The sequence below is a fragment of the Phyllobates terribilis genome, unplaced genomic scaffold (genome assembly GCF_046119375.1).
Source record: "Phyllobates terribilis strain yellow unplaced genomic scaffold, ASM4611937v1 Scaffold_3__8_contigs__length_932513732, whole genome shotgun sequence".
NCBI classification, from domain to species: domain Eukaryota; kingdom Metazoa; phylum Chordata; class Amphibia; order Anura; family Dendrobatidae; genus Phyllobates; species Phyllobates terribilis.
The window spans coordinates 119,267,944-119,340,032 of record NW_027362763.1 but is presented as its reverse complement, the minus strand read 5'-3'; positions in this window follow the sequence as shown (position 1 = coordinate 119,340,032).

The following is a 72,089-nucleotide window of genomic DNA, read 5'->3' as shown; positions in this document are numbered from 1 at the left end:
TGAAATTCCCTCTTGTACTGCATGGGTTCATGCCAATTCTATTGCCATGTCCTGGTGAATGTGAGTTTCTGTGTGTCTCCTCCCCTTAGCCTTTAAGTAGCCTCGCCTTCCACCAGGTGGTGCAGCTGATAGAGTTTCACTCTATACCTGGAAGCCGTGCTGTGCAGTGCTGTTCGTTTGTGCTGCTGAAGTCCTTTCCTTTGAGATTGCTGTACCTTTGTTCTGCGGAGGAAGGTTTGGGGAATTAGCGCAGGGCTTGTGGAGGAGTTAGGGCTTAGGGTGGAGACCCGAACCTTCTCACCATCAGAGATACTTTTGGGGTCAGGGCTATTCAGGGTTCCCAGTCTAGGGACAGATTAGTTTTCCCTGCTCACCCAGCCTGTATCTGCTATTTCCTCACCAGCATTCCCCTACACCGTGACACAGGAAAATGAAATGGCCTGAATTTGTACCAGAACTGGTCTGGGTGTACAGTAACCGAGTTCATGCTACGACAGGGTACACGCCTTACACGTTGCTGTTTGGACGTAACAGCCGTAAGGTTACTGAGCTAGAGCTTGATCCAGAGGAAGATAGTACGTAGATAAACACCACAACTTTGGTGTGGGAACACCAACATCGGTTAGAAACACTGAGACTTAAGATTGTACAGAAGCCCCAGGGGAAAAGGCATCCTGTAGTAACTCCTGTGCAGGAGGCACCATTACAGCTGGGGAATCGAGTTTTGGTTCAAGTGAAGCACCCTTGGGGAAAATTGGACTACGCATCGGAGGCTGTTCCTCATCGAGTGACAAGGAGAGTACACCCCGAAAGGAGAAGACGTCGCACCAGAGAGAGTGCGGCACCCTTACATGCTACCGATATGTGTGTCTGATGAAGAGAGAATGACCGGGGCTAGCTTAGAGGGTAGGGTAGAGGTCAAAATCACAGGAAGAGTGTTTCAGGGCCTCAGTGTCCCAGAAGAGACAGGTCAGGAGGGACCTCACAGATCTGAATGTACCAACACTGGTGTTTCACCCAGGAGGTATGCGGAAGATGATTTCATATGGCAGTATGTAATACAGCAGACACAGGAGTGTGTTTGGATATTGGTGACTCTGAGACCACCGCCAAGGAGCATCTAGAGCATAAGTAACCTTTCTCATCCAAGTACTGATGAGCTTAAAGAGAGGAGGAATGTAAGGAGAGTGAGTGATTCATATAATAGAAATGAGCTGTAAGGTATTTGTGGCCAGATGCTGCCATGTAGTGATCAGGAATATAGGTGTAGGACCCTGAAAGGGTATTGGAACCAAAGGACAGAAGGCAGGCTGAATGAGAGGAAAGCAGAGCTAGGTACACAGGGGACATGTGATCTGCAGCAGAAAAATACAAAAGCCACAGGGGTCAGGCCAGGAAGTCAGTCGTCGCCCCGACTTGTAACAAGTCACCTGTGGTAGCTAGGCCTGACGTAGGTGATGAGTGTGTCCAGAAACACAAGATCAATATTGGATGTGGATTAAGCAAGGGGTGCAGAGTCCTTATGTGACGCCCAGCTGCGCTTGGTATCACAGATCCTGGAAGAGTGCATTGATGGAATCCTCCACAAGAGGCCCCCATAAACATTCACACATCTCCACCTTCCACCTCAGACCAGCAGAGGGAGCCCGTTAGGGATATAAAAAGGGAAGGTGGAGCCAGGCAGTTCAGTTCCTCTGGAGAGTTCAGCAAGTACAGACCTGAATACAGAGTTGAGCTCAGCCTAGTCAAGTCTGTTGAGAGAGTTCCTGCAGTGGAGCACAGTCCAGACTCAGTTGTAGCTCTGAATAGTGAGCTTAGGTGTGCCGGAGCCATAAGATCGGTGAAGCGCGGCAAGCTGCCGTTAGTGTGTATAGCCTAGTGAGGGCCTGAGAAGGCAGAAGGCGAGTGGAGAAGTTAGTACATAGGGGGCAGAGGAGCTTAACTAGCTCACCCCGAAGCAAACATTGTTGGTAACTGTTTGGGAGAGGTTGTGTTCTTGCTCCAACAGATAGCTGACACTGCCAGACCAGGACAGAGGAGGGCGCTGCAGAAGGAGATCCGAGTCCTGATGTACCAACAGCAAGTAAGGTTAGCGGAAGGTGAAATTGGTAATGTGCGTGTAACGGACCCCACACCCATTGTCGTCCCCCCAATGAGTGAAATGCTCATCTGGTGTAGAGCTGCTATAGGTCTTAGAGGACAGAGCTACCAGGCGGTAGTAGAACCCCTTTGCTCCGAGCACAGACCCACGCTCTTAACCACCAGAGGAGTGGTAGATGTACGCAATGGGAGGGTGCCCGTCCGTCTTCTCAACTGTGGGGAAGATGAGGTCAGATTGCCACGTTATGCCACTGTTGCCAAATTACATGCTGTAAATAACAATTGTATTCACAAGGCGGAGTCCTTAGCCTCACCAGATGAAGTGGAGGATAATGACCCTGCAACCCAGGTGGAGGATTGGTGTTAACAGCTCCATGTTGGGACAGACACCACTTCTGCCCATCAAAAACAGGGTGTACACCGGGTGGTTCAAGAATACTCGCAGGTGTTCAGTAAACATCCACTTGACTTCGGGAGGATTAAGGGGGTTCAACATCATATCCCCACAGGCGACCATGCCCCAATCAATGAACGTTACAGGCCTATACCACCAGCTCACTACCAGAAGGCTAAGGAAATGTGGCACGACATGAGAAAGGCGGGGGTAATAAGGGATAGTTGTAGTCCCTGGGCAGCTCCCCTAGTGCTAGTTAGGAAAAAGGATGGGAGCATGAGAATGTGTGTAGATTACCGACAAGTAAATCGCATTACACATAAAGATGCATACCCTTTACCACACATAGAGGAGTCCCTAGCTGCCTTAAAGTCTGCAAATTACTTTTCCACCCTTGACCTCACTAGTGGGTACTGGCAAGTAGCTGTGGCTGAGGAGGATCGGGAGAAGACGGCCTTTACAACCCCGATGGGACTCTGCGAGTTCAACAGTATGCCGTTTGGATTCTGCAATGCCCCTGGAACGTTCCAGAGATTGATGGAGTGCTGCCTGGGACACCGCAACTTCGAGACTGTGTTACTATACCTGGATGACGTGATAGTGTACTCCAGAACGTACGAGGACCACTTGAAACACCTGGCAGAGGTATTTGATTCACTGTCCCGGTATGGGATGAAGCTGAAGCCCTCAAAGTGCCACCTGCTCAAGAGAAAGGTACAGTACCTGGGGCACATTGTCAGTCCGGAAGGGGTAGCACCAGACCCGGAGAAGATCGCTGCCATCCAGAAGTGGCCGGAGCCGAAGAACCTCAAGGAGGTGCATCAGTTCCTGGGACTAGTAGGATACTACCAGAGGTTTGTAAAAGACTATACTAAGAAAGCAGCCCCTCTGCAAGACCTCCTGGTAGGGCAGTCCCCCAAAGGCAGAAATCCCCCATTCCACTGGGGTAAGGAGCAAGTCGAGTCATTTCAGGAGATGAAGGAGATCCTGACAGGCGATGAGATCCTAGCCTACCCTGACTACAGCCAACTGTTCCTGCTGTATACAGATGCCAGCAACGAAGGGCTGGGAGCTGTCTTAAGTCAGAAGCAGAATGGCCAGGAGAAGTTAATCGCATACGCAAGCAGGAAGCTCCGCCCGACCGAGAGGAACCCAGAGAACTATAGCAGCTTCAATTTGGAGTTCCTGGCATTGGTCTGGGCCATCACTGAAAGATTTAAGCACTACCTGGCCTCCAGCAAGTTCACTGCCTTCACTGATAACAACCCTTTGACCCATCTTGAAACAGCCAAGCTAGGAGCACTGGAACAACGATGGATGGCTCAGCTGCCAAATTACCAATTTACAATTAAATACCGGGCGGGCCGCAAGAAATGGTGTTGGAGGCCTACCACGATTAGGCGGGACACTTTGGCTGGAAAAAGCTAGAGACCCTGCTGAAGTGTCGATTCTACTGGGTAGTAATGCGCAGCTCCATTGAGCGATGGTGCCAAGACTGTGGACCCTGTGGCCTCAGAAGAAAAGACTACAGCAGCCAGAAGGCACCCCTGCAACCCATCAAGACGATTCGACCCCTGGAGATCGTGGCCCTGGACCATGTCAAGTTGTCACCCAGCAGGTCAGGGTACTCCTACGCCCTGACCATGGTGGATCACTACTCTAGGTTCCTGGTGGTCGCCCCCGTCAAGGACCTGACGGCGGAGACAGCAGCAAAGACCTTCCAGGCGTGTTTCTGCGGACTCCATGGATACCCTGAGCAGGTGCTGATGGACCAAGGCCCGGCCTTTGAGGCTGAATTGTTTAAGGAGTTGTGCCATCTGTACGGGTGTAAAAAGATAAGAACTACACCGTACCACCCACAAACCAACGGTTTCTGTGAAAAGATGAACAACATCATCATCGACCTGCTGAAGATCATACCACTTGAGGAGAGAAATCAGTGGCCAGACCTACTACCTGACCTAGTGGATCTGTACAACCACATACCCGTGAGTTCCACCAATTGTACTCCGGCATATCTTATGCGTGCAAGACCTGGGAAGTTGCCTATGGATCTGGAGCTTGGTGTAGTAGAACCAGAAGCGGATGTGACCACTGAGGACTGGGACATGACCAGACAAGAGCAGTACAGAAGGGTACAAGCCTGTGTCGAGGACAGTCTCACCTGGGTGAGGGATAAGCAAGAGGCCCACTACAATAAACGTGCACCCGCAGAGCCTTTCACACCTGGTGAAATAGTATTGAAAAGGAAAAGAAGGAACCACAAACTTGATGACCAGTGAGAGAAAGAACCCTACACTGTGCTGAAGTCAAGATTTGATAATAAGAAGACCTGCATAATTAGTCGAGATGGAGGAAGGACAACTGCCACAGTATCCAGGGACCATCTAAAGTTATGTCCAAATCTACTGAAACCCCAAGAAGAAGTGCCTTTCATTATCCAGGAGGAGCCTAAAGAAGCAGTAATCCATACTGACTTAGGAGACTTCCCAGCAGATTGGCCCCAACTAGGAGGAGCAGTAATCTTTCCAATACTCCAATTCTTTCAACAACCAGAAGACCCTCCACAGCAAGTTGAACCTGTAAGTGCTGCAGAAGAGCCTAGTGCCGCAGAAGAGCCAGCTCAAGAAGAATCCCCGGACGAAGGATCCCCGGCAGGAGTAGAGCAAGAAGGCCCAGCCAATGGTAGACTTACCAGTTCCAGAGAGAGGTTAAGGCAGTTTTACAACATAGTCACACGTAGAACTGGTAGGGTAATTGATAGTACAGACATTGATACCTCACAGACCACCGCACTACGCAGATCAACACGTAGCACGCGAGGTAAACCCCCTCTCAGGTACAAGCAGTAAGATAGCTAACCTCTGACAAATGTAGATAGTTACCCCTGGGGTATTAAATTGTAATGTACTGTACTAATGTATATTATTTTGTGCTTTGCTTTATTATTGAACAGTTCAAGTGACATGGACACTTTACCTGATTAATTCCTTTATTGTTTGCATAAAGAACTTCGTGGCTGAGGACTGTGTGCAGCCCAAAAACTATTTATTGTATATAATTGCGCTCCCAGGAGTGCCCCTTTAGGTGACCACCGAAGGAAAACCTGTCTGGAGTGGCTCTATTGGAGGTCCAACTCGGGATCTCCATGCCCTGCAGCCACCCCAGGGCCTACGATGAGGGTTTGGGACAGGTCCCTCAAACCACCAAGTACTCTACTCTGTGAGATGGACATCCTGTTTGGGAACCTCAACACAAGAGACTTGAATTCTGAGGACACTTTGTATTTGTTGATATTATTATGCAACGTTTAAGCTTGGTGCCTCCCATAAAGGGAAGATTGTTAATGTTTCTTATTGTTATAAAATGTACCGGGAGTGCTAAGCTTTGCTAGGGGGGAATGTGACGCCCAGCTGCGCTTGGTATCACAGATCCTGGAAGAGTGCATTGATGGAATCCTCCACAAGAGGCCCCCATAAACAATCACACATCTCCACCTTCCACCTCAGACCAGCAGAGGGAGCCCGTTACGGATATAAAAAGGGAAGGTGGAGCCAGGCAGTTCAGTTCCTCTGGAGAGTTCAGCAAGCACAGACCTGAATACAGAGTTGAGCTCAGCCTAGTCAAGTCTGTTGAGAGAGTTCCTGCAGTGGAGCACAGTCCAGACTCAGTTGTAGCTCTGAATAGTGAGCTTAGGTGTGCCGGCGCCATAAGATCGGTGAAGCGTGGCAAGCTGCCGTTAGTGTGTATAGCCTAGTGAGGGCCCGAGAAGGCTGAAGGCAAGTGGAGAAGTTAGTACATAGGGGGCAAAGGAGCTTAACTAGCTCACCCCGAAGCATTACCGGACACCGGATCCGAGCTTACCGGGATCTCTATGACCCAGTAAGTTATAACCGGAATCCCTGGAGAACTACAGGTCCCAGGATCGCTAAAGTGCTGATACGTAACAGAGCCAGGAGACACATAGGCCCCGTAAGCTGGGAGCGTGTATTCCAAGAAAAGGCCCTACCACAAGGTCAGCCAGCGCAGGACAGAGACAAAGTTAGGCCTAGCTCCAGGCAGGTCAGAAACTTACTACGCAGAGGCAAGAAACAGGAGGCCCTACACCCGCTCATTGGGGAGGATTCTGATATGCACCCTTCACCCTACAGTGCTCTGGGATGTGTCTGAATTTCCACCAGTAAAAGGTACTGAAGTGACTATCGTGTCCGTCCCTGTTCTTGCTCTGACCTGGATTTGTCTCGCCTGCCCTGCATCCCCCCTCCTACGCTGCCCTGAGGCCCTGCTCCACCTGTGGGAAGCGATACCATCTAAGCTGCCTTATCACCGGCCTCAGTGGACTGCCGCAGCGCTGGTGAATCTCACCAGAAACCGCAGGTGGCGTCACGAACTTTAATAAAACTAATAAACAAACCAATCCCTTTTTAAAAGCTGACCCCAGAGTACGGGCCCGGGAGCCGACCACCGTGACATCCCGAAGGTCAGGCGAAAGGCCCGGGTACCGAGTCATCCCCATCACCCTGGGCGAGTCACTTACAGAGGCTATGAGATCCTGATTGTCGAGGCTAAAGATAGCAGATAGCACAGACCCGATTGCAGAAATGGAAATTCGGTCGTGTGAGCGTAGACCCAATTGGAAGGACAGAAATTCGGTTATGTGAGCAGAAGGGAGCATGAGTTGTCTCTCTCTGGAAATTGGAGGCAAGGACAGAAGGTCTGTGGTAGAAGAAATTGACTATGGCCCACAGTGTGAGACTTTCATCCTTGCAGGAAAGTGTAGTGTGGGCTCCTGTTAGGGTCTGGGGCGGCGACTGCCATGGGAAAATAGAGCAGGTTGACGGAGGCCCATACTGATTCGACCCAGACACCATTGGCTGACAGTCCAGTCTATCTTTAACTATTATAGATTAGTGTGCATTTATACCAATATTCACACATGGGCTAGCATAAATATATGGAGGGGCACGCTGGATATATGGGGGGTGTCAGGATGGATATATGCAGGGGGTAAGGGCAGTATGGATTTATGAGGGGGCGAGGCTGGACACATGGAGGCCAGGATGTGTATGTAGAGGGCAGGCTGGACACATGGAGGATATATGGGTGGGATATATGGGGGCGCAGGCTGGAAACATGGAGGCAAGGATGGATATGTGGGGAGGGCAGACTGGCCACATGGGGGGGCTAGGATGGATATATAGGAGGGGGAAGGCTCGATACACGTGTGCTAGGATAAATATATGGAGGGGTCACACTAGACAAATGGTGGCCAGAAGGGACATATGGGGGTGCCTGGCTAGACAAGGGACTTAATTACTGTTTGGGAGCCAGATTGAGGAACATACTTTATTAGTTTATGGTGACCAGTGGGGAACATTATTACTTTAGATTCCAATTATTATTATTACATTATTACTTCTGTAATATAATTTACTTTTTAGGAAATTGTTTTCCATGGGATGGGACAAAAGAGGGGTCCTGTTACTGTGCAGGACGGCACTATGTTGCTTTTTTTCTTCAACTGGTGTAGTGTAGAAGTCGGGGGGAAAAGTGGGAATATTCTCTAGAAGAGATCAGTTATTGATAACTGTGTGTTATTTTCTGCAGAGATGATTCCTGGCTGGAAGAAGTGATGGCTGTCTGTGCCAGATGAAGAAGAAAAGCGAAGATGAAGGACTTCACCTAGAGACATCACTGGTGAGTCAGTGTATTACATGTACACTTACACTACACACGTGGTCAAAATTGTTGGTACCCCTCGTTTATTGAAAGAAAAACCCACAATGGTCACAGAAATAACTTGAATCTGATAAATTACTAATTTTTGAAAATGAACAAATCAAAGTCAGACATTGCTTTTCTGCTTCCACAGAATTTAAAAAAAAATTAACCTCATGAAATAGGCCTGGACAGAAATGATGGTTCTTCTTAACTTAATATTTTGTTGAACAACCTTTTGAGGCAATCACTGCAATCAAACCATTCCTGTAACTGTCAATGAGACTTCTGCACCTCTCGACAGCTATTTTGGCCCACTCCTCATGAGCAAACTGCTCCAGTTGTCTTGTGTGTGAAGGTTGCCTTCTCCAGACGGCATGTTTCAGCTCTTTCCAAAGATGCTCCATAGGATTTAGGTCAGGGCTCATAGAAGGCCACTTCAGAATAGTCCAATGTTTTCCTCTTAGCCATTCTTAGGTGTTTTAAGCTGTGTGTTTTGGGTCATTATCCTGTTGCAAGACCCATGACCTGCGACTGAGACCAAGCTTTCTGACACTGGGCAGCACATTTCTCTATAGAATCCCTTTGGTAGTGCCAGATGCAGCAAAGCAGCCCCAGAACATAACAGACTCCCCCATGTTTCACAGTAGAGACAGTGTTCTTTTCTTGATATGCTTCATTTTTCCATCTGTGAACATAGAGCTGATGTGCCTTGCCAAAAACTTCCATTTTTGTCTCATCTGTCCATAGTACATTCTCCCAGAAGCTTTGTGGCTTGTCAACACGTAGTTTGGCAAATTCCAGTCTGGCTTTTTTATTATTTTTTTTTTCAACAATGGTGTTCTCCTTGGTCGTCTTACATGAAACTTCACATGCCAGAAATGCAAGCTTGTGTCCCTGTTGGAGGAAAAGTTGCGAAATCTAGAAGAGAGGTTAACTACCTTGAAAATCATTAAGGAAGGTGAAGAGTTCTTAGAGAGAGCAGAATTATCTCTTCATGATTCAGAAAGAGAAGAAATTCGAACTGCACCTGACGAAACAGAGGAATGGAAGCATGTGACCCACAGAAGCAGGAGGATCGAGAGGCAGTCAGCACCCATACTGCTCAGGAACCAGTACCAGGCTCTCACGCAGGAGAACCATGAAGAAATACAGCAAAATAAGACTTTGCCAGCAATGAATAACCTTGTAAGCCCTCAGAATCCTCCTGGATGGAGAAAGAAGAATGTTGTGAAGAAAAAACGGAGAGTGGTGGTCATGGGGGATTCCCTGTTAAGAGGAACAGAGGCCGCTATCTGCAGACCAGACATAACCTCAAGAGAAATGTGCTGTCTTCCAGGAGCAAAAATTAAAGATGTGTCTGACAGGATATCAAGACTCTTCAGACCTACAGATCACTACCCATTCCTGCTAATACATGTGGGGACAAATGACACCGCAAGAAAGGACCTGGAAACCATCTGCAGTGACTTTGAAGACTTAGGCAAGAAAGTGAAAGAATTGGGAGCGCAGGTGGTCTTCTCATCCATCCTCCCAGTGGATGGCCATGGAACAATGAGGTGGAATAAGATTCTACAGGTAAACAACTGGCTACGTCGATGGTGCCGTCAACAAGGATTTGGATTTCTGGATCACGGAATGAATTACCTATACGATGGACTACTTGCTAGAGATGGGGTGCACCTTGCGAAGACTGGAAAACATGTATTTGGAAGTCGCCTTGCTACACTCATCAGAAGAGCTTTAAACTAGAACAATGTGGGAAGGGAAGCAAAAGGCCAGAAAAAGCCATACAGCTGACAAATACTATTGAGATCTCTGCTACTGGAAGTGGAAAAGAAGAACAAAGACAAAAAAATCTAAATAATAAAAATATGGGAGGAAGAGAAACCAATAACAAACTAAAATGTTTTTATACAAATGCACAAAGCATGGGCAAAAAACAAGGAGAATTGGAACTACTAATGCAGGAAAAGGAATATGATGTCATTGGAATCACTGAAACTTGGTGGGGCGATACACATGATTGGAATAAAAGGCTAAAAGGATACAACTTATTTGCAAGAAACAGACTTGATAAACGAGGAGGAGGTGTCGCATTGTATGTTAGAAAAGCATGTATCTGCACAGAGATTGAAGCTTCAGAGACTGGGAGTTCTGTGGAAACTGTTTGGGTAAGAATACAAGGAGAGAACAACGGAAAGGACACCATTGTAGGCATTTACTACAGGCCACCTGGGCAAGCTGAAGATATGGATGAACTCTTTATGTATCAAATGACCAAGTTCTCCAAAAAATATGACGTAGTGGTCATGGGAGATTTCAACTATCCAGACATTTGTTGGGAATCTCTCTCAAGTAAAACTAACAGGTCAAGCAAATTCTTATCCTCTCTTGCTGACAACTTTATCTTCCAAAAGGTAGGGGAGAAAACAAGGGGATCTGCTACTTTGGATCTAATCCTTATAAACAGGGAGGAAATGGTTGAGGAGGTAAAGGTGGCTGGGACCCTAGGAGGCAGCGATCATGCTATTATAGAATTTTGGATAACTAGAGGAGGAAGACATGTGAAGACTCAAACTTCAAGGTTAGATTTTAGAAAGGCAGATTTTAAGAGACTCAGAAAGAGAATAGGAGGGATCCAATGGCTGGATGTCCTTAAGGACAAAAATGTCCAGGAAGGATGGGAAATTTTTAAAAATGAGATTCTCAAAGCACAATCGTTAACAATCCCGAAAAGTAGGAAGAATGGGAAGCATTTAAGGAAACCAGGATGGATGAACACAGAACTTAAACACATGCTAAAAAGAAAGAAAGAAATGTTTATTAAATGGAAAGAGGGAGGCATATCTAAAGAAGATTATAATGCAGTCTGCAGATCCTGCAGGGCACGTATCAGGTTAGCTAAAGCTGACAATGAATTAAGGCTTGCAAGAAATGTCAAAAGCAATAAAAAAGGATTTTGGGGGTATGTCAAAAGTAAAAGAAAAGTCAAAGATGCTATAGGATTTTTACAGGATGAAAATGGAGAAATGGTAAGAGAGGATGTTGAGAAGGCCGAACTTTTTAATTCCTATTTTGCATCTGTTTTCTCTCAGAAAGAAAATGTAACATCAACTGATCTTCACTGTCCTTTTAAAGGAATAGAGGAATCCAAGTTATCTGTAAACAGAAAGATTGTGAGGGAATATTTAGCTAACATAAATGAGTTCAAGTCTCCAGGTCCAGATGAATTACACCCCAGAGTACTGAAGGAGATCGTAGAAGAAATTTTAGAACCACTCTCCATAATCTTTGAAAATTCTTGGAGAACAGGAGAAGTCCCAGAAGACTGGAGAAGAGCAAATGTTGTTCCTATCTTCAAAAAGGGGAAGAAGGTGGACCCAGGGAACTATAGGCCGGTGAGTCTGACTTCTATACCAGGAAAGATCTTTGAACAAATTATTAAACAACATGTATGTAAGTACATGGATAAGAATGAAGTGATTAACCAGAGTCAGCATGGGTTTGTAACTAACAAGTCATGTCAGACTAACTTAATTTCCTTCTATGACAGAATCACTGACTGGGTGGATCAGGGAAATGCTGTAGATATAGTATATCTTGACTTCAGCAAAGCATTTGACAAAGTATCTCACACCATCCTTATTGAAAAAATGACCAAGTATGCAATGGACCAGGCAACTGTTAGGTGGATTCATAACTGGCTTAGTGATCGGACTCAAAGGGTGGTTGTAAATGGCTTCACATCCAGCTGGATGAATGTCTCAAGTGGGGTACCACAGGGCTCCGTCCTGGGACCTGTATTGTTCAACATCTTTATCAATGATTTAGATGAAGGAATTGAGGGTAAACTGATTAAATTTGCTGATGACACAAAGCTAGGAGGGATAGCTAATACTAGAGAAGAGAGAGAGAGGATTCAAAAAGACCTAAATAAACTGGAGCAGTGGGCAGCAACCAACAGAATGGTTTTTAACAGGGAAAAATGCAAAGTACTACATCTGGGCAATAAAAATGAAAAAAGCATATACAGAATGGGAGGAATAGAGCTAAGCAACAGTACATGTGAAAAAGACTTAGGTATACTAATAGATCATAGACTGAACATGAGTCAACAGTGTGATGCAGCAGCAAAAAAGGCAAATACAATTCTGGGATGTATTAACAGAAGCATACAGTCTAGATCACGTGAAGTCATTATCGGTCTTTACTCCTCTTTGGTCAGACCTCATCTGGAATACTGTGTACAGTTTTGGGCACCACATTTTAAAAAAGACATAGACAAACTGGAGCAAGTTCAGAGAAGAGCGACCAGAATGGTGACTGGTCTGCAAACCATGTCCTATGAGGAACGGTTGCAGGATTTGGGAATGTTTAGCTTGCAAAAAAGAAGACTGAGAGGAGACTTAATAGCTGTCTACAAATATGTCAAGGGCTGTCACATTGTAGAAGGATCATCTTTATTCTCATTTGCACAAGAAAAGACTAGAAGCAATGGGATGAAACTAAATGGGAGGAGACACAGATTAGATATTAGAAAAAACTTTTTGACAGTTAGGGTGATTAATGAGTGGAACAGGCTGCCACAAGAGGTGGTGAGTTCCCCTTCAATGGACGTCTTCAAACAGAGGCTGGACAGACATCTGTCTGAGATGATCTAGTGAATCCTGCTTTGAGCAGGGGGTTGGACCAGATGACCCAGGAGGTCCCTTCCAACTCTACCATTCTATGATTCTAAGTTCACTTTGGATCAAACAACGGTGGATAGTACGATCTGACACTGATGTTCCTTGAGCTTGAAGTTCACCTTTAATCTCTTTAGAAGTTTTCCTGGACTCTTTTGTTACCATTCATATTATCCGTCTCTTTGATTTGTCATCAATTTTCCTCCTGCGGCCACGTCCAGGGAGGTTGGCTACAGTCCCATGGATCTTAAATTTCTGAATAATATGTGCACCTGTAGTCACAGGAACATCAAGCTGCTTGGAGATGGTCTTATAACCTTTACCTTTTAACATGCTTTTCTATAATTTTCTTTCTAATCTCCTGAAACAACTCTTTCCTTTGCTTCCTCTGGTCCATGTTGAGTGTGGTACACACCATGTCACCAAACAACACAGTGAGTATCTGTAGCCCTATATACAAGCCCACTGACTGATTACAAGATTGTAGACACCTGTGATGCTAATTAGTGGACACAACTTGATTTAACATGTCCCTTTTGTCACATTATTTTCAGGGGTACCATCATTTCTGTCCAGGCCTATTTCATGAGTTTAATTTTTTTTTAAATTCAGTGGAAGCAGAAAAGCAATGTCTGACTTTCATTTGTTCATTTTCATAGATTTTTAATTTATTATTACTTTTGTCAGATTCAAGTTATTTCTGTGACCATTGTGGGTTTTTCTTTCATTAAATGAGGGGTACCAACAATTCTGACCACGTGTGTGTATAGTATATACAGAACTCCTGTGTATGTCACTGGTGATCACTGTATTATGTATACACAATATAGAGAGCTTCTGTGTATGTCACTGGTGACCACTGTATTACCTGTACACTGACACTATATACAGAGCTCCTGTGTATAATGTCACTGGTGATCCCTGTATTACCTGTACACTATACACTATATACAGAGCTCCTGTGTATAATGTCACTGGTGACCACTGTATTACCTGTACACTATATACAGAGCTCCTGTGTATAATGTCACTGGTGACCACTGTATTATCTGTACACTATATACAGAGCTCCTGTGTATAATGTCACTGGTGACCACTGTATTACCTGTGCACTATATACAGAGCTCCTGTGTATAATGTCACTGGTGATCACTGTATTACCTTACACTATACACTATGTACAGAGCTCCTGTGTATAATGTCACTGGTGACCACTGTATTACCTGTACACTATATACAGAGCTCCTGTGTATAATGTCACTGGTGACAACTGTATTACCTGTACACTATACACTATGTACAGAGCTCCTGTGCATAATGTCACTGGTGACCACTGTATTACCTGTACACTATATACAGAGCTCCTGTGTATAATGTCACTGGTGACCACTGTATTATCTGTACACTATATACAGAGCTCCTGTGTATAATGTCACTGGTGACCACTGTATTACCTGTACACTATATACAGAGCTCCTGTGTATAATGTCACTGGTGACCACTGTATTACTTGTACACTATATACTGAGCTCCTGTGTATAATATCACTGGTGATCACTGTATTACCTGTACACTATATACAGAGCTCCTGTGTATAATGTCACCGGTGACCACTGTATTACTTGTACAGTATATACAGAGCTCCTGTGTATAATGTCACTGGTGACCACTGTAATACCTGTACACTAAATACAGAGCTCCAGTGTATAATGTCACTGGTGATCACTGTATTACCTGTACACTGACACTATATACGGAACTCCTGTGTATAATGTCACTGGTGAACCCTGTATTACCTGTACACTGACACTATATACTGAGCTCCAGTGTATAATGTCACTGGTGGTCACTGTATTACCTGTACACTGTACACTATATACAGAGCTCCTGTGTATAATGTTACTGGTGATCCCTGTATTACCTGTACACTATACACTATATACAGAGCTCCTGTGTATAATGTCACTGGTGACCACTGTATTACCTGTGCACTATATACAGAGCTCCTGTGTATAATGTCACTGGTGAGATGTGACCACTGATCCATTCATTCTCTCAGTGACTGTGAGCGTTGCTCTTTTTTGGAAGCTGCATTTTAAAATGGGGATAAGTGTCCTGTCAGGGATGAAACTTCCCCATTCTTCTGATAGGCGCGTTTTCCAATGTTCGGACCCAAACGATCAATAAGTGATCACCGATCCTGTGGATCCCATGGATCGGTGATAACTTGTTTTAACCAAAGAACCCCTTTAATGCAAACTACCGTAATTCTACATCCCAGTTAGTGTCGCACAGTAGATGTGCAGGAGCCGCCAGTCAATGCTCCACTATAACAGGGATAGCGGATAACAGATATTTGCATATGGCTGTAGGTGGGCCCCTAGAGTCAGTTCTCCCTGTGGGCCCCAGACACCCCAGTCCGACCCTGTACAACGATGTATGTTGCATATACTTTATGTGAATATTGATGTTACAGTGGTAATTGTACTCAGCACATGTTCTTGGTGTGAAGCTCAGTAGAAGTATAACTGAGCCACGCAAGGTTTAGTGAGCGTAACAGACAGTGGTTACCTGTATCAGGGAAAATCAAGGATATCTAGTCGACAGCTAAGCTATTGGTGTCATACTTGTTAGTGCTGTAGCGCTACGTTTGATATTTTATAGGGCATCGTTCAGATAAACAGGCCCAGAAACAGGGCCAGACGGTGACCACAAGCAAGAGACAGAGAGAGAGCGCAGAGATCGCTCTACACTGTCTGTATTGTCATTGATATATAATTTAATAATTTTGTAAATAGTTAATAAACCACTTGTTTTATTGTACCACTGAGTCCGCGTTCTCTGTGCCACTGCTTCCACAAACTTAAAAAGTCTAAAGAATGTAAAACAAATTCCGAGTTGCTCAAATTGTTTTGACTTAACCCTGCTGTTCTGTTCGGGTCTACTATACACTTATAATGTTCCGGTCATTTTTGACCGGACATATTAAAGTCTTGATTTTTAGCTAATTTAAGTGTTTTATTTGAATACCTGTTGCATTATTATACTGTATGTGAACATGGTTGTTCATAAACAAATGAAAAATGAAATCAAAACTTAATTTTTATTGTATCAAAAAATGTTACATGACCTTATTGCAATATTCATGCATATTGCACCTTTGCACATAAAAAATAATCTTTATATAACTGTAAACTATTACTAGTCACATCAAACTGTATGTAAATATATTTAAAAAAAAAATAAAATAAATAAATAAAAAGCTCAGTTTTTCTATATAAAATGGTAAATAAGGTTCACGGTGCTAAATTTACTGTTTGCATTCGTCACAAGTATAATTTACATGTCTTTTGCATAAGTACTTTGCACAACTGCAACATATCACATTTTAATCCAAAGGCGTAAAGGGGCCTATTAAATGCAATACTTCAGTCTTAAAGCAATCCAATCAAAATAAATGAAGAATAGATGCCAATAAAATCAATATTTATTTCAATTCATTAAAACAGTCAGTAAAAAACACAGTACTAAAAAAGGAGAAGTAAATAGAAGGATCCCACAGTCTGTAGGTTGGGAGTATGACCGAGAGTATGAGCGAGGTAATAGGTATCAGCACATACAAGGATAATATAAAGGCATAGAAGGCCTATCCAATCAATCAGAAAAAATCTGTAAAGTGTCACATGAAATAGAAAAAATATTAATAATATAGCAATTAGTGATAGTGAGGACCCAAGGTATAGAGTCACACAAATAAACTCAACGGTATGAAAACCTGTCAAGAGAATAAACTATCAGTAGAGGCTATAAAGTGTTGCATGCAATATATATGAGGAAACAGAGTCCACAGATAGTGCTGTATATAACCTTGAAGCAAAAAAAATTAAAACTCAATATGGTAACACTTCCACAAAAACCCTAGGAAGACCAGGAGTTATGACGAGAAGACATATAGCTGAGTTCTGATTAAAATGCAATATAGACTGTAGTGTCAAGAGAGATCCATTCAGCATAAAGCAAACATAAGACATCATAACACGGCAGGTATATAGGGAGTGGAGGGAAGAAGCAATACAACCTGGTGACTGTGAGAAAAAGGACAACCCCAACGCGCGTTTTACGTGCCGCTTCTTCGGGGGGAAGGATACATAGGGGGCAGGGAAGCTCCCTTATATTGGGCCGTGCTCAGTGTACTCACGTGTGGCTGCATCGGCGCTTCCAGAAGCCGCAGCAGCAGCGTACCATGTCACCAGGCCCCGCCCACCGGCCGACACGTCAGCCCGGGAGGAGGGGAGATGTGACGTTGGAGGACACGTCATCACGGCAACCTAATTCGGCCTGCAACCGAAAGCGCACACCACGGGAAAGCTTATCGCAGTATGGAAAGAGATGCACCAAATCCAAGTAAGGATAAGCACATCATAAGATCTCCCCAGCATAGAGCCATTAATCAATACTTCAGCCATAAAGGAAGCAAGGAAGTGTCATGATGGTCGTCCCTTGATATAATCATAGAAAGGTGTATGAGAATGAAAACAGTGCAAATCATTAGATAATTAATAACCAACTGGGGATAAAAAAATATAAGTTATATTATATAAACAGAACCCCAGTGATAAAGTGGACATAATAATAATAATAATAATAATTTTTATTTATATAGCGCCAACATATTCCGCAGCACTTTACAATTAAGCGGGGACATATACAAACAATAAATTCAATACAAGGTAAGACAGTTTAAACAGTTACATCAGGAGTGAGGTCCCTGCTCGCAAGCTTACAATCTACAAGGAAATGGGGGACACAATAGGTGGAAAGTGCTTGGTATTTCAGGTCTGGCAATTATACTATTAATGAGGGGAAAAAGGAGGATGTACACTCAGAAGAATACACAAATAAAAATATTAGATCACCATATTGATATATAAGTGCTAGAAGTCCCATATTGAAAGTGAAAAAATAATTAATAAAAAATAAAGTATAATAAAAAATAAGTGCACAGGAGTGAGACTGAATTATAGGAAAACCTATTTATTAATGATAGAAAAGTAAAGAAAGTGCAGGAATAATAAAATGAGTGACGATACATCAAATGGATATACAGTATACATAGTATATCCATATAATGCCAAATACTGTAATACACAACAAGTATATGGAACGTGCGTACATGTAAATAGACTAAAGTGCAAGTGCATGGAGGAAAAGATATATGTAATTATATCTATGACATGTTACAAGCTATAGGAAACTCCAAGACAGATTGAAATTAGTCAGTTATTAGTAATAATAAACTAAAATCTTTGAAATGAACAAATGAAAGTCAGACATTGCTTTCCAACTCTGCTTCCACAGAATTTAAAAAAAAATAAACTCATGAAATCGGCCTGGACAGAAATGATGGTTCTTCTTAACTTAATATTTTGTTGAACAACCTTTTGAGGCAATCACTGCAATCAAACGATTCCTGTAACTGTCAATGAGACTTCTGTACCTCTCGACAGGTATTTTGGCCCACTCCTCATGAGCAAACTGCTCCAGTTGTCTCGTGTTTGAAGGTTGCCTTTTCCAGACGGCGTGTTTCAGCTCTTTCCAAAGATGCTCAATAGGATTTAGGTCAGGGCTCATAGAAGGCCACTTCAGAATAGTCCAATGTTTTCCTCTTAGCCATTCTTGGGTGTTTTTAGCTGTGTGTTTTGGGTCATTATCCTGTTGTAAGACCCATGACCTGCGACTGAGACCAAGCTTTCTGACACTGAGCAGCAAATTTCTCTCTAGAATCCCTTGATAGTCTTGAGATTTCATTGTACCCTGCACAGATTCAAGACACCCTGTGCCAAATGCAGCAAACCATCCCCAGAACATAACAGAGCCTCCTCCATGTTTCACAGTAGGGACAGTGTTCTTTTCTTGATATGCTTCATTTTTCCGTCTGTGAACATGGCTGATGTGCCTTGCCAAAAACTTCCATTTTTGTCTCATCATTCCATAGGACATTCTCCCAGAGGCTTTGTGGCTTGACAACATGTAGTTTGGGAAATTCCAGTCTGGCTTTTTTATGACTTTTTTTCAACAATGGTGTTCTCCTTGGTCGTCTCCCATGAAGTCCACTTTGGATCAAACAACGACGGATGGTGCGATCTGACACTGATGTTCCTTGAGCTTGAAGTTCACCTTTAATCTCTTTAGAAGTTATCCTGGGCTCTTTTGTTACCATTCGTATTATCCGTCTCTTTGATTTGTCATCAATTTTCCTCCTGCGGCTATGTCCAGGGAGGTTGGCTACACTCCCATGGATCTTACATTTCTGAATAATATGTGCAACTGTAGTCACAGGAACATCAAGCTGCTTGGATATGGTCTTATAACCTTTACCCTTAACATGCTTGTCTCTAATTTTGTTTCTAATCTCCTGAGACAACTCTTTCCTTTGCTTCCTCTGGTCCATGTTGAGTGTGGTACACACCATGTCACCAAACAGCACAGTGAGTATCTGTAGCCCTATATACAGGCCCACTAACTGATTACAAGATTGTAGACAGATGTGATGCTAATTAGTGGACACAACTTGATTTATCATGTCCCTTTTGTCACATTATTTTCAGGGGTACCATCATTTCTGTCCAGGTCTATTTCATGAGTTTCATTTTTTTTAAAATTCTGTGGAAGCAGGGTTAAAAAGCAATGACTGACTTTCATTTTGTTCATTTTCATAGATTTTTAATTTATTATTATTTTTGTCAGATTCAAGTTATTTCTGTGACCATTGTGGGTTTTTCTTTCATTAAATGAGGAGTATCAACAATTTTGACCACGTGTGTATGTACTGAATTCTCGTGTACATTATCTGCAAACTAAAATATTAACATTGTGCAAACATAATCAGGCAGCTGCTGGCTCTGCTACATCTTAAAGGCATATAGACTACGACTTTGGGGCACTAAATACATATTTAGGAACAGCCGTACACAACTCAGTGCACATCCAATTCATTTTAACCAACAAAAGTTTACTGGACAGTTCAAGGACATCCGATTGGCACACGCAGTATCAGGCACAGCACCCTCCGTTTCTAGCTTCAGTAATACAGTAGATTTGCCACTTTATTTTCCTTTCCACCTGGACTATCCCTACACTTACTGGCAAAGAACAGAGACCACCGGGCCTGACGCGGATTGAGTCTCTGGGCGTTTTGTAAAGAGGCCAGGTTTTTGTGATCTGTGTAGATGATCACCGGGTGCAGAGCCCCTTCCAGCAGGTAGCGCCACTCCTCCAGCGCCAATTTGATGGCAAGCAGCTCACGATCTCCTATGGAGTAGTTGCGCTCGATGAGGAGAAGAGCTTGGAGAAGAAGCCACAGGTTACCATTCTCCCGGATGGGGATTTCTGGGTGAGCACCGCTCCGGCTCCGGAGGAGGAACCATCAACCTCCAGGAAGAACTGCTTGTTGCAATCCGGACGGTGCAGCACAGGGGCGGAGGAGAACGCTTGTTTTAGGGAGACGAAGGCCTCCTCCGCTTCGGAAGTCCATTCCTTGGGATTTGCTCCCTTACGGGTGAGCGTGGAGATGGGAGCAGTCCGAAAGGAGAAATGAGGGATGAAGAGGCGGTAATAATTTGCGAAGCCCAGGAATCGCTGAATCGCCTTCAACGCCTCCGGTCGGGGCCATTTTAAGACGGCAGAAAACTTCTCGGGGTCCATCCGAAGACCAGTCTCGGAGATAATATATCCCAGGAACGGAAGGGAAGTCTGTTCGAAGAGACATTTCTCAAGTCTTGCGTAGAGACGATTCTGCCGGAGCCTTAGCAGAACCTGACGAACATTCCTCCGGTGTGTGGGTAGATCCGGAGAGAAGACCAAGATATCATCCAGGTACACCACTACGCAAGAATACAAGAGATCACGGAAGATGTCGTTAACCAGCTCCTGGAAGACGGCTGGGGCATTACAGAGACCAAAGGGCATCACGCGGTATTCATAGTGACCGTCCCGGGTGTTGAATGCCGTCTTCCACTCGTCTTCCTGGCGGATCCGGACCAAATTGTATGCCCCACGAAGATCGAGCCTGGTGATGACCCTTGCGCCTTTAAGGCACTCGAACAGCTCCGAGATTAGAGGCAGGGGGTACATATTCTTGATGTTAATCTGGTTAAGACCCCTGTATTCAATACACGGCCGAAGCGAGCCGTCTTTCTTTTTAATGAAGAAGAATCCTGCTCCAGCCGGGGAAGTAGATTTCTGGATGAATCCCCTAGCAAGATTCTCCTCGATGTACTCAGTCATGGCCCGGGTCTCAGCCAGCGACAAGGGGTAGATACGCCCGCGGGGAGGAGAAGCAACGGGTACCAGGTCGATAGGGCAATCATACAGCCTATGAGGTGGTAGTGTCTCAGCTTCCTTCTTGTTGAAGACGTCCGCATAGGACCAGTAGTGTGCCGGCAGACCAGGTAGATTAGCCGGAGTAGACGGAGGTCGAGCCAGACGAACCGGAACCAGGCAAGTCTCATGACAATCCTGCCCCCAACGGAGCACCTCACCAGATCACCAATTCAGGATGGGTTCATGTCTCTGTAGCCAGGCAAGACCTAGCAAAAGGGAGTGAGAGAGTCCGGATAGCACATGAAAGGAGATCCTGAGTGCAGCATTCCCACCTGAAGGGTTACAGCCTGACTCTGGAAAAACGGAAATTTTGGCGGATTGCCTCGAAAATCGGTACGCCGGGCCCTGGGGCGACGCCCCGGAGGACAGTATCTCCGCTTTTGCGGATTTTTTTTCCCCCTCGCCGTGGCGCTTCTTTGGGCTGCTGCGGCCGTTCCGTCGCCCCGGCGGTCGCGAGACCGGTGCGTGCCCCACCGCCGAGACCGGCCGAACGATATGCCGCCTCTCCCGCGCCTCTGCGACTACGCCCTATTTGCACGAAAAAGATCACCCCAAAATCACAAAGTGCACAAATTAACCGGATTAGGGCCATGCGATCTGCCGACCCCAGGCAGGTGGTGCAGCAGACCACGGAACCCTCAAACACCATTATCTGGGTTAGGAGATGCAATGCGGTGAACGAGCAGCAGGTGGCGGGCTGTCCATGGACAGTTTCGCCTTTAGCTAGCCCAATAGGGTGGAAAAAAAAGTGCGCCCAAAAAAAGAGAAAGTTTACGTTTTTTTTCCGTAATTCATGCGATGAGCGTGATAACGGACGCTGCGCTGAACGGAGGCGCCTCCGCACGTACGCTTATTGTTATTTTGCGAATTTCATGTGAAAAACGGGGTCAGTGACTTTTTTGCTGCAGATTGAATTTTAAGTGCGTGTGGTATCATCAGCCCCTCCCCCGGATGATGGCCGCCGCAAAAAAAATACTTCAAAAGACCCTCAAATCGCGTAAAAAGGGGATGTTGCACGGCGGGGGCGGAGTCAGGGTGTTTGACTCGGAGCCGGCTGGCTTGTCACTCATTGTGCAATGTACAATGTTAACGGCCGGTAGGGGACGCGCACGGGCTGCGGGCTCAATGTGGGGGGCAGTGTACAGTGTGGCATCAGAGGCAGGGACAGGGTGATCTGCTTGTGGCGCCGTCCGGAGCACAATGTAGAATGGCCGTGGGGGGAGGGGGAGAGGGAGGCGCGGGCTCAATGTTCCAGCCTGCTCTGTTTCCTCCTTTCCCCGTCCCTGTGTGAATGGCTGGGGGCGGGGGGACGTGACGCTGCTGGGAAGCCAGCTGTCTGTCTGAGGCCGAAGCCGCACAGCATGCTGGGAGATGTAGTCCACGCCCAGGCCAGAAGAGGCAGTGACAGCGCCTGGAGAACTACAACTCCCAAGAGCCTCCGCGGGAGAACAGAACTCTCCCTTCCCGGAGAGGCGGAGGCTGTCTCTAGTGCCGTGTCTGCCATTTTCTTCAAAGAGCAGAGGATGCCCGCCGGCTGCTGTCATCCTTAACTGAGGTACACTCAACGATCCTATGTCCCAACAGGACTGGGGCAAAGGACCAGAACAGGGGGACACAGGGCCACACAGGACAGGAGCAGAGGACAGGGGGTGGTGCCTGCAGCAGAGCCACAGGGGGACACACAGGGGGACATGGGGGACAGCCAGAGACACAGGGGGACATGGGGGACAGCCAGAGACAGGGGGACATGGGGGACAGCCAGAGACAGGGGGACATGGGGGACAGCCAGAGACAGGGGGACATGGGGGACAGCCAGAGACAGGGGGACATGGGGGGCAGCCAGAGACACAGGGGGACATGGGGGACAGCCAGAGACACAGGGGGACATGGGGGACAGCCAGAGACACAGGGGGACATGGGGGACAGCCAGAGACACAAGGGGACATGGGGGACAGCCAGAGACAGGGGGACATGGGGGACAGCCAGAGACAGGGGGACATGGGGGACAGCCAGATATAGGGGGATATGGGGGACAGCCAGAGACACAGGGGGACATGGGGGGCAGCCAGAGACACAGGGGGACATGGGGGACAGCCAGAGACACAGGGGGACATGGGGGACAGCCAGAGACACAAGGGGACATGGGGGACAGCCAGAGACAGGGGGACATGGGGGACAGCCAGAGACAGGGGGACATGGGGGACAGCCAGATATAGGGGGATATGGGGGACAGCCAGAGACACAGGGGGACATAGGGGACAGCCAGAGACAGGGGGACATGGAGGACAGCCAGAGACACAGGGGGACATGGGGGACAGCCAGAGACACAGGGGGACATGGGGGACAGCCAGAGACACAGGGGGACATGGGGGACGGCCAGAGACAGGGGGACATGGGGGACAGCCAGAGACAGGGGGACATGGAGGACAGCCAGACACAGGGGGACATGGGGGACAGCCAGAGACAGGGGGACATGGGGGACAGCCAGAGACAGGGGGACATGGGGGACAGCCAGAGACAGGGGGATATGGGGGACAGCCAGACACTGGGGGACAGCCAGAGACAGGGGGACAGCCAGATACACAGGGGGACATGGGGGACAGCCAGAGACAGGGGGACATGGGGGACAGCCAGAGACAGGGGGACATGGGGGACAGCCAGAGACAGGGGGACAGCCAGAGACAGGGGGACAGGCACAGACAGAGAGCGCACACGGGGGAGACAGCCAGAGACAGAAGGACATAGCTACAGGAGTACAAAGCCACAAGGTGACACAGCCACAGGGTGACACAGCCATCGGGGCACACAGCCGCCGCTCATACACACCACTGCACACCTACACCGCCGCACGCCCGCCCGCATGTATTGCATTATTCCTAAATCTTCATAAATAAAATCTAATATATATAATTGTCTGTCCAGGAAATCCCGCGTCGCTGATTGGTCCGGCCGCAGCCAATAAGCGACGCGGGATTTCAGAAAAAAGATGGCGGCCGTTAGCGGCTCATCTGCCGCACGGAGGTCAGCGGCTATGCAGCCGGGAGATGACCGGCTGATCGCAGCAGAACTACCCCGACCGGCGGCGCCGCTGACCTCCATGCGGCTACCGTTGGGAGATCAGCGGCTAGGACCGCTGATCTCCCGACTGTAAGAGTGAAGGGAGGACCGGGCAGCGGCGCCACCATTCGGGATGCTTCTGCTGCGAGCACCCGGTCATCTCCCAGCTGCTCGCAGCGGAAGTACCCGCACAAGCAGCGCCGCGGCCGTCGGCAGCGACCAATCAGCTATATTGGCGCCAAATTTAAAAACCTCTGTGCTGATTGGTCGCGGCCGGGAGCAATCAGCGATATTGGCGCCAAATGTAAAAACTGCTGTGCTGATTGCGCCCGGTGTACCGCATACATATTCTAGAATACCCGATGCGTTAGAATCGGTCAACCATCTAGTGTGTGTATATATATATATATATATATATATATATATATATATTATACTAGTTGGAAGCCCGATGCTCTCGCATCGGGAGGGGGGTGACGTTCCGATAGGAGCTCTTCCCCCTTGTGTGCTGTCTTCCTCCTGTGTGCCTTACTCCCTGTGTATGTGTGTTGGGACGCGGCTGCTGGTGGTGGTGTCCCCCCCCCCCCCCCCTGGCCAGCTGGGACGCGGCTGCTGGTGGTGGTGTCCCCCCTGGCCAGCTGGGACGCGGCTGCTGGTGGTGGTGTGTCCCCCCCCCCCCCCCCTGGCCAGCTGGGATGCGGCTGCTGGTGGTGGTGTCCCCCCTGGCCAGCTGGGACGCGGCTGCTGGTGGTCTTATATATATATTATATATTGTATCATAATATATGATATATTTATTTATATTATTGCAAATTAATTTCCCTTTTTTTTTTTTCTTCAGTTAGATAATGAAGCATTGTGGAGACGCGGCTCTCCAGCCTCCATGATAACGCAACCCGGCTATCCTCTTCTTGCTTGGTTTGAGTATATATGTATATGTGTGTATGGCGTGAGCCAGCAAAGGCCGTCTCCCCCCTGGCCAGCTGGGACGCGGCTGCTGGTGGTGGTGTCCCTCCCTTGCCAGCTGGGACACGGCTGCTGGTGGTGGTGTCCCCCCCTGGCCAGCTGGGACGCGGCTGCTGGTGGTGGTTTCCCCCCCCTGGCCAGCTGGGATGCGGCTGCTGGTGGTGGTTTCCCCCCCTGGCCAGCTGGGATGCGGCTGCTGGTGGTGGTGTCCCCCCCTGGCCAGCTGGGATGCGGCTGCTGGTGGTGGTTTCCCCCCCTGGCCAGCTGGGACGCGGCTGCTGGTGGTGGTTTCCCCCCCTGGCCAGCTGGGATGCGGCTGCTGGTGGTGGTTTCCCCCCCTGGCCAGCTGGGACGCGGCTGCTGGTGGTGGTTTCCCCCCCTGGCCAGCTGGGATGCGGCTGCTGGTGGTGGTTTCCCCCCCCTGGCCAGCTGGGACGCGGCTGCTGGTGGTGGTGTCCCCCCCTGGCCAGCTGGGACGTGGCTGCTGGTGGTGGTGTCCCCCACTGGCCAGCTGGGACTCGGCTGCTGGTGGTGGTGTCCCCCCCCCCCTGGCCAGCTGGGACGCGGCTGCTGGTGGTGGTGTCCCCCCATGGCCAACTGGGACGCGGCTGCTGGTGGTGGTTTCCCCCCGGCCAGCTGGGACGCGGCTGCTGGTGGTGGTGTCCCCCCTGGCCAGCTGGGACGCGGCTGCTGGTGGTGGTATCTCCCCTGGCCAGCTGGGAAGCGGCTGCTGGTGGTGGTGTCCCCCCCCCTGGCCAGCTGGGATGCGGCTGCTGGTGGTGGTATCTCCCCTGGCCAGCTGGGACGGGCATCAGACACCTGAATGCCCGCACCTCTGACAGTGGGAGTGACCCTGGGTCTAAAAAACGACAAAGTCCCTTCATTTTGAGTAATTCCGGTTAAGTAGTAGCATATGGTGCAGTGGTTCACCGGATAACTGAATGCTGGGTGTATCCTAATGAAAAGACTAAGCAATAAACTCACTGTACAGGCGATCTCTGGTAGTCTTCTTCTCTTGAAGGAGATTCTTGAGTTGACTGAGCAGAGGGATGCACGGCACTGGCACTGCGAGGAAAGAAAGCATTATGTGTGAGTTAGACAGACAGACAGACTGACTGACGCAGACTGACTGACACAGACTGGCTGACTGGCAGACACTTACACACTCTTGGACATCTCGCTCTCCTCGACCACTTCATATTCCACCGCAGGGGCAGTGCTGCTGGCACCTGCAGTCTGCTCCTCACATTGGACAGTACTGTAAATTTATAAAAAGCCACCTGATTAACGGACATGCATATCAAATGGTGATGAGCCATCCTGGGTTAGATGGGGTCAAAAGCATCGACCCAATCTGACCGACAATCGGTGATCGGCCCTAACCTTAAACCCAGTCAGCCAAAAAAGCGCCTGATCCATCCTGAAGTTGGGCCGATCAGATCATTCAACACTAATATATTAAACATACAAAGTCATGTGATATAGCCAAAAGATTGATAGGAAAAAGTGGAGCCTACCTGGCCGCAGTTGGCTTCCGGACTATGAGGAACCCTCTATCCTCAAGGAAAGGGATTACGTTGGCCAATGTTTGAAGAGACATAATGTCCTCCTCGTCTATGCTTGTCCCTTTGGATGTGATTTTCTAACTCTGGCCCTTGCATCAGCAGTAGCGGCTTTCCTCTCCTCGGCAGAATTCTGGGTCATGCATACTCCGTGTAGATGTTTGTCCAGTCGCTCTGATACTTTAGAGCAAACTGGGCAGGTCAGGTATGTCCTCGTGGTATATGTTCTAAAAAAAGCAGTATAAGACTGGTGATGCACCGTGCAACTACTGTCAAAGGGAATACGGCCTTACACATTCATAAAGCGCTCAAAAAGCTGCAGACATGACAAAATGGTAGACTTCACACCGTTCCATGTGGTATCACTGTCACAGTGTGACTGCGTATTGCATCAAGTAAGGTAATTTACCCATAGACACCCAGAAGTGAATAAAAAATGTTATACATATTGGCAGATGTAAGACACTGGTAGGTAAGGTACATACTTACGCCCAGCAGCCGGCGGATCCACAACACCATGGGATCTGTATTAAAAAACACCATGTAAAAATAAAACCTAGCCTGTAAAAAAAAAAAAAAAAGTCTCACAGCCTATTTCCTAAAACAACAAATACACGCTGGTTGTTTTCTTCAATCTTTCTTGGGGCAGCAGTGACTCTGTACATTGGGTGGATTTCATTCTCTAGTGGATAGTGGTTTATCAGATTGCTTTGCTGTGCACTATGCTAGCAGTTACCTGGATTTACCGGAACCTTCTGACAATGCTCTGTGTTCAGGCCACTGAATTTATAGTTCATCAGTTACAGGGGGTGTGCTATAAATTTTTAACATTGCAAGCCCCCCTCTAAAGACCAAAAGGGGAGAAGCATCACATTTTTTTTTCTTTCAAACTAGAAACATTGCAAGCCCTCCCTCTAGGGACCAAAGGTGGGAAATGCTTCATATTTCTTTTTTCAAACTGGCATTCACAGTCCATGTGATGTTTTTTTTCTCTTTTCACTGCTCCTATACTCGCCCCCCTGCAGGTTCTGCTCCTGCCTGGAGGGAGGCCATAAATGGTGCTCACTGTGCCATCCATCCCCAGGAAGGGTGAGAGTGTCGCCTTATCTCATTTTTTTGTTTGTTTTTTTAACACAGCTGTAATGTCCACAGGGACATGTTAGTGTCTAATCATACAATAAGGTAATATATTATGTCTCCTATGGGCTATGGTGAAGGCAGCAGAAATCTGTAAAACCAGGGTTCTCTGTGGTGTATAATGCAGATAAGGGATACAGTCCTTCATCACCCTGACTGGAGAGAGAAATCTTTTTAAAATGCATCCTAGCTGAATATAACACCTTATCTCAGACGGAGCCACCCAAGGACAGGCTGTGTGGGAACAATAAGGTCTCAGAGTTGGGTAGTTCTGTCACTGTATGTGAAATGTGTGTTCACTATATAATTGCCTTGTGGTTCCACTTCCGTAACCGAAATCCCGCGTCGCTGAACCAATCCCGGCCGGCCAGAACCAATCAGGGACAGGCGCAGTCCAGCCGCGAGTTGCCGCGAGAATTGAACCACGCTCACCGGAAGTGGAACCCACCCGCCGCCTGGACCCGCCGTCGCTGGGACCCTTCCCCCATTCCCCTTCGCCCGACATCGCCACTGCGCTGCCTGCAGCCACCTCCGCGCACAGGCCGCAAGCCGCGGTCTTTCCTAGAGGCTGTGGCTACACGGAGGTGGGTGCAGGCAGCGCTGCGGCGATGTCGGGCGAGGGAACACATATACACACACCGCATGTGTATATACACACACACACACCCCTTCTCTGCTCTACTGACCTTCTCTGTTCCTACTGTGCTCCACTGACCCTTCTCTGCTTCGCTATCCCCCACTGTGCTGCGCTGTCCCCAGCTATGCTCCGCTGACCCCTTTTCTGCTCCGCTGTCCCCCTCTGTGGTCTGCTAACCCCTCCTCTGGTGTCCCCCGCTGTGCTCCACTGACCCTTCTCTGCTCCGCTTTTTCCCCGCTGTGCTCCACTGACCCCTTCTCTACTCTGCTGTCCCCCACTGTGCTCTGCTGTCTCCCATTATGCTCTGCTTACCCCTTCTCTGCTCTGCAGTCCCCCGCTGTGCTCCACTGACCCTTCTCTGCTAACCCCCGCTGAGCTCTGCTGAACCCTTCTCTGTTTTGCTGTCCCCCACTCTGCTCCGCTGACCCCTTCTCTGCTCTAATGTCCCCTGCTGTACTCCGCTGTACCCTGCTTTGCTTGCTATGCTCCACTGACCCCTTCTCTGCTCTCCGCCGCTGTGTTCCACTGACCCCATTGTGCTCTACTGTCTCACTTTGTGTTCTCCTGTCTCCCACTGTCCCCCCGCTGTCCCGCTCTCTGCTACTACCCTCACTCTGCTCTACCCACTCACGCCTACTCTGCCCGCTCTCACCCGCTGCATAAGAGCCAGCACGTGGGATGGAGGGTAGAAAGCGAACACTGCGGGGGCAGATCCAGCACGGGGGGGCAGTGACCCAGGGTCTAAAAAACGACAAAGTCCCTTCATTTTGAGTAAAACCGGTTAAGTAGTATCATATACTGCAGTTGTTCACCAGATTAGGGAAAAATGGACTTCGGTTACCCACTGTGCTATATGCTACAAATTAACTGGATTTACCCATATTAGGGAAAATGGACTTTGGGTAAATCCGGTTAACTATGGCCTGTGATTGGCTGAGGTAGTCACATTTTCTGGTCAGTACACCCCAGCAGCAGCAGCCTCTATATACAGCCCAGCAGCCGCTATATACACCCCAGCAGCCTCTATATACAGCCCAGCAGCAGCAGCCTCTATATATACTCCAGCAGCCTCTATATACACCCCAGCAGCCTACATATATATTCTAGAATACCCGATGCGTTAGAAGCGGGCCACCATCTAATATATATATATATTATATTATTTATTTTTTTCTATTTAGGTAACCAAGCGTTGGAGACTTGAATAACTCCTTTAGATGTTTCTTGGCAAAAAAAGGGGATTGAGATTTCCAAATGTGGATGTCATGTCTGGATGGCATTGGTGCAAGATTGACAGAGTTATGAATAAATGACAAGGCTCATTAATGCAGAATTTCTTTCCTTTGTTTTTAAAAGAGTACATATATGAATTTATTTTTTTTTGTATTAAATGTTTTTGCCCTCTGCCTCATTACTTTTTCCAGTAAATAAAATGTTTTAAATAAAAGTTTGAGATGGTTTTGTTTGCTTCTCTAGTATAGTGGTGGGGTAGTGTTAATTGAAAATATTTGTCCATATTCAGCATCTGAATATATCTATTCCTACTGATAATGCATCTTGGAGGCTGCTGCAACATGCATTATTAGGTAGATGCACGATCCTGGATACAGATGCTGCAATTTGGCATCTAGGATACTGCGCGAAATTCTGGGAAAGGCACACACAACTGCAGCAGCGACACTTGCCTGGCTGTCTCCAGGGCTGTGGAGTCGGTAAGCCAAACCACTGACTCCTCAATTTCCCTGACTCCGACTCCATGACTCTGACTCCTTCGTACATTGCTGATGTTTAGGTGATACATTTATTGTAGCATCATGTGAACATAAGCCTTTTAATCATTGCTATAATAATCAAGATATGTAGAACATAATAATTTGCAAATATTGCATTGCACTACCGTACCCAATTTATTATATATTTTTGGAGTCTGAGTCAGTCCTTTTTATACCGACTCCACCAAAATTGGCACCGACTCAGGCTCCACGACTCCGACTTTGACTCCACAGCTCTGGTCTCCGATGCACCATCACTGGCAAAGATGATGACATAACCCAGCGAGCATTCGCACTTGCGCTGCTGCCTTGTTTTTACACTACGGAGGAGAGTGTGCCCACAAAGACAATCAAGAACACTAAGCAATGGGAGGCTATGTACTTACATAATTGGCAGTTTGCGAAGTGAACGAATCCCATAAGGCACCGCGGCCGTGCCCGGCAGGAAGCACATGAGTGTCCCAAGATGGCACAGGACACCCTGGCTGCACCCGCCACTGCAAACGCTGCTCCAAGCACAGCCGGACACACCGCCAGAGACGCCGCCGTTGTCAGAGCCGCTCCTGGGGTCGCTGCTGGATCCACCAAACACGCTGCCACCACCAAATAACCCCATGCCACTGCCAGACCCGCCAGAACACACACACTCATCGGTGCTCTGTGGCTCCACGCTGGATTCCGCCGGTCTCTCTCCGCTGCTGTACCCTACATGTAGCGTCCCGTACATTACTGTAAGCTCCGCCCAATCACAGGAAGCAGCCGCCAGCCAATCTCAGACCAGCAGCTAACGTTGGCACGTGATGTTACAGCTGTCCCTCTGATTGGGTGCCGGATACTTCCTCTGATTGAGCGCCGGATGCTTCCTCTCATTGGTCCGAGCTTACCGTAACGTACACGTATGATACGGTATGTACATGTACGCTACGCCAGCAGGGGGCAGAGACGCCGATGCTATAGATACATGGTGGGAGGGGGTTAACAAGAGGCTTTAAAACAGGGCCCAGGTACTTTGCATTACTGACAGCAGGTGAAATGGAGCAGGAAGAGGAGATACCGGCATTCTGCTGCTTAGGCTTGAAGGGGAATAAAGCCTGTAATAACACAGCAGGGCAGGAGGTGGGTAGTGTTTATTAGGAGCTTAGACCCGGCTTCTGCATTCAGTGACACTTTCCCTAAACCGTGTGGGGTCATCTAATATTTTTATCATTAATATTACTATTATAAAGAGGCCTGAGGGAGCATTATTATTTTTAATTTAATAAAAAAGAACAGGTAGTCACCACTTTCCACTTGAGCAGAGGAAATAAAATAAATAATTATGAACTAAATCGTAAAACACTGGGTAAAACAGTCACTGAGTAAGACTTGGGTGTATGGGTGGACGGCAAACTTCACTTTAGTGACCAGTGTCAGGCAGCTGCTGTCAAGGCAAAGAAAATGATGGGATGCATTAAAAGAGGCATAGACACTCATGGCAAGAACATTGGTTTTGCCACCATACAAGTCACCATTGCTACCCCACTTAGAATACTCTGTACAATTTTGGTCTCCAGTGTATAAGAAGGACATAACTGAACTAGAGTGAGTACAGAGAAGAACAACCAAGGTTATTAAGGGAATGGGTGGACTGCAATACCAAGACAGATTATCAAACTTGGGGTTTTTCGGTTTGGAAAAACGAAGGCTTAGGGGCGATCCTGCTGCAATGTACAAATATATGAGGGGACAATACAGAGATGTGTATAATGAGCTTTTTTACTTAGGCCTGCGATGGGGACAAAAGGGGATCCTCTACGTCTAGAGGAAAGAAGGTTTAATCATTACCACAGACGCGGATTCTTTACTGTAAGAGCAGTGAGACTGTGGAACTCTCTGCCAGATGATGTTTGTAATGAGTGATTCACTACAAAAATTGAAGAAGAGTCTGGATGCTTTTCTTGAGAAATATAACATTAAATAAGAAAAAATTCAGCTCACCCCTGAGATGCTGTTCCAGTCCGGGAGGAGCACGGAGTCCCCGCTGCTGCACAGCGCTGGAGGTAGTTGAGGAAATTGGAGTTGGAACCAGATCAACACACCGGAGTAATTAAAAATTCACAAAATCTTTATTGGAAATCCTTTAAGAATGAAATTGATAATAAATTGGGCATCTCAGACAACAAAGCAATAAAGAGGGGTGGTGTGTGTAACAGGAATCAATCCATACACATTTCGAGCTACATGGCTCTTGAACACTGTGTTTAAGAGCCATGTAGCTAGAAACGCGTATGGATTGATTCCTGTTACACCCCTCTTTGTTGTCTAAGATGCCCAATTTTTTATCAATTTCATTTTTAAAGGATTTCCAATAAAGAGTTTGCAAATTTTTAATTACTCCGGTGTGTTGAGCTGGTTCCAACTGCAATTTCCAGAAATATAACATTACATGATATGGGCACTAGATTCTGTGATGGGGCGTTGATCCAGGGAGCTAGTCTGATTGTCTTATGGAATCGGAAAGGAATTTTTCCCCTAATATGGAGCTATTAATCTCTGCTCCCTGGCTTTGCTCAGTACATGACTTTACTAACTCTCCCCTTCCACTCTCTGACCATAATCTTCTTTCATTCTCTGTCAAGAACTGTGACTCTACTCAAGACACTCCCACCGTCCACACTTATAGAAATTTACGCGCCATTAACACCCAGAAATTTATAAAAAGGTTGCAATCATCATTGGCCCCAATCTCCTCCCTCTCATGTCCCGAATCTGCATTGAAGCATTATAACAAAATAATGCTATGCGCCCTGGATGAAGCCGCACCTCCTACACAAAGAACAATTCGGCATAGACGGCGACAACCCTGGCACACGCCTCAAACACGTCTTCTCCAGAGGTACTCCAGGTGCGCTGAACGGCTGTGGAGAAAATCAAATCTGCCCGAAGATTTCCTCCACTATAAATTTATGCTGAAAACATATAACTCTGCCCTTCACCTCTCCAAACAAACCTACTTTAACAACCTCATCATCTCACTTTCCAATAATCCTAAACGACTCTTTGACACGTTTCATTCTCTCCTCAATCAAACAGCACAGGCCCCGACCACCGACCTCAGCGCTGAAGATCTGGCTAACTATTTCAAAGAAAAAATTGACCATATCCGACAGGAAATTTTCTCCCAATCCCCAAATGTTATGCATGCTCCCCCCCGCCACATTGTATCTTGCTCATTTTCTGACTTCGAACCAGTCACGGAAGATGAAGTGATCAGGCTCCTTGCATCTTCTCGCCCTACCACCTGCACCAGCGACCCTATTCCCTCACATCTCCTTCAGTCCCTTGCTCCAGCTGTCACCTCTCACCTAACTAAAATTTTCAACCTTTCCCTCTCATCTGGTATCTTTCCCTCTTCTTTTAAACACGCCAGCATACAACCATTACTTAAAAAACCATCCCTCGACCAGAACTGCACGGCCAACTACAGACCTGTTTCCAATCTTCCCTTTATCTCTAAACTCCTGGAACGCCTGGTCCACTCCCGTCTAATCCGCTATCTCTCAGACAACTCTCTTCTTGACCCTTTACAATCTGGTTTCCGCTCTTTACATTCTACTGAAACTGCCCTCACTAAAGTCTCTAATGATCTACTAACAGCTAAATCTAATGGTCACTACTCCCTGCTGATTCTCCTGGATCTCTCTGCAGCATTTGACACTGTGGATCACCAGCTCCTCCTCACTATGCTCCGCACTATTGGCCTCAAGGACACGGTTCTCTCCTGGTTCTCCTCTTATCTCTCTGACCGCTCCTTCTCTGTGTCTTTCGCCGGCTCCTCCTCCTCCCTACTTCCTCTTACTGTCGGGGTTCCTCAAGGATCAGTCCTAGGCCCCCTTCTTTTCTCCTTATACACCGCTCCTATTGGACAAACAATCAGTAGATTCTGTTTTCAGTACCATCTCTATGCTGATGACACCCAATTATACACCTCTGCTCCGAACATCACCCCTGCATTACTACAAAAGACCAGTGATTGTCTTTCTGCTGTGTCTAACATTATGTCCTCCCTCTACCTAAAACTGAATCTGTCAAAAACTGAACTACTCGTCTTTCCTCCCTCCATTAATCTACCTGTGCCCGATATTGCCATCTCCGTTTGTGGCTCAACCATTACTCCCCAGCTACAAGCCCGCTGTCTTGGGGTCATTTTTGATTCAGATCTTTCTTTCACTCCTCACATCAAATCACTCGCTCGTTCATGTCATCTACACCTCAAAAACATCTCAAGAATCAGGACTTTTCTCACCTTTGACTCGGCAAAAACTCTTACTGTCGCTCTTATTCATTCTCGTCTTGACTATTGCAACGCTCTACTAATCGGTCTCCCTCTTACTAAACTCTCCCCTCTCCAATCCGTCCTGAACGCAGCAGCCAGGATCATATTCCTCGCCAACTGCTACTCAGATGCCTCTTCCCTGTGCCAGTCATTGCATTGGTTGCCCATCCAATATAGAGTTCGTTTTAAACTTATCACGCTTACCCACAAAGCGCTCCATGCTTCAGTACCCCCCTACATCTCCTCCCTTGTCTCAGTCTACCACCCTACACGTGCCCTCCGTTCTGCAAATGACTTGAAACTAAAATCCTCCATAATCCGAACTTCCCACTCCCGTCTCCAAGATTTCTCGCGTGCTGCGCCAATTCTCTGGAATGCACTACCCAGGACAGTTCGATTAATTCCCAATACCCACAGTTTCAAGCGAACCCTAAAAACACATTTCTTTAGACTGGCGTATCACCTAAACACACTCTGTCCATCCCAGCTTTCCCCCATATTAAAATCTTCTTCAACTTCGGGTTCAAACCAACCATGCACATAAAAGCCTCTGTCAGGACTGCACACATACTGGCTGGCGACCAGTCCATGTATTATTATTTATCCTATTCAGTATATCAAGGCTGCATTATACAATATATGTACTTTTTACCTTTTGTGTCTCCCCCACTTCCTCATAGACTGTAAGCTCGCGAGCAGGGCCCTCACTCCGTTCGATATGAGATATGCTTATTCTGTATTGTCTGTATAAGTCCCCCCTAAAATTTGTAAAGTGCTGCGGAATATGTTGGCGCTATAAAAATAAACTATTATTATTATTATTATTATTATGGGGTTTTTGCCTTCCTCTGGATCAACATTTTAGACTATAGGTTGAACTTGATGGTGTTAAGTCTATCTTCAACTTTAAAACTATGAAACTTTGTGAGGGCTCACATAGGAGTATATATACTGTATATAGGAGGCCATGTGAGGTTCACACTGCATATAGAGGGGCTATGGGGGGCTAATACTGTTTATGGGGCAAATACTGTATATAGGAAATATGTGAAGGCTCATACTATATATAGGAGGCTATGTGAGGGCTCATATTATATACAGAGAGGCTATGTGGGGGCTCACTGTATATAGAGGGGCTATTTGGGGGCTCATACTGTATGTAAGGGGCTGTGTAGGGGCTCATACTGTATATTGGAGGCTGTTTGCGGGCTCGTACGGTATATAGGGGGATGTCAGCATACTTAATTCTTCTTAATATTAAGTGATACTATTATTATAAAATAATAATTGTAATTATTTTTGGTAATATTAATGATGAGCAGAATTAAATTCAGCCTATTGGTTTGACCCTCCACAACAGTCACAGTCTCTCTTGTTTCCTCTCTGGAAAATTAATTGCCCACCCCTGTCGTAGTAATAATGCCCCCTCTGTACCCTGCATAGAAAGAGCTTCCTGCTTTTGTATCCCACACAGTAACAGTGTCCCCTCTGTGCCACTACAGAGTAATAATGCCCCCATCTGTACCTAATAATAATGGTGCACTCAGGGCTTCTTACAATAATATTGCCCCAATAATAATAGAGACCCCCTGGGCCTGCTTAAAATAATAATAATAATAATAATGGACCCTGGGCTTCCTTATAATATTTATAGCGCCCCGGGATTTCTTACAATAATATTAATATCCCCGGGCTTCCTTATAATAATAACAGAGCCCCTCTAGGCCTCCTCCATAGTGATAATAAAAGAGCCCCATGGGACAACCTGTAATAACAATGTCACCCTCCTTGGCCTCTTTATGAGACATTAGTGCCCCCCTAGGTATCTTATCTTGTAATAATATTAGTACCCTGCAGTGACTGCAAAAAAATAGAAATAAACTCATATTTTCCTCACGACACTCCCATGCCGAGTGGTGATGTGCTCCTCCTCACTACAGTCTCTGATGTCATCTCATTGCCTGACGTCCATTACGTGGTACCGATCCCTTGCAGTCCCTGCCTGTGGCCGGAAGCAATCTGTGGCTTGCCTTAGTTAAGTGGCAGAGCAGGGAGCTGATGGCTCTCTGCTTCACTATAATTGTTAACAGTTAATAGTGTTGCGGATCGATGCAGCCCACTGCCAGACCGGCCAAGCCAGAATTTGACAGAATTGCCAGATGCCCAGTCCAGCCGTGAAGGAGACTTGCAAGCCTTGCCAGAAGTCAGGACAGCTATCCTTCCTCCCCACAATGCTGCTTGAAGCACAAGGCCTCCAGCTGCAGCCTCTTGTCAGCCATACCTGCTGGGATCAGCTCCAGAAAAGACAGCTGGAGAGGGGCAGCTCAAGGTATGTAGGGGGCTTATATTAATATGGGGTCTACCACTAGATACATGGTGGGAGGGGGTTAGCAAGAGGCTTTAAAACAGGGCCCAGGCACTTTGCATTACTGACAGCAGGTGAAATGGAGCAGTAAGAGGAGATACCGGCATTCTGCTGCTTAGGCTTGAAGGGGAATAAAGCCTGTGATAACACAGCAGGGCAGGAGGTGGGTAGTGTTTATTAGGAGCTTAGACCCGGCTTCTGCATTCAGTGACACTTTCCCTAAACCGTTTGGGGTCATCTAATATTTTTATCATTAATATTACTATTATAAAGAGGCCTGACGGAGCATTATTATTTTTAATTTAATAAAAAAGAACAGGTAGTCACCATTATTATCATTATTATAAGGAGGCCCATAAGGGGCACTATTATTATAAGGAGGTCCGAGCCACACTATTAAAGGGAAACTGTCAGTAAGATCAACCCTCATAAGCCGTCTACATAAAGATGCAGGTCAGAGAAAGTTGAATAGAGTGATGCCTTGATAGCCACTATTTGATGAATGTCTTAATCCAGAGAAATTTACTTTTTTTCTTAATATGTAAATGAGCTGTTAAGATCTATGGGCCGGACATAGATCTCCCTGAGAATCTGCATCCAGGGCTTATTATAAATGAAAAGAGTCATTTCCAGTGTGACACATGTAATGACTGACCGTCTACTCTCCTGATGTACATGTCTCCCACTGATAACTACCTGTTCCATTGAAAATAATCTCTGGATGCAGATTCTCAGGGAGATCTATGTCCGGCCCATAGATCTTAACAGCTCATTTACATATAAAAGAAAATGTGGATTTCTAAGGTTTCTTCAACGTTCTATGACCTAAATGCCCATATAGATGGCTTATGAGGGTTGATGCCACTGTCAGATTCCCTTTAATATTATCAGGAGAACCAGATGGGCGCTATTATTATTATTATTATAAGGAGGGTCAAGAGGTTACTATTAATATTATAAAGAGACCTATTTTGCCAACTTTAAAAACAGGAATTATTGGGAGTAGTAAATTTTGATTTTCTCCATTGGTAGGCAGGGTCATATTTGTAATAAAGACCCCCATCTTTGGAAGTGGTTGTGGCAGAGCAACATGGGCCAGCGTGCTTCATATGCCAGGGTTGGATGCAGCCCCAGCCCCACATGCCCTGTTCCCACAGAAAGATATTTCTGTTAGCGCTGGAATCGGAATTTCTTATTGATACAAAACGCTATAATTTTTATTGTGTATAACAGATACTGATGCTGAGCCTATATTTTTCCCTACTTAAGGGTTGCAAGGCAGCTTCCTTATAAGGTAAGATGCCCCTTTAAGATTAGAACACAAGATTCCATTATGACATCACAATTAACCATCACTACTTCTACAAGTGTTTACACTCCTGTTGTCACTTTGACATTCCGGTGTCATTGCTGTTGGTGTGATAAGTCATATAGCTAGTCATATACTAACCGCGCTTGGATTACTTGAAATGTCTGGAATTCCTCCAGACAGACTTCAGGTGTTAGCACTACTCCAGGGGATTCTTACCACCTATGACCCTGACTTTGTGCTACCACTACCCGATGGCGTCCTCAGCTTCACTTACCGGCTGGTTATGGAGCTTGTGAGAGATTGCCTGACCAAATACCACCAAGGTTGTATAAGCTCAGAATATCTTGAGCATTTACAGCAGAACATCTGGACATTAGTACACCAGGTAAGTAGCAGACAATCTGCACAAATTATATATAATAATAATGGAAAATAATAATGGAATACAAGTTTAAGTTTAACCTGTGCCAAATACCCAGATAAGAATAGCCTGGAGTCAAAACAGGGCAATCAGGCTACATGACAAAGGAGAGGGTGGGATCTAAAGGGTTAGTTGAATTAGGGGTGGGAAGGTCCTGGATGCGGGGGGAGGAGGGAATAGGATTGGTTAACCCTTTATGGACCACAGAATTTTTCATTTTTCTGCTCTCATTTTTTCCTCACATTCTTTCAAGAGCCATAACTTTGTTATTTCTCCATTGGCATAGACATGTGAGGGCTTGTTTTTTTGGGATGAATTGCAGCTTTCAATGGCTCCATCCTATTTACCATACATTGTATTGAAACAAGGTGAAAAAAATTCCAATTGAGATGAAATGGTTCTTTGTGTCACTATATTCAGAGACCCATAACATTGTAATTTTTCTGTTGATATAACTAAGTAAAGCCTTTTTTTGCGCAGTGAACTCAGGTTTTTATTGATATCATTTTTGTGTACATACGGTGCTTTAATTACTTATTATTACATTTTTTTAGTGAAGTGAGGTGAGCAAAAAAACCTGTAAATCTAGCGTTTTGATTTTTTTTCTCGGTGTTAGGGAATTAATTAACACAATTAATAAACACCTATTTTAACAGATCAGACTTTAACAAACGTGGCAATACCATATATGTTCATGAATTTTATTGATTATTTTCATTTCTTGTTTATTTTCATCTTTATAGGCTGAAGAAAAATCCCAAAGTGGAGAATTGGCCTTTTTCAAACAGCTGGCCCAAAATGTCCTGCTTGTACTGGAGTATCCGGCCTACTCACTGGAGCGCCTGGTAAGGATCCATCATCTTCTACATCTCATGTCCTTGTTGTCTGATCTTCTCCAGATTACCAGTCATATAGCAGAAGGTCAGATTTATGATGGTAGAGGCCTTCCTCTCTCCGCTCCAGGCAGACACAGGATATTTTATGGCAGCCTGTCTCTGCGGCTCCATCCTCTGTGGTGACAGTCTGTACTCAGCGGTGCGGAGCTTGTATTTCTACCTCTGTCTCACTCCATCATCACAATCTTCCTCCTTGTAAATGCTGCAGTTCTGATAGAAGTTATTAGAGAACAGTTGTAGATACAAGTTGCTTAAATATTAATGTAAATTTACTTGATAGAGCGGCCGTGAATTGTCCGTCCAATACTGAACTTGTCAAGTAAATCCAGGTTTAATCCTTCCTGCTTTATATATATGGTAATCTAGTGTTTGAGAAATGTTATATTAATTGTATATCTTATATCCATCAGGAAACATCAAAAGGCGACTCCGCAGAGGGGCAAAACCTAAATGTTGCTGACCCTGATAATAGTCAGCCAGGGCCAAACTCCGATCTGATAGAAGGTAAGACGATCATCTAATATTTTACATTCAAATATTTCGTTATTGAGAACGGCAAAGAATATGTTGATTTATTCTTCATCCTCTGTATAAATAAATAAACAAATAAATAGGAGAAACCTGCATGGTCTGGGAGGGTGGGGAGTGAGCCCCTGATGCGCGTTTCATGTAGGCTTCTTACACACCCGCTGGAAGAAGCCTACGCAAAACTTCTTCAATACCCCTTGGAAGAAGCCTATGCGAAACACATGTCGGGGTCTTGCTTCCCACCCTCCCAGACTGTGCAGGTTTCTCTTTTTTATTTGTCTTATTAATTTTGAGGACTACAGATTGTTCCTATATCTTCTACATTCTAAACAGACACAAACTTGTATGAATACCATTATGAATAGGTTTTGAAGTGATTTTGATCAGTTGTTCTTGGTTTGAAAGAGAGAGCGTTCTCTGTGTCTGACATTCTCTTATTATTTTTTTTATCATGAATTGTTCTGATTAATCAATACAATTTGTTATGTTTTTTGATATTTGACTTTTTTACTTCCTTTTCTTTTGGTTATTAAGTGCTGATATAGACATTTAATAAATAACGTTTCTTCATTATTTTAGGAATAACTGTGCCGGCAAATACTGATGGTGGAATATGTGAGACACCAGAAATCATCCAGGAATCTGCCAGTGTAAGTATCAGAGGGACGTCTGTATATCATTAGATGACGGGTGTGAATTATACATCCCATATTATATCCCATATGACAATGGGATATCACTGTTCGTCATGTAGATCAGACATATTATGTGTGATAATGGCGTTATTCTTCCTGCCCCTTCTGTGTGATGTCCCTTATCCTTCCCTGCAGTATTGATTTATGTGTATGGGGGATTTCCCTTTATAATATAATGGGGTCTGTGGTGGGTCCGGCTTGTATTACGTTCTCTACAGTGTAATCAGTGGGGACATAATATAGAAGGGAGACGTTCCTGCATCTTGAGCTTTTATTCTCCTGCATTTTCTGTCTTAATGTCATTTCTTATTCCTTTTTAGGCCTTGATCGGATCATTGAACCCAGAGAGAAATCCTTGTAAGAGCGACTATAAACAGATCAAACTGATCAGCAGTGGAGCCTTTGGGTGAGCTTTACTTTGGTATAATATTTATTTCCCAGGGCTCCTTATGATGATGCCTCGGTGTCCTGCCCATGTAATATTCCCATAGAGAAATTAGGAGACCACATCACTGTCCACATCTATCTGTCAGGTCAGTTAGGATGTGACGTGGATGTGGACCCTCCATTGATAATCATTTATGGAGTATTATTTTATGCATTTCTAGACATGGATTTATAGTGATGGCCTCACATCTAGTATTAACCATTAGTACAGGAGATCATTTGATGAGGTCTATAGATGGACTGTTAATAAGAATTTGTAATAAATCATGGATTTTCTTCCTCTCCAGGGCCGTCCACTTAGTGCGCCATAAAGACACAAACCAGATTTGTGCTATGAAGACAATGGACAAGGAGAACCTGAAAAAGCCAAAGAGACTTGAATTGGCCTTTCTGGAGAGGGACATCTCAGCATTCGCTGATTGTCCCTTTGTGGCCTCCATGTTCTGCTCTTTCCCTACTAAACTTCATCTGTGTATGGTCATGGAGTATGTACCAGGTAGGACACATCCATTGTATCTATATCCAGCCCACGTCTGTTTTGTCCTAGCACCTATATATGACCACAATGTGCCCACATGGATGGCAACATATAGTATACAGTATACGCTCTACATTACACAGTATATCTCTATATAGGCCATCTTGTCCCAATATTTCCACTTATTTCATATTCACCCTCATCATGTGTAATTTACATTGAAACAAACCCTCACCTCTCATATTTGCTTTCTCCGATAGGAGGAGACTGTGCCAGTCTTATAAAGCGCAGGGGTCCTTTACCAGTCCCCCTGGCCCGTATGTACATTGCAGAAACGGTACTTGCTGTGGAATACCTGCACAGTTATGGTGTGGTGCACAGAGACCTGAAGCCTGGCAAGTAAGTGACCCCAGTAGTATAATAAAGGGGAAAAAAAATTATAGTTTTTATACAGTCTATGGGTAATTACTTGGGTCTGACACCATTTCTTTCTTTCACAGCCTCCTGATATCATCAACAGGACATATTAAGGTCACCGATTTTGGGGTTTCAAAACTCGGCCTCATGAGACCAAGCTCAGATATCTACAAGGCTTCAACTGAGGACATCACCAGCGAGTTCCTTGATGAAGAGGTAGGCTTTACTTACAAGGTCTTGTACTTTACAGATTTCATCTCTTTCTCTTTCTCTGACAATTTCTCTATAAAACGTTTGCACTGATGTTATTTGACGCAATTATATTTATTGATTATCATCTCATTCTTCTGTTGGTTTCCAGACTTTTGGCACCCCTAGTTACATGGCCCCAGAAATTATCCAAAGGAAAGGCTATGGAAGGCCCGTTGATTGGTGGTCAGTAGGGATCACTCTACATAAATTTCTTTATGGATGTACACCATTTAAAGGGGCTTTAAAAAGAGATATTTTACGCAGTGTCCTTGAGGGTAAGTAAAATAATCTGAATGCTTGTGATGTCACTGTTATTTGGTTTCATTGGTTTTCTGGTTTAATTTCTAGCCTTATTAAGGACATTTTTTATAAAAATAAATGAAAACGTTTCATTTCCTGTAATATTTGTTTCTATATAACAGATAAATTAATTTTGACATATCATAAATACTCTACTCCACCTGATGCTCGGGACATCATCACTCAGCTGCTCAGAAAAGACCCAGCAGATAGACTTGGGACAGGTAATATTATAATAGTATTATGACTTATTACACGTCTGTGACCAGACAAATGGTTGTGTCCATGAGGTTCAGTAATCTACCTACTTATCCATTCCCCATTTTTCATGCTGTGACTTTCAGTACATTTCCTTCATGTCTGCTGTTACATCTTCAGTTCAGGTTAACATAAACTGTACCGATATGGAGCAGTTTCTCTAAAAATGACTCTATCACATTCTTTCTTGTCTTCCTTTTCCAGGAGGAGCAAATGAGATCAAAATGCATCCATTTCTGCATCACTTAGACTTTGACAACCTTCTAAGTCAGAAGCCCCTGTTCGTTCCTGAGCTAAAGTCAGATGAGGACACCCGCTACTTTATTAGTAAGTAAAATGAGACGTCATCTGCAGAAAACTGCTGTGTGTCTTGTCTTTCATTTTATGTGAAGATAAGTTCTCATCATTATTAGTGATAACAGGGTGAATGTCTGACCGGGTCTTATACTAATTATCTCTGATAACACTTGTACTTTGTAGCTCGTTGTAGCAGACACATGAATTCAGATGAGGCGGACACAAGAGAGGACAATGACTGGCCAGAAATAAAAAACTTTGTATCATCTTATCAAAGGTTTTGTAAAGTAAGTATGTGGCTAATAGTATGTCTAAAACCTATAATTACAAAAATGCTTAAAAATAAATCAATTTATTTTTCTCTGTGTGTTTTAGCTAAATATCACCAATACCGGGATGATGACCAATGTAGAGCCTATGTCACCTCCACAGTGTTCCCAAGAGAACAGTGAAAAACACTCAGACATGTGAGTAGATTATTATTATTATGAGATTTAGTTTTGATGTATGTTCAGAACCAAATACAAGACACGAGTAACACAAATCTAAATCCAGCATCCACCACCCCATGATTGCTGATCTCTGTGCGTCTGGCTTGTGATAACACTGCAATAACAGCTGATCATTGTGACCAGCCATTCATTTCCAGCTCATGACAGGCCAATATTACTAGTTGAGGCCGTGGGCAGGGTATCCCCTCTATGTTGTCCTAATTGGCCTCACAAACAGGTGTTCTTCATTTTTTCTATTGTTTTTACTTTTAATTTACTGGTCTTTCTTCTACCAAACAGGCAGAAAGAGTCTTCCTCTTCCAAAACTAATGGAGACAATCAGTGTTTCACTGCTAAAAACAACGAGTCATCCTCGTCCTCATTGTCAGGTATGTACAGGTTTATAGGCCATCCAACTATAGCCTATAATCCAAAATTATAATGTGAATCAGCACATGAAGGCTTCAAAAATTACTTACTTTATTCCCGTTGCTCCCCTGAGTATTCAGTTTTTTGAGTTATGGGTCTTATTTAGTGCTAATGTTTATGGTCTTTTCCAAGAGGGCGGTGCTCACAGGATCCTCTGGGGCGTGTCTTTAGGTTGCTCTGCAATATAAAATTGTGAGCCACACCCTCATGGAAAAAACCATAGGGTGGATTTTAGCAAAACAAATATCAGAATACTCAGGGGAGCAGCAGACATAAGATAAGAGTGAATATCAGAAACTTTTGATCTGGTGATGGGTGCTCTTGAAAGTTACACTGAAGTTTAATCTAACTGATTATATGATAACACAGTGGCTTGCTGCAAGTATGTCATGATAATAAGGGGACATATTTCCTTGGGGAGTCACCACATGGCGGCACACAGAAATGCTACAGGTGCATATTAATCAATTGCATAACTCTATATAGATACAAAGAAAATATTTTAGAAGTTTATAATTAATATTTTTTTCTGACTTTTTGATTAGAATCTCCAGTTCAGAAGAAAAGAAAATATTTTCTAAAACTGAGAAGACAAGAAAAAACAGAGAAAGTAGAAGAGGGGGAAAGTAGGCGAGGTAAGTGTGACAATAATCTCCCTGTTGTATGATGTCAGTGAGAAGAAGTCATGTGGAGCAGATGTTATCTGTCAGTGGTGGGATTGTCACATGTATGATGACTGACAATGATCCCTGCCCTCTGTGTGATGAGATTCCTCTAATGTTCTCCCACAGTGACACCACAGTAGTACCCTCTAATATGGAGTCCCATTACTTACATTAGTTTTACATCTTTTCTCATAGGTTCCATCTTCCGCCGGATGATATCATTCTGCCGGCGTGGATTATCCAGGGCTGCTCGCACTGTCAGAGGAAGCTGCATTTTTGCCTGCTGTCACCAGGGCACCTTAGACATCTCGAGGACAGAAAACCCCCACATCTAGCGCCCTGAAGAAACTACAGCATGTCCACCATCAATGCTGTACCCGTATGGAAGGATTTGAACCATCTACTCGTGGCCTCCTGACCAGCAAGAAACACCTGCTAAAGTTGAAGGCTTCTCCAAGAACACGTCTTCATCCTTCCATGCCAGATTTAATTAAACTAAATAAATACAAATTTTAAATTGATTAATGTCTTTTAGAATTTAATTGATTATTACTGATATTTTTGGTATATCAATACTATACATCATATACCATATATCTGAAGGGTTGGATTCCAAAGTGGAGAACAGCGGTTCTATGTCTCCGATTAATCCTCTAAATCTCAGCCAAAAGTGGAGGAGAGGACCAAAGCTTCTGTTATTCCTAAGAGCACATACACACATAGCCTTGTAGATGCCAGCAAACCATTGTGAGTTGCTGGCAGCTGAGCTTTAGGAAAGCTCCCTCTCCGGAGATGTCCACTGCCGACAGTGGTGAAAAAAACCATTATAATGAGGACAATATGGCCAAAGGACCCCCGGTGCCTTTGGCCCTAGGCGGTAGCCCAGATTGCCTCATTGTAATCTGCTAATGATTTCACAAGGAATGAAGCCCATAGTGAAGAAGGAAGTCCATGAGAGTGATACCCATTTCAGAACAGAGAGAACTTTCCACTGGCTACAACGGCTTCTGTATTGGCCACAAGTAAATCAAGTGGTGAAAGAAGATTACCGGAAATCCCATCAGGGTGAGATGACTAAACCCCCTAAACACAGAGCATCTATATAGGTGAAGAGGTTTTCTTTCCCTTTGGAAGTGCTGATGGTGGACTATCTCAAGATCAGCCACTCCGATAATGGTTGTCTGTACTGTCTGGTGATGATGGATCATTTTAATAAGTTAGCAGTCATGACTCCCACCGGGAATCAAAAAGCCGAGTCAGCAGCCTGTGCCATCTGTCATGACTTCATCTGCGTATACGGGTGTCCAAAAAGAATTCACTCTGAGATGGGAGCCTGTTTTCATGGAAAAGTCATGGATGAATTGCACCAACTGTACAACATTGAGAATTCCAGAACTACACCCTACCACCCATAGAGAAATGGGGACTGTGAACGTTTCAACAGAACTTTATCTACATTCTGAGAATTGTGGAGGACAACAGGAAGATGACAGGATGTCACACGCTGTCTAGCGCTGTGTGTCTGCGGTCTATTCTAGATGCCGCTGTAACTTAAACTGTGAAATTCCCTCTTGTACTGCATGGGTTCATGCCAATTCTATTGCCATGTCCTGGTGGATGTGAGTTTCTGTGTGTCTCCTCCCCTTAGCCTTTAAGTAGCCTCGCCTTCCACCAGGTGGTGCAGCTGATAGAGTTTCACTCTATACCTGGAAGCCGTGCTGTGCAGTGCTGTTCGTTTGTGCTGCTGAAGTCCTTTCCTTTGAGATTGCTGTACCTTTGTTCTGCGGAGGGAGGTTTGGGGAATTAGCGCAGGGCTTGTGGAGGAGTTAGGGCTTAGGGTGGAGACCCGAACCTTCTCACCATCAGAGATACTTTTGGGGTCAGGGCTATTCAGGGTTCCCAGTATAGGGACAGATTAGTTTTCCCTGCTCACCCAGCCCGTATCTGCTATTTCCTCACCAGCATTCCCCTACACCGTGACACAGGAAAATGAAATGGCCTGAATTTGTACCAGAACTGGTCTGGGTGTACAGTAACCGGGTTCATGCTACGACAGGGTACACGCCTTACACGTTGCTGTTTGGACGTAACAGCCGTAAGGTTACTGAGCTAGAGCTTGATCCAGAGGAAGATAGTACGTAGATAAACACCACAACTTTGGTGTGGGAACACCAACATCGGTTAGAAACACTGAGACTTAAGATTGTACAGAAGCCCCAGGGGAAAAGGCATCCTGTAGTAACTCCTGTGCAGGAGGCACCATTACAGCTGGGGAATCGAGTTTTGGTTCAAGTGAAGCACCCTTGGGGAAAATTGGACTACGCATCGGAGGCTGTTCCTCATCGAGTGACAAGGAGAGTACACCCCGAAAGGAGAAGACGTCGCACCAGAGAGAGTGCGGCACCCTTACATGCTACCGATATGTGTGTCTGATGAAGAGAGAATGACCGGGGCTAGCTTAGAGGGTAGGGTAGAGGTCAAAATCACAGGAAGAGTGTTTCAGGGCCTCAGTGTCCCAGAAGAGACAGGTCAGGAGGGACCTCACAGATCTGAATGTACCAACACTGGTGTTTCACCCAGGAGGTATGCGGAAGATGATTTCATATGGCAGTATGTAATGCAGCAGACACAGGAGTGTGTTTGGATATTGGTGACTCTGAGACCACCGCCAAGGAGCATCTAGAGCATAAGTAACCTTTCTCATCCAAGTACTGATGAGCTTAAAGAGAGGAGGAATGTAAGGAGAGTGAGTGATTCATATAATAGAAATGAGCTGTAAGGTATTTGTGGGCAGATGCTGCCATGTAGTGATCAGGAATATAGGTGTAGGACCCTGAAAGGGTATTGGAACCAAAGGACAGAAGGCAGGCTGAATGAGAGGAAAGCAGAGCTAGGTACACAGGGGACATGTGATCTGCAGCAGAAAAATACAAAAGCCACAGGGGTCAGGCCAGGAAGTCAGTCGTCGCCCCGACTTGTAACAAGTCACCTGTGGTAGCTAGGCCTGACGTAGGTGATGAGTGTGTCCAGAAACACAAGATCAATATTGGATGTGGATTAAGCAAGGGGTGCAGAGTCCTTATGTGACGCCCAGCTGCGCTTGGTATCACAGATCCTGGAAGAGTGCATTGATGGAATCCTCCACAAGAGGCCCCCATAAACATTCACACATCTCCACCTTCCACCTCAGACCAGCAGAGGGAGCCCGTTAGGGATATAAAAAGGGAAGGTGGAGCCAGGCAGTTCAGTTCCTCTGGAGAGTTCAGCAAGTACAGACCTGAATACAGAGTTGAGCTCAGCCTAGTCAAGTCTGTTGAGAGAGTTCCTGCAGTGGAGCACAGTCCAGACTCAGTTGTAGCTCTGAATAGTGAGCTTAGGTGTGCCGGCGCCATAAGATCGGTGAAGCGCGGCAAGCTGCCGTTAGTGTGTATAGCCTAGTGAGGGCCCGAGAAGGCAGAAGGCGAGTGGAGAAGTTAGTACATAGGGGGCAGAGGAGCTTAACTAGCTCACCCCGAAGCAAACATTGTTGGTAACTGTTTGGGAGAGGTTGTGTTCTTGATCCAACAGATAGCTGACACTGCCAGACCATGACAGAGGAGGGCGCTGCAGAAGGAGATCCGAGTCCTGATGTACCAACAGCAAGTAAGGTTAGCGGAAGGTGAAATTGGTAATGTGCGTGTAACGGACCCCACACCCATTGTCGTCCCCCCAATGAGTGAAATGCTCATCTGGTGTAGAGCTGCTATAGGTCTTAGAGGACAGAGCTACCAGGCGGTAGTAGAACCCCTTTGCTCCGAGCACAGACCCACGCTCTTAACCACCAGAGGAGTGGTAGATGTACGCAATGGGAGGGTGCCCGTCCGTCTTCTCAACTGTGGGGAAGATGAGGTCAGATTGCCACGTTATGCCACTGTTGCCAAATTACATGCTGTAAATAACAATTGTATTCACAAGGCGGAGTCCTTAGCCTCACCAGATGAAGTGGAGGATAATGACCCTGCAACCCAGGTGGAGGATTGGTGTCAACAGCTCCATGTTGGGACAGACACCACTTCTGCCCATCAAAAACAGGGTGTACACCGGGTGGTTCAAGAATACTCGCAGGTGTTCAGTAAACATCCACTTGACTTCGGGAGGATTAAGGGGGTTCAACATCATATCCCCACAGGCGACCATGCCCCAATCAATGAACGTTACAGGCCTATACCACCAGCTCACTACCAGAAGGCTAAGGAAATGTGGCACGACATGAGAAAGGCGGGGGTAATAAGGGATAGTTGTAGTCCCTGGGCAGCTCCCCTAGTGCTAGTTAGGAAAAAGGATGGGAGCATGAGAATGTGTGTAGATTACCGACAAGTAAATCGCATTACACATAAAGATGCATACCCTTTACCACACATAGAGGAGTCCCTAGCTGCCTTAAAGTCTGCAAATTACTTTTCCACCCTTGACCTCACTAGTGGGTACTGGCAAGTAGCTGTGGCTGAGGAGGATCGGGAGAAGACGGCCTTTACAACCCCGATGGGACTCTGCGAGTTCAACAGTATGCCGTTTGGATTCTGCAATGCCCCTGGAACGTTCCAGAGATTGATGGAGTGCTGCCTGGGACACCGCAACTTCGAGACTGTGTTACTATACCTGGATGACGTGATAGTGTACTCCAGAATGTACGAGGACCACTTGAAACACCTGGCAGAGGTATTTGATTCACTGTCCCGGTATGGGATGAAGCTGAAGCCCTCAAAGTGCCACCTGCTCAAGAGAAAGGTACAGTACCTGGGGCACATTGTCAGTCTGGAAGGGGTAGCACCAGACCCGGAGAAGATCGCTGCCATCCAGAAGTGGCCGGAGCTGAAGAACCTCAAGGAGGTGCATCAGTTCCTGGGACTAGTAGGATACTACCAGAGGTTTGTAAAAGACTATACTAAGAAAGCAGCCCCTCTGCAAGACCTCCTGGTAGGGCAGTCCCCCAAAGGCAGAAATCCCCCATTCCACTGGGGTAAGGAGCAAGTCGAGTCATTTCAGGAGATGAAGGAGATCCTGACAGGCGATGAGATCCTAGCCTACCCTGACTACAGCCAACCGTTCCTGCTGTATACAGATGCCAGCAACGAAGGGCTGGGAGCTGTCTTAAGTCAGAAGCAGAATGGCCAGGAGAAGTTAATCGCATACGCAAGCAGGAAGCTCCGCCCGACCGAGAGGAACCCAGAGAACTATAGCAGCTTCAATTTGGAGTTCCTGGCCTTGGTCTGGGCCATCACTGAAAGATTTAAGCACTACCTGGCCTCCAGCAAGTTCACTGCCTTCACTGATAACAACCCTTTGACCCATCTTGAAACAGCCAAGCTAGGAGCACTGGAACAACGATGGATGGCTCAGCTGCCAAATTACCAATTTACAATTAAATACCGGGCGGGCCGCAAGAAATGGTGTTGGAGGCCTACCACGATTAGGCGGGACACTTTGGCTGGAAAAAGCTAGAGACCGTGCTGAAGTGTCGATTCTACTGGGTAGTAATGCGCAGCTCCATTGAGCGGTGGTGCCAAGACTGTGGACCCTGTGGCCTCGGAAGAAAAGAATACAGCAGCCAGAAGGCACCCCTGCAACCCATCAAGACGATTCGACCCCTGTAGATCGTGGCCCTGGACCATGTCAAGTTGTCACCCAGCAGGTCAGGGTACTCCTACGCCCTGACCATGGTGGATCACTACTCTAGGTTCCTGGTGGTCGCCCCCGTCAAGGACCTGACGGCGGAGACAGCAGCAAAGACCTTCCAGGCGTGTTTCTGCGGACTCCATGGATACCCTGAGCAGGTGCTGATGGACCAAGGCCCGGCCTTTGAGGCTGAATTGTTTAAGGAGTTGTGCCATCTGTACGGGTGTAAAAAGATAAGAACTACACCGTACCACCCACAAACTAACGGTTTCTGTGAAAAGATGAACAACATCATCATCGACCTGCTGAAGATCATACCACTTGAGGAGAGAAATCAGTGGCCAGACCTACTACCTGACCTAGTGGATCTGTACAACCACATACCCGTGAGTTCCACCAATTGTACTCCGGCATATCTTATGCGTGCAAGACCTGGGAAGTTGCCTATGGATCTGGAGCTTGGTGTAGTAGAACCAGAAGCGGATGTGACCACTGAGGACTGGGACATGACCAGACAAGAGCAGTACAGAAGGGTACAAGCCTGTGTCGAGGACAGTCTCACCTGGGTGAGGGATAAGCAAGAGGCCCACTACAATAAACGTGCACCCGCAGAGCCTTTCACACCTGGTGAAATAGTATTGAAAAGGAAAAGAAGGAACCACAAACTTGATGACCAGTGAGAGAAAGAACCCTACACTGTGCTGAAGTCAAGATTTGATAATAAGAAGACCTGCATAATTAGTCGAGATGGAGGAAGGACAACTGCCACAGTATCCAGGGACCATCTAAAGTTATGTCCAAATCTACTGAAACCCCAAGAAGAAGTGCCTTTCATTATCCAGGAGGAGCCTAAAGAAGCAGTAATCCATACTGACTTAGGAGACTTCCCAGCAGATTGGCCCCAACTAGGAGGAGCAGTAATCTTTCCAATACTCCAATTCTTTCAACAACCAGAAGACCCTCCACAGCAAGTTGAACCTGTAAGTGCTGCAGAAGAGCCTAGTGCCGCAGAAGAGCCAGCTCAAGAAGAATCCCCGGACGAAGGATCCCCGGCAGGAGTAGAGCAAGAAGGCCCAGCCAATGGTAGACTTACCAGTTCCAGAGAGAGGTTAAGGCAGTTTTACAACATAGTCACACGTAGAACTGGTAGGGTAATTGATAGTACAGACATTGATACCTCACAGACCACCGCACTACGCAGATCAACACGTAGCACGCGAGGTAAACCCCCTCTCAGGTACAAGCAGTAAGATAGCTAACCTCTGACAAATGTAGATAGTTACCCCTGGGGTATTAAATTGTAATGTACTGTACTAATGTATATTATTTTGTGCTTTGCTTTATTATTGAACAGTTCAAGTGACATGGACACTTTACCTGATTAATTCCTTTATTGTTTGCATAAAGAACTTCGTGGCTGAGGACTGTGTGCAGCCCAAAAACTATTTATTGTATATAATTGCGCTCCCAGGAGTGCCCCTTTAGGTGACCACCGAAGGAAAACCTGTCTGGAGTGGCTCTATTGGAGGTCCAACTCGGGATCTCCATGCCCTGCAGCCACCCCAGGGCCTACGTTGAGGGTTTGGGACAGGTCCCTCAAACCACCAAGTACTCTACTCTGTGAGATGGACATCCTGTTTGGGAACCTCACCACAAGAGACTTGAATTCTGAGGACACTTTGTATTTGTTGATATTATTATGCAACGTTTAAGCTTGGTGCCTCCCATAAAGGGAAGATTGTTAATGTTTCTTATTGTTATAAAATGTACCGGGAGTGCTAAGCTTTGCTAGGGGGGAATGTGACGCCCAGCTGCGCTTGGTATCACAGATCCTGGAAGAGTGCATTGATGGAATCCTCCACAAGAGGCCCCCATAAACATTCACACATCTCCACCGTCCACCTCAGACCAGCAGAGGGAGCCCGTTACGGATATAAAAAGGGAAGGTGGAGCCAGGCAGTTCAGTTCCTCTGGAGAGTTCAGCAAGCACAGACCTGAATACAGAGTTGAGTTCAGCCTAGTCAAGTCTGTTGAGAGAGTTCCTGCAGTGGAGCACAGTCCAGACTCAGTTGTAGCTCTGAATAGTGAGCTTAGGTGTGCCGGCGCCATAAGATCGGTGAAGCGTGGCAAGCTGCCGTTAGTGTGTATAGCCTAGTGAGGGCCCGAGAAGGCCGAAGGCAAGTGGAGAAGTTAGTACATAGGGGGCAAAGGAGCTTAACTAGCTCACCCCGAAGCATTACCGGACACCGGATCCGAGCTTACCGGGATCTCTATGACCCAGTAAGGTATAACCGGAATCCCTGGAGAACTACAGGTCCCAGGATCGCTAAAGTGCTGATACGTAACAGAGCCAGGAGACACATAGGCCCCGTAAGCTGTGAGCGTGTATTCCAAGAAAAGGCCCTACCACAAGGTCAGCCAGCGCAGGACAGAGACAAAGTTAGGCCTAGCTCCAGGCAGGTCAGAAACTTACTACGCAGAGGCAAGAAACAGGAGGCCCTACACCCGCTCATTGGGGAGGATTCTGATATGCACCCTTCACCCTACAGTGCTCTGGGATGTGTCTGAATTTCCACCAGTAAAAGGTACTGAAGTGACTATCGTGTCCGTCCCTGTTCTTGCTCTGACCTGGATTTGTCTCGCCTGCCCTGCATCCCCCCTCCTACGCTGCCCTGAGGCCCTGCTCCACCTGTGGGAAGCGATACCATCTAAGCTGCCTTATCACCGGCCTCAGTGGACTGCCGCAGCGCTGGTGAATCTCACCAGAAACCACAGGTGGCGCCACAAACTTTAATAAAACTAATAAACAAACCAATCCCTTTTTAAAAGCTGACCCCAGAGTACGGGCCCGGGAGCCGACCACCGTGACATCCCGAAGGTCAGGCGAAAGGCCCGGGTACCGAGTCATCCCCATCACCCTGGGCGAGTCACTTACAGAGGCTAGGAGATCCTGATTGTCGAGGCTAAAGATAGCAGATAGCACAGACCCGATTGCAGAAATGGAAATTCGGTCGTGTGAGCGTAGACCCAATTGGAAGGACAGAAATTCGGTTATGTGAGCAGAAGGGAGCATGAGTTGTCTCTCTCTGGAAATTGGAGGCAAGGACAGAAGGTCTGTGGTAGAAGAAATTGACTATGGCCCACAGTGTGAGACTTTCATCCTTGCAGGAAAGTGTAGTGTGGGCTCCTGTTAGGGTCTGGGGTGGCGACTGCCATGGGAAAATAGAGCAGGTTGACGGAGGCCCATACTGATTCGACCCAGACACCATTGGCTAACAGTCCAGTCTATCTTTAACTATTATAGATTAGTGTGCATTTATACCAATATTCACACATGGGCTAGCATAAATATATGGAGGGGCACGCTGGATATATGGGGGGTGTCAGGATGGATATATGCAAGGGGTAAGGGCAGTATGGATTTATGAGGGGGGGAGGCTGGACACATGGAGGCCAGGATGTGTATGTAGAGGGCAGGCTGGACACATGGAGGATATATGGGTGGGATATATGGGGGCGCAGGCTGGAAACATGGAGGCAAGGATGGATATGTGGGGAGGGCAGACTGGCCACATGGGGGGGCTAGGATGGGTATATAGGAGGGGGCAGGCTCGATACACGTGTGCTAGGATAAATATATGGAGGGGTCACACTAGACAAATGGTGGCCAGAAGGGACATATGGGGGTGCCTGGCTAGACAAGGGACTTAATTACTGTTTGGGAGCCAGATTGAGGAACATACTTTATTAGTTTATGGTGACCAGTGGGGAACATTATTACTTTAGATTCCAATTATTATTATTACATTATTACTTCTGTAGTATAATTTACTTTTTAGGAAATTGTTTTCCATGGGATGGGACAAAAGAGGGGTCCTGTTACTGTGCAGGACGGCACTATGTTGCTTTTTTTCTTCAACTGGTGTAGTATAGAAGTCGGGGGGGAAAAGTGGGAATATTCTCTAGAAGAGATCAGTTATTGATAACTGTGTGTTATTTTCTGCAGAGATGATTCCTGGCTGGAAGAAGTGATGGCTGTCTGTGCCAGATGAAGAAGAAAAGCGAAGATGAAGGACTTCACCTAGAGACATCACTGGTGAGTCAGTGTATTACATGTACACTTACACTACACACGTGGTCAAAATTGTTGGTACCCCTCGTTTATTGAAAGAAAAACCCACAATGGTCACAGAAATAACTTGAATCTGATAAATTACTAATTTTTGAAAATGAACAAATCAAAGTCAGACATTGCTTTTCTGCTTCCACAGAATTTAAAAAAAAATTAACCTCATGAAATAGGCCTGGACAGAAATGATGGTTCTTCTTAACTTAATATTTTGTTGAACAACCTTTTGAGGCAATCACTGCAATCAAACCATTCCTGTAACTGTCAATGAGACTTCTGCACCTCTCGACAGCTATTTTGGCCCACTCCTCATGAGCAAACTGCTCCAGTTGTCTTGTGTGTGAAGGTTGCCTTCTCCAGACGGCATGTTTCAGCTCTTTCCAAAGATGCTCCATAGGATTTAGGTCAGGGCTCATAGAAGGCCACTTCAGAATAGTCCAATGTTTTCCTCTTAGCCATTCTTGGGTGTTTTTAGCTGTGTGTTTTGGGTCATTATCCTGTTGCAAGACCCATGACCTGCGACTGAGACCAAGCTTTCTGACACTGGGCAGCACATTTCTCTCTAGAATCCCTTTGGTAGTGCCAGATGCAGCAAAGCAGCCCCAGAACATAACAGCCTCCCCCATGTTTCACAGTAGGGACAGTGTTCTTTTCTTGATATGCTTCATTTTTCCATCTGTGAACATAGAGCTGATGTGCCTTGCCAAAAACTTCCATTTTTGTCTCATCTGTCCATAGTACATTCTCCCAAAAGCTTTGTGGCTTGTCAACACGTAGTTTGGCAAATTCCAGTCTGGCTTTTTTTTTTTTTTTTTTTTCAACAATGGTGTTTTCCTTGGTCGTCTTACATGAAGTTCACTTTGGATCAAACAACGGTGGATAGTACGATCTGACACTGATGTTCCTTGAGCTTGAAGTTCACCTTTAATCTCTTTAGAAGTTTTCCTGGACTCTTTTGCTACCATTCATATTATCCGTCTCTTTGATTTGTCATCAATTTTCCTCCTGCGGCCACGTCCAGGGGGGTTGGCTACAGTCCCATGGATCTTAAATTTCTGAATAATATGTGCACCTGTAGTCACAGGAACATCAAGCTGCTTGGAGATGGTCTTATAACCTTTACCTTTTAACATGCTTTTCTATAATATGCTTTTCTATAACATGCTTTTCTATAATAAAACCAGGGGAGGAGTCCTGAGGAGATAATTTGCATATTCCCACTGCATTTTGGGGTAAGTGAAGAGTCTCCGTGAGCTCAAAGAACACTGGATTTTGGCTGTTGGAGCTGAAAAGAGGACATCGGTAAACCAGGGGAGGAGTCCTGAGGAGATAATTTGCATATTCCCACTGCATTTTGGGGTAAGTGAAGAGTCTCCGTGAGCTCAAAGAACACTGGATTTTGGCTGTTGGAGCTGAAAAGAGGACATCGGTAAACGTTTTGAAGCTTTTTTTTGAAGCTTTTTTCACTGTTTTCAGAACATTAACAGTAAGAACATGGAAGAGTCCAGGAGCCATTTGGTGAGCTGCATATCCTGCTACATGTTCACAGACTTGCCAGTGGAAAAGCCAAACTTCACATGCCAGAAATGCAAGCTTGTGTCCCTGTTGGAGGAAAAGTTGCGAAATCTAGAAGAGAGGTTAACTACCTTGAAAATCATTAAGGAAGGTGAAGAGTTCTTAGACAGAGCAGAATTATCTCTTCATGATTCAGAAAGAGAAGAAATTCGAACTGCACCTGAGGAAACAGAGGAATGGAAGCATGTGACCCAGAGAAGCAGGAGGATAGAGAGGCAGTCAGCACCTATACTGCTCAGGAACCAGTACCAGGCTCTCTCGCAGGAGAACCATGAAGAAATACAGCAAGATAAGACTTTGCCAGCAATGAATAACCTTGCAAGCCCTCAGAATCCTCCTGGATGGAGAAAGAAGAATGTTGTGAAGAAAAAACGGAGAGTGGTGGTCATGGGGGATTCCCTGTTAAGAGGAACAGAGGCTGCTATCTGCAGACCAGACATAACCTCAAGAGAAATGTGCTGTCTTCCAGGAGCAAAAATTAAAGATGTGTCTGACAGCATATCAAGACTCTTCAGACCTACAGATCACTACCCATTCCTGCTAATACATGTGGGGACAAATGACACCGCAAGAAAGGACCTGGAAACCATCTGCAGTGACTTTGAAGACTTGGGCAAGAAAGTGAAAGAATTGGGAGCGCAGGTAGTCTTCTCATCCATCCTCCCAGTGGATGGCCATGGAACAATGAGGTGGAATAAGATTCTACAGGTGAACAACTGGCTACGTCGATGGTGCCGTCAACAAGGATTTGGATTTCTGGATCACGGAATGAATTACCTATACGATGGACTACTTGCTAGAGATGGGGTGCACCTTACGAAGACTGGAAAACATGTATTTGGAAATTGCCTTGCTGCACTTATCAGGAGAGCTTTAAACTAGAACAATGTGGGAAGGGAAGCAAAAGGCCAGAAAAAGCCATACAGCTGACAAATACTATTGAGATCTCTGCTACTGGAAGTGGAAAAGAAGAACAAAGACAAAAAAATCTAAATAATAAAAATATGGGAGGAAGAGAAACCAATCACAAACTAAAATGTTTTTATACAAATGCACAAAGCATGGGCAACAAACAAGGAGAATTAGAACTACTAACGCAGGAAAAGAAATATGATGTCATTGGAATCACTGAAACTTGGTGGGACGATACACATGATTGGAATAAAAGGCTAAAAGGATACAACTTATTTGCAAGAAACAGACTTGATAAACGAGGAGGAGGTGTCGCATTGTATGTTAGAAAAGCGTATATCTGCACAGAGATTGAAGCTTCAGAGACTGGGAGTTCTGTGGAAACTGTTTGGGTAAGAATACAAGGAGAGAACAACGGAAAGGACACCATTGTAGGCATTTACTACAGGCCACCTGGGCAAGCTGAAGATATGGATGAACTCTTTATGTATCAAATGACCAAGTTCTCAAAAAAATATGACGTAGTGGTCATGGGAGATTTCAACTATCCAGACATTTGTTGGGAATCTCTCTCAAGTAAAACTAACAGGTCAAGCAAATTCTTATCCTCTCTTGCTGACAACTTTATCTTCCAAAAGGTAGGGGAGAAAACAAGGGGATCTGCTACTTTGGATCTAATCCTTATAAACAAGGAGGAAATGGTTGAGGAGGTAAAAGTGGCTGGGACCCTAGGAGGCAGCGATCATGCTATTATAGAATTTTGGATAACTAGAGGAGGAAGACATGTGAAGACTCAAACTTCAAGGTTAGATTTTAGAAAGGCAGATTTTAAGAGACTCAGAAAGAGAATAGGAGGGATCCAATGGCTGGATGTCCTTAAGGACAAAAATGTCCAGGAAGGATGGGAAATTTTTAAAAATGAGATTCTCAAAGCACAATCGTTAACAATCCCGAAAAGTAGGAAGAATGAGAAGCATTTAAGGAAACCAGGATGGATGAACACAGAACTTAAACACATGCTAAAAAGAAAGAAAGAAATGTTTATTAAATGGAAAGAGGGAGGCATATCTAAAGAAGATTATAATGCAGTCTGCAGATCCTGCAGGGCATGTATCAGGTTAGCTAAAGCTGACAATGAATTAAGGCTTGCAAGAGATGTCAAAAGCAATAAAAAAGGATTTTGGGGGTATGTCAAAAGTAAAAGAAAAGTCAAAGATGCTATAGGATTTTTACAGGATGAAAATGGAGAAATGGTAAGAGAGGATGTTGAGAAGGCCAAACTTTTTAATTCCTATTTTGCATCTGTTTTCTCTCAGAAAGAAAATGTAACATCAACTGATCTTCACTGTCCTTTTAAAGGAATAGAAGAATCCAAGTTATCTGTAAACAGAAAGATTGTGAGGGAATATTTAGCTAACATAAATGAGTTCAAGTCTCCAGGTCCAGATGAATTACACCCCAGAGTACTGAAGGAGATCGTAGAAGAAATTTTAGAACCACTCTCCATAATCTTTGAAAATTCTTGGAGAACAGGAGAAGTCCCAGAAGACTGGAGAAGAGCAAATGTTGTTCCTATCTTCAAAAAGGGGAAGAAGGTGGACCCAGGGAACTATAGGCCGGTGAGTCTGACTTCTATACCAGGAAAGATCTTTGAACAAATTATTAAACAACATGTATGTAAGTACCTGGATAAGAATGAAGTGATTAACCAGAGTCAGCATGGGTTTATAACTAACAAGTCATGTCAGACTAACTTAATTTCCTTCTATGACAGAATCACTGACTGGGTGGATCAGGGAAATGCTGTAGATATAGTATATCTTGACTTCAGCAAAGCATTTGACAAAGTATCTCACACCATCCTTATTGAAAAAATGACCAAGTATGCAATGGACCAGGCAACTGTTAGGTGGATTCATAACTGGCTTAGTGATCGGACTCAAAGGGTGATTGTAAATGGCTTCACATCCAGCTGGATGACTGTTTCAAGTGGGGTACCACAGGGCTCCGTCCTGGGACCTGTATTGTTCAACATCTTTATCAATGATTTAGATGAAGGAATTGAGGGTAAACTGATTAAATTTGCTGATGACACAAAGCTAGGAGGGATAGCTAATACTAGAGAAGAGAGAGAGAGGATTCAAAAAGACCTAAATAAACTGGAGCAGTGGGCAGCAACCAACAGAATGGTTTTTAACAGGGAAAAATGCAAAGTACTACATCTGGGCAATAAAAATGAAAAAAGCATATACAGAATGGGAGGAATAGAGCTAAGCAACAGTACATGTGAAAAAGACTTAGGTATACTAATAGATCATAGACTGAACATGAGTCAACAGTGTGATGCAGCAGCAAAAAAGGCAAATACAATTCTGGGATGTATTAACAGAAGCATACAGTCTAGATCACGTGAAGTCATTATTGGTCTTTACTCCTCTTTGGTCAGACCTCATCTGGAATACTGTGTACAGTTTTGGGCACCACATTTTAAAAAAGACATAGACAAACTGGAGCAAGTTCAGAGAAGAGCGACCAGAATGGTGACTGGTCTGCAAACCATGTCCTATGAGGAACGGTTGCAGGATTTGGGAATGTTTAGCTTGCAAAAAAGAAGACTGAGAGGAGACTTAATAGCTGTCTACAAATATGTCAAGGGCTGTCACATTGTAGAAGGATCATCTTTATTCTCATTTGCACAAGGAAAGACTAGAAGCAATGGGATGAAACTAAATGGGAGGAGACACAGATTAGATATTAGAAAAAACTTTTTGACAGTTAGGGTGATTAATGAGTGGAACAGGCTGCCACGAGAGGTGGTGAGTTCCCCTTCAATGGACGTCTTCAAACAGAGGCTGGACAGACATCTGTCTGAGATGATTTAGTGAATCCTGCTTTGAGCAGGGGGTTGGACCAGATGACCCAGGAGGTCCCTTCCAACTCTACCATTCTATGATAATTTTCTTTCTAATCTCCTGAAACAATTCTTTCCTTTGCTTCCTCTGGTCCATGTTGAGTGTGGTACACACCATGTCACCAAACAACACAGTGAGTATCTGTAGCCCTATATACAAGCCCACTGACTGATTACAAGATTGTAGACACCTGTGATGCTAATTAGTGGACACAACTTGATTTAACATGTCCCTTTTGTCACATTATTTTCAGGGGTACCATCATTTCTGTCCAGGCCTATTTCATGAGTTTAATTTTTTTAAAAATTCAGTGGAAGCAGAAAAGCAATGTCTGACTTTCATTTGTTCATTTTCATAGATTTTTAATTTATTATTACTTTTGTCAGATTCAAGTTATTTCTGTGACCATTGTGGGTTTTTCTTTCATTAAATGAGGGGTACCAACAATTCTGACCACGTGTGTGTATAGTATATACAGAACTCCTGTGTATGTCACTGGTGATCACTGTATTATGTATACACAATATACAGAGCTTCTGTGTATGTCACTGGTGACCACTGTATTACCTGTACACTGACACTATATACAGAGCTCCTGTGTATAATGTCACTGGTGATCCCTGTATTACCTGTACACTATACACTATATACAGAGCTCCTGTGTATAATGTCACTGGTGACCACTGTATTACCTGTACACTATATACAGAGCTCCTGTGTATAATGTCACTGGTGACCACTGTATTATCTGTACACTATATACAGAGCTCCTGTGTATAATGTCACTGGTGACCACTGTATTACCTGTGCACTATATACAGAGCTCCTGTGTATAATGTCACTGGTGATCACTGTATTACCTTACACTATACACTATGTACAGAGCTCCTGTGTATAATGTCACTGGTGACCACTGTATTACCTGTACACTATATACAGAGCTCCTGTGTATAATGTCACTGGTGACAACTGTATTACCTGTACACTATACACTATGTACAGAGCTCCTGTGCATAATGTCACTGGTGACCACTGTATTACCTGTACACTATATACAGAGCTCCTGTGTATAATGTCACTGGTGATCACTGTATTACCTTACACTATACACTATGTACAGAGCTCCTGTGTATAATGTCACTGGTGACCACTGTATTACCTGTACACTATATACAGAGCTCCTGTGTATAATGTCACTGGTGACAACTGTATTACCTGTACACTATACACTATGTACAGAGCTCCTGTGCATAATGTCACTGGTGACCACTGTATTACCTGTACACTATATACAGAGCTCCTGTGTATAATGTCACTGGTGACCACTGTATTATCTGTACACTATATACAGAGCTCCTGTGTATAATGTCACTGGTGACCACTGTATTACCTGTACAATATATACAGAGCTCCTGTGTATAATGTCACTGGTGACCACTGTATTACTTGTACACTATATACTGAGCTCATGTGTATAATATCACTGGTGATCACTGTATTACCTGTACACTATATACAGAGCTCCTGTGTATAATGTCACCGGTGACCACTGTATTACTTGTACACTATATACAGAGCTCCTGTGTATAATGTCACTGGTGACCACTGTAATACCTGTACACTAAATACAGAGCTCCAGTGTATAATGTCACTGGTGATCACTGTATTACCTGTACACTGACACTATATACGGAACTCCTGTGTATAATGTCACTGGTGAACCCTGTATTACCTGTACACTGACACTATATACTGAGCTCCAGTGTATAATGTCACTGGTGGTCACTGTATTACCTGTACACTGTACACTATATACAGAGCTCCTGTGTATAATGTCACTGGTGATCCCTGTATTACCTGTACACTATACACTATATACAGAGCTCCTGTGTATAATGTCACTGGTGACCACTGTATTACCTGTACACTATATACAGAGCTCCTGTGTATAATGTCACTGGTGACCACTGTATTATCTGTACACTATATACAGAGCTCCTGTGTATAATGTCACTGGTGACCACTGTATTACCTGTGCACTATATACAGAGCTCCTGTGTATAATGTCACTGGTGAGATGTGACCACTGATCCATTCATTCCCTCAGTGACTGTGAGCGCTGCTCTTTTTTGGAAGCTGCATTTTAAAATGGGGATAAGTGTCCTGTCAGGGATGAAACTTTCCCATTCTTCTGATAGGCGCGTTTTCCAATGTTCGGACCCAAACGATCAATAAGTGATCACCGATCCTGTGGATCCCATGGATCGGTGATAACTTGTTTTAACCAAAGAACCCCTTTAATGCAAACTACCGTAATTCTACTGTTAGAACCTTGCTCTTAGGTTTTTTTTCCTTTGCTGGTCACATGACCTTGTTGGCCTATTTAATCCTGCTCCGCCCTTCTGGCTTTGCTGGACTTCATTGTATATCTACTTTCTAGCTAGCCTGTGCTCTGTGTCTTGCTCTGTTAGTTTGCTTGGTCTACTGACCTCTATGTTCTATATATTTTGTTTGTTCGTCTGTCTGCTACTATTTCTGTTAGGGGGTGTCCCATATTCCTCCCAGTCCTTAGTACTTGTAGGGATTCCTTCCCCACATCTATAGGTCTCCGTACAGACTAGCTTAGGACTTTAGCAGGTCTGATCGCAGGATCAGGTTCCCTGTTACATCGTAGGGATTAAGCTGAGTTCTATCGTAGGGACAGATCTCCTCTCTTTCCTTAGCTCTGGTAGCAGAACATAACAGTAAGTCCAGCCAGCAAATTCTCTAAGGAAAGATTTTTCTGTTCTATCATGGTGTCGGTTCAGGATTTGGTTCATCGCCTGCAGGGACTCTCTCTGGAGGTGGCAGAGCTCCGTCAGCACGTGAGTAACTGTCCTGGAGCACATTTCTTGGAGCCTAAGGTATGTTTGCCGGATTTATTTTTTGGTGAACACCGAGAATTTTTTTCATTCAAAAATGCTTGCTTATTGTATTTTCGTTTGAGACCTAAGTCCTCTGGGGATGAATCCCAGCGCGTAGGGTTCATAATGTCACTTTTGCGCAAAGAGCCTCAGGAGTGGGCCTTTTCTTTGCAACCTAGTGATACATGCTTCAGATCAGTGGATAGTTTTTTTTCTGCTTTGGGACTATTATATGATGATCCTGACCGTGTCGCATCAGCTGAGACTGAGTTGAGACGTTTAAAACAAGGATCAGGTAATGTGGAAAAATATTGTACTCATTTCCGTCATTGGTCTACTCAAACAGGGTGGAATGATTCTGCTCTGAAAAGTCTATTTCTTGCTGGGCTCAGTGAAAGGGTTAAAGACCTGCTAATTGCTTATCCTACACCTGAAGATTTGCAACAGGCTATGCCATTAGCTATACGGGTGGATAGAAGACTGCGTGCAAGGGTTAATGAGAGCAAATCCTCTGCTATGTCAGTTTCTGGTTATGAGAATGTGTGTACTAACAGTGGTGAACCGATGGAGACTGGATCGGTGGCACCTCGCTCTCAAGAAAAAGACCGTCGATTTTTTGAAGGCTTGTGTTTCTATTGCGGAAAATCTGGTCATTTGATTAAAGGCTGTGAGCTTCGTATGAAGAAAGAAAAAAAAATGGTCAGTCACGCCCGTATTGCCTGTTTAAATTCCAAGGGTGTATTTTTAGCTGCTTCCACGATTGCTCAGGAAAAATTAATGGAATTTCGGGTGTTTGTCGATTGTGGGTCTACTCTGAATGTTATTGATGGGGGATTCGTGGAAAGACTCAATTTAAAACCTGAACCTTTATCATCCCCCATTGCTGTGGTTTCTGTGGATGGTTCCCCTTTGAAGAATATTACTCTCAAGGTCTGTGAATTTCCTCTCACTATTAATGGTGTTCACCATGAGAAATTGGATTTGGTAGTGTTGAATAACTTGCCTTCTCCAGTAATATTGGGATTGCCCTGGTTAAAATTTCACAATCCTGTACTGGATTGGTCTACCAGTGAAATTAAATCCTGGAGCCATAAATGTTATGACAAGTGTTGTAATGGGCGTATTGCAGCTTTGGATAGGGGAGAATTGCCTGTTCCTATTCAGGATTTTTGGAGAGTTTTTTCTGAGAAGGAATCGCAGGTTTTGCCTCCCCATAGAGACTATGATTGTTCTATTGAATTTGTCCCTGGAGCGACTCTTCCTAAAAGTCGTTTATTTAACCTTACTATTCCTGAGAGGAAGGCTTTGGAGGAATACATACAGACAAGTTTGGCCGCCGGTCACATTAGGCCCTCTAAGTCTCCTGTGGCGGTTGGATTTTTTTTTGTAAAAAAAAAGGACGGCGGTTTACGTCCTTGTCTGGATTTTCGTGAGATTAACAAAATTACTGTACGCAATCCTTACCCACTGCCATTGATTCCTGATCTGTTTAACCAGTTAATGGGGGCCAAGTGGTTCTCTAAAATTGACCTTAAGGGGGCATACAATCTGTTGCGCATGAAGGAGGGTGACGAATGGAAGACTGCTTTTAACACTCCTGTGGGTCATTTTGAGAATCTGGTTATGCCTTTTGGTCTTACTAATGCTCCTGCATTTTTTCAGAATCTGATTAATGACATCCTTAGACCTTTGATCGGTAAAAATGTGGTTGTGTATTTGGATGACATTTTGATTTATTCGCCGGATCTGGAGTCTCATTGGCGGAGCGTGCGTGAGGTATTACAGTTATTAATGGACAATTCGCTTTTTGCTAAGCTGGAGAAATGTGAGTTCGCTGTACAGAGAATTAGTTTTTTGGGCTACATTATCTCCAGCAAAGGTTTTGAGATGGATCCGGTTAAGGTTCAGGCTGTGCAGGAATGGCCTAGGCCTATTGGTTTGAAATCGATACAGAGGTTTTTGGGTTTCGCCAATTACTATAGAAAATTCATAAAAAATTTTTCTAGTATTGTCAAACCTCTGACTGATCTCACCAGGAAAGGTGCTGATGCGGTTCAGTGGTCTTCTGAGGCCATTGAAGCTTTTGTGTATCTCAAGGAGAGGTTCACCTCTGCTCCCATCCTTATGCAGCCTGATGTTACTAGGCCGTTTTTGGTTGAGGTTGATGCTTCCTCTTTGGGGGTTGGCGCAGTATTGTCTCAGGATAACGGGGATGGATTACATCCCTGTGCCTTTTTTTCAAAAAAATTTTCGGAGACTGAACTGAATTACGATATTGGTAATCGGGAAATATTGGCTATTAAACTCGCATTTGAACACTGGCGCCACTTCTTGGAAGGTGCGGAATTTCCCGTTCAGGTTCTTACGGATCATAAAAATCTGATATATCTTGATGCTGCCAAGCGCCTGAATGCCCGTCAGGCTAGGTGGGCACTGTTTTTCTCGCGGTTTAATTTCTCCGTTACTTACATCCCTGGTACTAAGAATGTTAAGGCGGATGCCTTGTCTCGCAGTTTTTCTCCCATAGTCGGTGCTGAGAAAGAGGAGAACATTTTACAAGAAGGTGTTGTGATAGCTGCTTTGGACTCCGTTTTGGAAAATGAGATTCTTAAAGCACAGGAGAATGCCCCTTCTAACACTCCTCATGGGAGGTTGTTTGTGCCTGGGACCTTTAGGAGAGATTTGTTTGTTGAGTGTCACGAATCTCGGTTGGCAGGTCATCCCGGAATCTCTGAGACCAAGAGACTGGTGGGTCACAGTTTTTGGTGGCCTGGATGGCAGAAGGAAGTCATTAAGTGGGTGCGTCAATGTACTATATGTGCTAGATCAAAGTCCTCACATACTCCTGCTGCGGGGTTGCTTTGTCCTTTGGAGGTTCCCAGTGCTCCTTGGACACATTTGGCTATGGACTTTATAACTGACCTTCCCCCCTCTAAGGGTTTTACTGTCATCTGGGTGGTCGTGGACCGTTTTAGCAAGATGTGTCACTTGGTTCCTTTCGTCAAACTGCCCTGCGCTAAAACTCTCGCTAAGGCCTTTGTCAAGGAAATTGTCAGACTTCATGGCGTTCCTACTGACATTGTTTCTGATAGGGGTCCTCAGTTCGTGGCTCGTTTTTGGCGTGCCTTTTGTGATAGGTTGGGAGTTCATTTGTCGTTCTCGTCCGGATATCATCCTGAATCTAATGGCCAGACAGAAAGGAAAAACCAGGATGTTGAGCAGTTCTTGCGTTGTTTTGTGGCAGACAATCAAGAGGGGTGGTCTGAGTTTCTGCCACTTGCTGAATTTGCTCTGAACAATCATACATCTTCTTCTGCTGGTTGTTCGCCTTTTTTTTGTTGTTCTGGGAGACATCCGTCGTTTGGGTCGTTCTCCAAGTTGGGATCTGCCGTGCTTGAGGAGGAGAATTTTTCCGGTGATTTGGAGAGAGTTTGGACGGATGTGCGTGGTAATCTTCAGGAGGCCAACAGAAAATCTAAAGACTACTTTGATAGGAAACGACAGGAGGTTTTGTTCGCTGTTGGTGACATGGTTTGGTTGTCCTCAAGGAATCTGCGGTTGAGGATTCCTTCAAAGAAATTGGGTCCCAAGTTTGTAGGGCCCTTTAAGGTGCTTCAGGTTGTCAACCAATCTGCTGTTAGGTTGGAGGTTCCTACCTCCTGGAGAATTAATCCGGTATTTCATGTCTCTCTGTTGAAAAAAGCTGTTGTATCGGATTGTTACGGCTCTGCCTCTGTTCCTCCGGTGGTGGAGGACGGGGAATATGAAATTTCTCGCATCCTTAACTCTAGACGGTATAGAGGTAGTTTGCAGTATCTTGTGGCCTGGTAAGGTTTCGGTCCCGAGGATAACTCTTGGGTGAGGTCGGATGATGTTTCCGTGTCCAGACTTATCAGAGCGTTTCACAGGAGATTTCCTGATAAGCCTGGTCCTAGGGGATCCGGAGGATCCTCTTAGAAGGGGGGGTACTGTTAGAACCTTGCTCTTAGGTTTTTTTTCCTTTGCTGGTCACATGACCTTGTTGGCCTATTTAATCCTGCTCCGCCCTTCTGGCTTTGCTGGACTTCATTGTATATCTACTTTCTAGCTAGCCTGTGCTCTGTGTCTTGCTCTGTTAGTTTGCTTGGTCTACTGACCTCTATGTTCTATATATTTTGTTTGTTCGTCTGTCTGCTACTATTTCTGTTAGGAGGTGTCCCATATTCCTCCCAGTCCTTAGTACTTGTAGGGACTCCTTCCCCACATCTATAGGACTCCGTACAGACTAGCTTAGGACTTTAGCAGGTCTGATCGCAGGATCAGGTTCCCTGTTACATCGTAGGGATTAAGCTGAGTTCTATCGTAGGGACAGATCTCCCCTCTTTCCTTAGCTCTGGTAGCAGAACATAACATCTACATCCCAGTTAGTGTCGCACAGTAGATGTGCAGGAGCCGCCAGTCAATGCTCCACTATAACAGGGATAGCGGATAACAGATATTTGCATATGGCTGTAGGTGGGCCCCTAGAGTCAGTTCTCCCTGTGGGCCCCAGACACCCCAGTCCGACCCTGTACAACGATGTATGTTGCATATACTTTATGTGAATATTGATGTTACAGTGGTAATTGTACTCAGCACATGTTCTTGGTGTGAAGCTCAGTAGGAGTATAACTGAGCCACGCAAGGTTTAGTGAGCGTAACAGACAGTGGTTACCTGTGTCAGGGAAAATCAAGGATATCTAGTCGACAGCTAAGCTATTGGTGTCATACTTGTTAGTGCTGTAGCGCTACGTTTGATATTTTATAGGGCATCGTTCAGATAAACAGGCCCAGAAACAGGGCCAGACGGTGACCACAAGCAAGAGACAGAGAGAGAGCGCAGAGATCGCTCTACACTGTCTGTATTGTCATTGATATATAATTTAATAATTTTGTAAATAGTTAATAAACAACTTGTTTTATTGTACCACTGAGTCCGCGTTCTCTGTGCCACTGCTTCCACAAACTTAAAAAGTCTAAAAAATGTAAAACAAATTCCGAGTTGCTCAAATTGTTTTGACTTAACCCTGCTGTTCTGTTCGGGTCTACTATACACTTATAATGTTCCGGTCATTTTTGACCGGACATATTAAAGTCTTGATTTTTAGCTAATTTAAGTGTTTTATTTGAATACCTGTTGCATTATTATACTGTATGTGAACATGGTTGTTCATAAACAAATGAAAAATGAAATCAAAACTTAATTTTTATTGTATCAAAAAATGTTACATGACCTTATTGCAATATTCATGCATATTGCACCTTTGCACATAAAAAATAATCTTTATATAACTGTAAACTATTACTAGTCACATCAAACTGTATGTAAATATATTTAAAAAAATAAATAAATAAATAAATAAAAAGTTCAGTTTTTCTATATAAAATGGTAAATAAGGTTCACGGTGCTAAATTTACTGTTTGCATTCGTCACAAGTATAATTTACATGTCTTTTGCATAAGTACTTTGCACAACTGCAACATATCACATTTTAATCCAAAGGCATAAAGGGGCCTATTAAATGCAATACTTCAGTCTTAAAGCAATCCAATCAAAATAAATGAAGAATAGATGCCAATAAAATCAATATTTATTTCAATTCATTAAAACAGTCAGTAAAAAACACAGTACTTAAAAAGGAGAAGTAAATAGAAGGATCCCACAGTCTGTAGGTTGGGAGTATGACCGAGAGTATGAGCGAGGTAATAGGTATCAGCACATACAAGGATAATATAAAGGCATAGAAGCCTATCCAATCAATCAGAAAAAATCTGTAAAGTGTCACATGAAATAGAAAAAATAATAATAATATAGCAATTAGTGATAGTGAGGACCCAAGGTATAGAGTCACACAAATAAACTCAACGGTATGAAAACCTGTCAAGAGAATAAACTATCAGTAGAGGCTATAAAGTGTTGCATGCAATATATATGAGGAAACAGAGTCCACAGATAGTGCTGTATATAACCTTGAAGCAAAAAAAATTAAAACTCAATATGGTAACACTTCCACAAAAACCCTAGGAAGACCAGGAGTTATGACGAGAAGACATATAGCTGAGTTCTGATTAAAATGCAATATAGACTGTAGTGTCAAGAGAGATCCATTCAGCATAAAGCAAACATAAGACATCATAACACGGCAGGTATATAGGGAGTGGAGGGAAGAAGCAATACAACCTGGTGACTGTGAGAAAAAGGACAACCCCAACGCGCGTTTTACGTGCCGCTTCCTCGGGGGGAAGGATACATAGGGGGCAGGGAAGCTCCCTTATATTGGGCCGTGCTCAGTGTACTCACGTGTGGCTGCATCGGCGCTTCCAGAAGCCGCAGCAGCAGCGTACCATGTCACCAGGCCCCGCCCACCGGCCGACGCGTCAGCCCGGGAGGAGGGGAGAAGTGACGTTGGAGGACACGTCATCACGGCAACCTAATTCGGCCTGCAACCGAAAGCGCACACCACGGGAAAGCTTATCGCAGTATGGAAAGAGATGCACCAAATCCAAGTAAGGATAAGCACATCATAAGATCTCCCCAGCATAGAGCCATTAATCAATACTTCAGTCATAAAGGAAGCAAGGAAGTGTCATGATGGTCGTCCCCTGATATAATCATAGAAAGGTGTATGAGAATGAAAACAGTGCAAATCATTAGATAATTAATAACCAACTGGGGATAAAAAAATAGAAGTTATATTATATAAACAGAACCCCAGTGATAAAGTGGACATAATAATAATAATAATAATTTTTATTTATATAGCGCCAACATATTCCGCAGCACTTTACAATTAAGCGGGGACATATACAAACAATAAATTCAATACAAGGTAAGACAGTTTAAACAGTTACATCAGGAGTGAGGTCCCTGCTCGCAAGCTTACAATCTACAAGGAAATGGGGGACACAATAGGTGGAAAGTGCTTGGTATTTCAGGTCTGGCAATTATACTATTAATGAGGGGAAAAAGGAGGATGTACACTCAGAAGAATACACAAATAAAAATATTAGATCACCATATTGATATATAAGTGCTAGAAGTCCCATATTGAAAGTGAAAAAATAATTAATAAAAAATAAAGTATAATAAAAAATAAGTGCACAGGAGTGAGACTGAATTATAGGAAAACCTATTTATTAATGATAGAAAAGTAAAGAAAGTGCAGGAATAATAAAATGAGTGACGATACATCAAATGGATATACAGTATACATAGTATATCCATATAATGCCAAATACTGTAATACACAACAAGTATATGGAACGTGCGTACATGTAAATAGACTAAAGTGCAAGTGCATGGGGGAAAAGATATATGTAATTATATCTATGACATGTTACAAGCTATAGGAAACTCCAAGACAGATTGAAATTAGTCAGTTATTAGTAATAATAAACTAAAATCTTTGAAATGAACAAATGAAAGTCAGACATTGCTTTCCAACTCTGCTTCCACAGAATTTAAAAAAAAATAAACTCATGAAATCGGCCTGGACAGAAATGATGGTTCTTCTTAACTTAATATTTTGTTGAACAACCTTTTGAGGCAATCACTGCAATCAATCGATTCCTGTAACTGTCAATGAGACTTCTGTACCTCTCGACAGGTATTTTGGCCCACTCCCCATGAGCAAACTGCTCCAGTTGTCTCGTGTTTGAAGGTTGCCTTTTCCAGACGGCGTGTTTCAGCTCTTTCCAAAGATGCTCAATAGGATTTAGGTCAGGGCTCATAGAAGGCCACTTCAGAATAGTCCAATGTTTTCCTCTTAGCCATTCTTGGGTGTTTTTAGCTGTGTGTTTTGGGTCATTATCCTGTTGTAAGACCCATGACCTGCGACTGAGACCAAGCTTTCTGACACTGAGCAGCAAATTTCTCTCTAGAATCCCTTGATAGTCTTGAGATTTCATTGTACCCTGCACAGATTCAAGACACCCTGTGCCAAATGCAGCAAACCATCCCCAGAACATAACAGAGCCTCCTCCATGTTTCACAGTAGGGACAGTGTTCTTTTCTTGATATGCTTCATTTTTCCGTCTGTGAACATGGCTGATGTGCCTTGCCAAAAACTTCCATTTTTGTCTCATCATTCCATAGGACATTCTCCCAGAGGCTTTGTGGCTTGACAACATGTAGTTTGGGAAATTCCAGTCTGGCTTTTTTATGACTTTTTTTCAACAATGGTGTTCTCCTTGGTCGTCTCCCATGAAGTCCACTTTGGATCAAACAACGACGGATGGTGCGATCTGACACTGATGTTCCTTGAGCTTGAAGTTCACCTTTAATCTCTTTAGAAGTTATCCTGGGCTCTTTTGTTACCATTCGTATTATCCGTCTCTTTGATTTGTCATCAATTTTCCTCCTGCGGCTATGTCCAGGGAGGTTGGCTACACTCCCATGGATCTTACATTTCTGAATAATATGTGCAACTGTAGTCACAGGAACATCAAGCTGCTTGGAGATGGTCTTATAACCTTTACCCTTAACATGCTTGTCTCTAATTTTGTTTCTAATCTCCTGAGACAACTCTTTCCTTTGCTTCCTCTGGTCCATGTTGAGTGTGGTACACACCATGTCACCAAACAGCACAGTGAGTATCTGTAGCCCTATATACAGGCCCACTAACTGATTACAAGATTGTAGACACATGTGATGCTAATTAGTGGACACAACTTGATTTATCATGTCCCTTTTGTCACATTATTTTCAGGGGTACCATCATTTCTGTCCAGGTCTATTTCATGAGTTTCATTTTTTTAAAAATTCTGTGGAAGCAGGGTTAAAAAGCAATGACTGACTTTCATTTTGTTCATTTTCATAGATTTTTAATTTATTATTATTTTTGTCAGATTCAAGTTATTTCTGTGACCATTGTGGGTTTTTCTTTCATTAAATGAGGAGTATCAACAATTTTGACCACGTGTGTATGTACTGAATTCTCGTGTACATTATCTGCAAACTAAAATATTAACATTGTGCAAACATAATCAGGCAGCTGCTGGCTCTGC